The sequence below is a fragment of the Armigeres subalbatus genome, unplaced genomic scaffold (assembly GCF_024139115.2).
Source record: "Armigeres subalbatus isolate Guangzhou_Male unplaced genomic scaffold, GZ_Asu_2 Contig937, whole genome shotgun sequence".
Classification (NCBI taxonomy): domain Eukaryota; kingdom Metazoa; phylum Arthropoda; class Insecta; order Diptera; family Culicidae; genus Armigeres; species Armigeres subalbatus.
This window is the reverse complement of record NW_026943741.1, coordinates 1001681-1062628: the sequence shown is the minus strand read 5'-3', so window position 1 is coordinate 1062628 and position 60948 is coordinate 1001681. Positions and strand designations below refer to the sequence as shown.

Sequence of the window (60948 nt, the reverse complement as noted above, 5' to 3'; positions counted from 1 at the left end):
TATTTGTAATCTTCATAGCTGAATAAAATGTATGCTGAATAATTCACTAGACAGAATTTATTTCAGCATTTGATTCAAATTATATTTGGCTTGGCCTATTTATTTGTTTACCACTTTTATTTGAGGTCGAACTAACGTTTTAGTTTTATTACATTTCAGCACATTGGGAAGTTTATCAATGTGCTGAAGTAATGATATTTAAAATTCTCTGTTCGACTATGATGTGATGCTCTAAAAGGTGGTCGAATTGAGTTTGAATAATAGATTATTAAGCAAACATTAGACATCCTTCTTAACCTTTGTATTTCTTAACCATTGGGTTTTACTAAAGACACTATATACAAAGACGGGAAGTCTGATCTATGAACAAATAAACCACCAGGCAACTCTGCGTGTGCAACACTGCTGATGCTGGATATACTTTCCACATTGGTCTATACGAATTTCATAATTCAAAAATATTTGATTTGTGTCGTGCACAACCACCCAATAAAAAGCCACAATTAACTATAAACATGTTTTATTGATTTTCAATCACCTACGAACACTTTTTTACCTAAATTCATCAAAACATATTCAAATAATAATACAAACATATTTATTCGTGCTGGTTTAAGGCCCCCCAGACCTAAGCGATTTCTTCGCCGAGACGGCGACAACTAGTCGCCGCGATTCTATCGTTGGATCGCTGCAGGCAATGTTCTATTTACGCTTCCATACCAGCGGCAACAGAATCGCTGGCACCAAGCGATAGAATCTGACAGTAAATTTGGAATTCCAATTGGAACATTTCCCGTCTTTGTTTATACAGTATCCCCCCGCTTATCCGGACCTCGCTAATCCGACTAATCGTTAGTCCGGATCTCGCTAATTCGGAATTTTCCGGATTAGAAAGTATCAACACCCATTTAAACACATTATGCTGTCAGTTTTCAAATTTGTGCTGTGATTTTGTTTTGATTCATTTGTATGGATTTGACAGTCGGATTAACGAGAGAAACCCCGGTAGTCCGGCCATACATTTGTCGGATCAGCGGGGGTATACTGTAGTGTCTTTAGGTTTTACCTTTATCGGATCTATCGCACAGTGGAAGAAAACATTAGACAGTATGCCCCGCTTATCCGGACCTCGCTAGTCTGACGACTCGTTAGTCCGGATCTCGCTAATTCGGAATTTTCCGGATTAAAAAGTATCAACACCCATTTAAACACATTATGCTGTCAGTTTTCAAATTTGTGCTGTGATTTTGTTTTGGTTCATTTGTATGGATTTGACAGTCGGATTAACGAGAGAAACACGATAGTCCGGCCATACATTTGTCGGATCAGCGGGGTATACTGTGGATCTGTCTCAATCGGAAAATTAAACTGAAATTAAAATTAAAAGTGACATTTCAATAATTATCGAATAACCCTGTTCGCAGAGCAGGATTATTTTGACAGATATCGAATCATTTTTCATCGATGTCTTATTGGAATTGCTGGGTAGCACCAGCCATTCTTATGATTGGGTTATTCGCTACCCAAGTAACCGTAAGCATTAGTTTTAGGCCTCAAATCAGCATTTAAGATGCTTCGAAGCATCATAACAGCCCTGCAAATGTTTTAAAGCCTTCATTTACCATTATATCTGCATCGTTAATGCTACAAAGCCAAATTTTTGTTAACATTAAATTAGCATCACATTGGCATTATAAACGTATAAATAGCAGTGCCGAATATTTTGACAGAACATCCACGTGGATTTTTGTATGTAGTGGTGAGAACTTTCTCGGATGAATTCGTCACCAACACTACTCCCTTTTGATATAATTTGATATTAGAAGAACCAATTAATATAGAAACGATGGTTTAAATAAGCCTTTCGGCAGCATAATATAACATAGCATCCGCGGCCGAAAGAGCAAGGGAGGACAACTTTGGGATTGCTCTGTCATGCTTCCAGGTTCGAGACCCACATGAGGACGTTATTCAACCAACAAAGAAAAAAATTGTAAAAAACAAAATCCTATACTATAAATAACTTATAAATAAAATTAACTATACTTGAAATACAGTCGGAATATTCGCTGGTTGGGATTTTAATACTTGGGTCACTTTTTAGTTGGGCCACCTCTGGTTGGGTTATGGCCTTGGTCATGGCCCAACTAAAAAGCAACCGTACGTCAAAATTCAATGTAAACACGGAAAACGGATTGGGCGTCACTGGACATCATTTGTGATGTTCAAATCGAAATACACGTGTTCAAATGGCTGTCAGTTGGCCCAACTAAAAAACCGAATTCGTTAGTTGGGCCGAGATCGTGGCCCAACCAGCGAATCGCGACTGTACCACTAAATAATGGTGGATAAAAATATTCTTTTGTTTTGTTTATATTTCATTAATTCGAATCGTTTGTCAGTTGTTTATCATGGCAGCTGATCAGCTGCCAGCAACCTGGGACGGACTTGCAAAGAGGAAAAATGTAACTTCATCTGCAACCAGCAAGCGCTGTCACGAATTGTCAGATGCAACCAGCACCTTTTGTGTGAAAGTATTGGTATCCCTCGAAAAAAGTATTCCGAATGATTTTTTTACGAGTACTTTTTCACTTTGAAAAGTATTCTAGAATAGCCGGACAGATTATTATTGAACAGTTATAAATACATGTTTTATTTCCGATAGGAAAATCTTTATAAAATAAGTTTACAAATTCGTAAATTGCAAACACGTTTATTGTGCTCAGAAGATTCTACCCGGGATTTAGGTGAAACACTCAAGGAATCAGTTGAGAATTGATGATCAACTGTGATGAAAAGAAGAACAAGTGTCAAAACAAAGAAAAAGAAAGCCGTCTTTGCAGGTCTCGTCTCAGCCAGCAACAACTCTTCAAAGTGCGCGAAAAATTCGCCCGAAATAGAAGGCGAAAATGATCTGACATTTCTTTCATAACCTTATATTGGCATCGCTAATGCAGTTATTGAGCTTTCATTTTTGCACTATAATAGAATGCTAATTCGCCTTTTCCGGCATTATAGTAGCATTATATATGCACTCAAAGCTGATAGACATTAAACGCGTAGCATTACGTGCAGTTATAGAGCTGAATTAAAGCAGCATTATAATGCTCACGGTTACTTGGGTAATTTTCGAACTGTCACTTTTAGGGCATCTTTAGTAGAGTTATAAATTGTATGGGAGTTAGGAAATGAAATTGAAACTGTAAAAATGCCATCTTCAACAGACGTTACAGTTTTAAAAATTCGAACAGTTTCGTCGGGAAATTTATAACTGGAATACTGCACAGTTGTATTTTTGCACGAATTTGCAACAAAATTTACTAGAGTTTTATTTCGTTCAAAACAATAGAAGATGACGTCATCAGCTACAAAAAATACTGTTTCATCGACATCATAACAGTTTGACATTTGAATTGGCCCCGAACGATCATTTTTTCGTTTTCCAATATAAAACATGTGCAGCTTATAACTGCTACTGAAGATGCATTTCATGTTTTATATCTTTGACAGTTATAAAATGTAAAACTCGGGAAATAAATATAACTATAACTGTAACATTACTAAAGATGCCCTTAAGTTTAATTCTCCTGATTCTCCAAATGAGACAGACCCTGTATAAACAAACACGGAAAATTAACATTTCAGTCCATCAAAAACCAAACGCATACTTAATGCACAACTGCAACGGTTATTGTGAATTTATCATGAAATGATACGGTTCTCAAAGTATGTGTGGAAGCGCAACAACTTAAGAAGATACATAATTATTTTATAACCACGTGCTGTATTATTGCAATACCCGAGGCTATACCAGTTATACTTCATTCACAATTTATTACAATATTGTTTCAAAAGAATGAACGATATGAAATTATGAAGGAATAATAAAGTGTACAATTATTGCAAACGGTATAGTAGATTTAAAATGCTGTGCAATACTAGTTTTAGATCAACGTGTAGTAACATTGTAAAACGATTATAATCCAAGTAGTAACAATACTCCTTAATAAATATTATTAGTAACAACAATAGGGCAAACCGTTTTCAACTATGCGGGATTGCAGTAATATAAAAGATATTTTAGTTACTAGATAAAGATTGTCGCTTCGGTTCCCTTTGTTCTGCTGTCCGAAACATGTGTGGTACATACCTGTCAAATCGTATGGATTTTCCTTCTTTGACATTTAGTTCCCCTATTCTCGCCAGCAAAAGATGTTCCGGACAGCGACGACAGCGACAATCTTTATCTAGTAACTAAAATATCTTTTATAGCCTATTCAGATTACGCCATTAATGACATAATAATTGGCGTTTCAGGGTAAATACGCTTTATGATGTGATTATTTACGTAATATTCCATACATTTTGCGCTGTCAAAAGATACCCGCTAAAAAGAGTCATAAAGAATTTATTACGAACAATTATTACGAGAGAGCTTTCGTTCTAACTGGGATGCAGGGAGAAATTCAACAAAACAAAACTGACAAGCGTCACGCTCTCTTTCCAGAGAGAAAATTCTCTCTGTTTTCATTTCGTTTCGTAGTTGACAGTCATGCTCTTTCTGTCGCAGCAGGGTCGAATGCATGTTAGAATGAAATCTTCTGAGCGCTGAAGAATAACTCGGATTGTGATGGTTTTGTGGAAAACATTTTATATGATGAAAAATAATGATGATAATTATTTATTCTCCACTTATTCAACAAGAATTGTTTAAAAAACAGATGCTCTCTAGAATTAACATGAAGTATTTAACTTAAACCTAGATTTAATAGAACAAATCGAATAAATTTTCAAAGTTCAAGGGCCAATGTGGAAGACAATTTAAAACGTAGGAATGGTTGTAAAACGAATATATTTGATGAATAAACATGATTTCATAAATTGTTTCAATTCTGCTCCTTAAATGGCTTAATATACTTTGGATTTCAACATTTTTCACGTGGGACAACTGTATGACTTGAGTGGGATGTATATATAAAGTAGAATAACCTTAAATAAAACATGGATTGGTTTCATCCAATTCATTCAAAATCCAGTTTAAATTATATCACATTCACACGATTCGATTTTGTTAGAAGCTGTATCATTGGTTTTTGAAAAAAATTAAATTGCTGAGTTGCCCTTCATACATGGAGATACTGGTGGAAATACATTTTAGTTCGATAATATTTCTTGAAAATTGGTCCAATCGTCCTTTTTTTATTTATTTGTGAGAATTCCCAAAAGTATCTAAATTTTTCTATCAAATCTCCGTTCGATCATAGTACAGAATCAAAATACTTTTTAAACTTAAAATAAATTGAGGAATAGTCTGATTCCCCGAAGAACGGCGCACCCAACTAATGAATGTAGCTTCGCTCATTATCCTTAATGAGAGCTTCAAATATTCTTCGAAAATCCCTTTTCATATTTTTTTAAATATTTTTTTTTTCGTAGAAACTTTGTTCAGAAAAAAATGTTCGATTGTCGCCACACAAATGCTTGATTTCGCAAATTAAATTTTAAAACTCTCCTTGAATTCAACCCTGTATTAGCGTGCAAATGAGGAAACATGGAAACGTCAAGATATATTATCTTGCTGCAGTCTGAACACCTCGTAATAATCGGATACCCTCTCACTTAACAAAGTCATAAATAGCCCAATCTGAATAGGCTATTAGTATTGTCAGATTTTCTGGATATGATACACTGCGCGGCGTTTGTAGTGTTCCCAAATGGGTACTTGCACAAAACTTCACGCGGCGAATGACTGTCGAAAGGTACGGCCGCGCCAAATGATACACCGCAATGCTATTCACCCATAAGAATCAAGTAAACGGGGTGCAAAAAGCGCGGCGGTACCTTTCATGAAGGGTTCGCCGCGTGCAATTTTGAGAAAATCAGGCAATATTATCGATCGTCTGCTGTAACTGCGCCTTTGTTTCTGGACTGGGTGACTTTTTAGCCAAAAATGTGTAGAACCAGAAAATCCTGTAATCAGTAAAATCATCAGTTCTAGAGTGCTTTGAGAATAGGTCGTATGTGCAAAAGAGAGCCTCTCTTCGGTTACATTCTCTTTCGATTATTACAAAGCTATACACAAATTTATGTTGGATTTTTTGGCAGATATCTAAAGACAATAACTTTGTCTAGCGTGCTAAAGTGAAAATGTAGCAGAAAATGCTAAACTTGCCGATCTATTAGCGAAAGAGAGCGTGAACAAAGAGAATCTCTCTTTTGCACATACGACCTATTCTCAAAGCAATCTAGAGTTTGCCGTTTGCATCGAAGACGCAAACCTTTTCGCGAACCATATTTCTAGAGTGCTTTGAGAATAGGTCGTATGTGCAAAAGAGAGCCTCTCTTCGGTTACATTCTCTTTCGATTATTACAAAGCTATACACAAAAGACAATAACTTTGTCTAGCGTGCTAAAGTGAAAATGTAGCAGAAAATGCTAAACTTGCCGATCTATTAGCGAAAGAGAGCGTGAACAAAGAGAATCTCTCTTTTGCACATACGACCTATTCTCAAAGCAATCTAGATTTTACCGAATCTGCACGTTGAGAAAATAATAATAAATTTTGTGTTGTACCTATTGTCACGTTAAAATTGGACTTATTTCTATAAAATTCTGATTATTTCATTCGGGCAAATTTATATATGGTCGATTGGCCGGACTACTGGATTTCAACTCGTTTATTCGACTGTGCAACCATTACAAATGAACCAAGACAAAATTTTAGAAAATGTTTGAAACACATTTGAAAGCTGTTATCTTAATATATCTAGGTATTTATGATTTTTTGTTATTATCTTATTAACATTGTTTATTTATTAAATAGTTTATTACAAAATCCATCACCCCCCTATTATATACACGCCCGTTTCAAACTACTAAGAGACTGAGTAAAATTGTATTGCCAACTCTTTTCTCTCACGAAAATCTTACTCATTTATCGTAAAAAGTCAGAGGGGACAACGGATTTCTTTCATATGGGGTTTGGCAAGTATGACAGTACCCTCTTTTTTGGCGCATAAATCTATACTCCAATGTCAAAATGCTCATATACAATTATAAATTGTGGTGGTATTTGTAAAAATTTGTATTGTTTACCGTTTTTACAAGAGAGAGTGGTGTCGAAAGCACATATTAAATTAAAGATCGCAACGAACAAAAATACACCAAATCCGTAAATATGTAGTGTTTTCACTTTATTCCTTACGCGAAATATGCAGATAAATAATTATGTTGGTAGAAGAAACTCTGTGCTGAGCAGAAACAGTTGTTTCTTGCATTATCCAAACTTTGTGCGTTTCAGAACATTCTCACGCACTGCAGTGTTTATTTTTCATAGACTACGGCTTGGTGTTAGTGCCGTCGGCATTCGCTCGATTGGTGGCAACAAAAATTTGACAGCTTAGCACCCGCCTGTAAAAAGTACTCTCGAAAGTTAAGATATATTGTCGGGCCGCCACCAAACCGGACCGCGCGATTGAGCACTCGCGCTGCGCGGCGAGTCGCGACAATTTGAAATATTTCATTAGTAGTGCGCATTATAGATAGTGGAGTATATAGATGAGCGAAGATAAATCCTCTGTCTCCAAACGAACTGTCAAACGTGTCTCCAAACGAGCATGACGTCACGATTTCAATGGAAACGTTAAGGGCTGTGACGTCATATGCGCGTGTGCACGGGCAAAAAATCGACTCAGCCGTGCTTTCGCTCATCTATAGATTCTACTATCTATAGTGCGCATCATGCACGCATGGATGTACAATCATGCGCACTAATCAGAAATGAGTTGCGACGTTTGATAACTGCAGATATTTCATTTTATTGAAAACAAATTTTCGATTTTCTACTATACAAGGAATATCTTATATATTTTTATTATGTATTTTTTACCTTTTTTGCTGACCGTGTTGCATTTTACCGCCTGTCATCTGGACGTTTCGTCAAGCGTATAGATAGTAGAATCTATAGATGAGCGAAAGCATGGCTGAGTCAATTTTTTTGCCCGTGCACACGCGCATATGACGTCACAGCCCTTAACATTTCCATTGAAATCGTGACGTCATGCTCGTTTGGAGACACGTTTGACAGTTCGTTTGGAGACAGAGGATTTATCTTCGCTCATCTATATATTCCACTATCTATAGTCAAGCGTCATCGTTCCGTCATCATCGCATGTTTTCGTCCGTTTAATGCCAACGAGGGAAAAGAAATCACGCAAAAGAAGAAACACAGCACAAAAGCAGTTACAAATCTGAACGAGAGAGCCCTTTAACCGTTTAAAACGCATGTTAAAGCGAGTAATTTTGCTTAGAATAACAAATTATTACTTGAAAAACATCATCCAATTGAGAAAGTAATTGCAGTGATATGATTGTGCCATAGATTTTATTTGTGTGACATTTTTGGTCCAATAATCGTTTCGTAGCGGTTCGCGCGCCATGGAGGAACCACACACCACCCCGAAGAAAAAATCCAACAGTTCGGAACATCATGACACGATTTTTAAAACGCTGGAGAATTTCACCGCTCCGACTAGTCCTAAGGTAAGAATTGGAAAATCATTTCAAGCCCTTTTTTTTTTCATCATTATACATTGGCAGCTTCCAACGATCAAAGATTTCTGCATTCTGAAACCAATCAGTCGAGGTGCCTTCGGGAAGGTATTTTTAGGCTACAAGAGGAATGACCAGAACAAATTGTTTGCTATCAAGGTAAGTTAGATTTGGTTATAGCTGTTGATTCCATGATTTAATACTGAATCAATTATTCTCTAATTATGGTCTAACAATGTTGCAGGTGATGCGTAAATCGGAAATGATAAACAAGAACATGGTGTCACAGGTGATTACCGAACGGAATGCTCTTGCCCTGTCCCGGAGTCCATTTTGCGTCATTCTCTACTACTCGCTACAATCCATTTCGTGTGTTTATCTTGTAATGGAGTACATGGTGGGTGGCGATTTGAAGTCTCTCCTTGCCATGTATGGATTTTTCGAGGAATCGGCCGCCAGATTCTACGCTGCCGAAATATGCCTTGCTCTACAATATCTCCACAAGCATGGTATCGTACATCGGGACATTAAACCGGACAACATGCTCATTTCGGCAGCAGGGCACGTCAAGTTGACCGACTTTGGTTTGAGCCGAATTGAAATGAGTCGAGATTTGGAGATATCGGACCTAATCAACTGTTCGCCAAGTCTCAATGCCAGGACGCCCGGGCAGTTGCTTTCACTTACGTCTCATTTATCGTTCGGTTCCCACGATAAGCGCCTGCAAGAGCAGCTTGACAAAGAACGACTCCAGCAATCGTCGGAAAACGAATCTGACAATTCGTTCACCCAGTGCAAGCAGAACGATAGCAAAATGTCCGGCGTAAGTCCGTTCTTTTCGGCCGAACAGAACGTAAGTTTGTTGGATGATGCAAAAGAGCTTCAGAAGGCGGTGGACCCCCGAATAACGGCGGACATGTCGTCTTTGTATTATACGTGCAATTCGAGCACCGAAGGAAAAAGTAGCAGCGGGAGCTACGTATCCCTGAATGGCAATTCTGACAGTCGAAGGGCGGACAGACAAACCTGTGATATCGGTGATGGTGTCAATTGTGAGAAAGAAAACAATCCGAACCAATATAACACAAGATCGGTAATGTCGGAGAAATTTAAGGACTCGTTCGATTTCCTCTTGGTAGATTTTAGAAAAGTTTCACTTACACAAACTGATCGAGGTGAACTAATTCATTGTTATTTGTCTTGACATCCTTTTGTAGCTTCCGGGGGCAAGCCATCACAAGTGCAAAACACATGTCAGCAATGATTCTGGTGTTTCCAGCCGGAAAAGTGATATTTCCAACATTCCAGCTGAACTATCAGCCATTGAGCGACCGGCGGATTGCTCAAGCCATCACAGCAGCAGCAACAAGGACTATTCATGCTCGGATTTTTCTCGCAGGTGGGATGAATAGCTGGGCCAATATGGGAATGTTTATATTGACACTGGTTTCTGTTTTGCAGCTATAGTATGAGTAATATAAATGAATCCTGTAATTCGAGACATCAGTGCGATTCGCCGGTGAAAAATGGAATAAGATGCTTTAAGAGACCGGAGTATTTTAGGTAATAATAGAAGAGATAATCAAGTAAGTGGTGGTTGGGTAGCAGTTGATTAGTTAATGCATGTTCAACTTAAAGTAGGTATGCTGACGCACATCAACTACTTAGCAGGTGGCAGAAGCCTGCTTTTACTTGTCTTTGACGTTGGCCTGCCTCTTTATTGAGTCTTAGTTTCCAGAATCAAATAAGTCGTACAAAGAATTTTTGACGTAAGGTAGAACCACCATTGCACCATAGACTTCGTACCAAACACCCTGACGTAAGAAATATCGGTTTTCTTAGCACTTCAGGCCTCTTCAGAAGTTAATTCGTGACCGCGAGTTGGAGATTGGTTTACAAGATAAACCGCCGCTGCCGTTGCCCCCGCGCAGAATGATTTTGGAAGGCTCGCTTCAATCAGCACACATCGAGCACACTCGGTAATCGTTCTGTTTGCGCGCTCCGCTAGCCCATTCTGTAAGGGCGAATAATTGTTGTTTGTTTGAAGCCTTATCCTCATCAACTTGTGCGAAAATTTGAATTCCGCGCACCACCCCAACTGCAAAGTTCTTTACGCTGTTGTAGTTCATCCCATAGTAGGTATCCCATCCGCTTATGTCATGTTTCTAGCGGAGCTCAGCATAGCCTTACTGGTTTTTCTACCAGCGCTACCTTGAACAATTCGTTCTCGATTATTCCGGTTGCCACCAGCATACCTTGAGAGTTGAAGATTACGCAGCCAGTTGATTGGAATATTATCTTGAATCTTTTCTCCACAATCTGAACTACCGACAGAAGGTTTGTCGATAAATTTGGGATAAACTGCACGTCGTGGACCTGAATTCCATCTTGAGAATTCTGGCATACCGGTTAGAGAGTGGCAGTTCAACATGCTTCAATATTCATCGTCTCCTTGTTAGCAGCTACAAGTATTTACTCTGTCCACTCTTTTGTACGTCTTCCAGAAGTTCCAGATCCCTTGTCATGTGCCTAGTTGCACCCGAATCCAGGTACCACTGATTCAGCTCCTGGCCCTATATTGTCGACAGCACAGTACAATAGGCATAAGCTTTTTTTGTTAAATATCTTGGCTGTGCATATGCACAGCATATGTTTCGAAATGGACAAATTGATATGAAATTTGCGAAAAAGAATCCACGTGTCTTGGAGGGACTCAGAACCCTCAACCTCCTACTCTCTAGATAGGCGTGATAACCCCTACACAACAAGACCACTTAAAGGTCACGTTTGCGGAAAAGCCATCAGAATCCGAGTACCAAATTGCAAATTGAATATCTTTCGGATGCTTGATTTGTCCAATCTCCACATGTGCTTTACTATTGTATATCCACAGTCAAGCGAGTGCACATTGTTTATTAAACGAGAGGATCGCACTCCATGCATGGCTTTTCCGCAAACGTGACCTTTAAGTGGTCTTGTTGTGTAGGGGTTATTACGGCTATCTAGAGAGTAGGAGGTTGAGAGTTCGAGTCCCTTCAAGACACGTGGATTCTTTTTCGCAAATTTCATATCAATTTGTCCATTTCGAAACATATGCTGTGCATATGCACAGCCAAGATATTTAACAAAAAATAGTTTTCGTACGGCCGAGTTGCCGAATAATATGCAATTAATTATAACTTTTTTGTTTATTTTATTTTCCGGTCAAAACGTCAAATGCTAACTGCAGCTTCTTAGCTGAAATTATATTTCACGTGTTCAAATTTCTAGTTCATAGTTTAATCTAAAAACCTTACAAGGAGTCCCCAAATGGTTTTCCTAAGGAATCTTAGTAAAAAGATCTGAAGGTAATCTCGAACAAATTTCCGGAAGAATTCCTTAAGAAGTTTTTAAGGTTTCTCTAAAGAAACGACCGAATTTTAAGTCCATAGGAATTCCTAAAGAAATTGTCGAGAGAATTTTAAATAAATTTCCGGAAAAATCCTAAAGGTATTCTCGACACAATTTTTAAGAAAATCTAAAAACATCCCGAAAGGTTTGTTCAAGTAATTTTCGAAGGGAAAGGAATTTTTGATTGAAATCCTGGAGGAAGTTCCGAAGAAATTCTCTCCTCCTTACCTCTTTAAGGGAATTTGTTAATTCTTTTGTAGGAGAATATCCGAAGGAATCCCTAGAGGAATTCACTTTCATTCACATTCATTTCTCAATCAACTAGCGAGTAAAAATGTTGTGAGGCCACCAATAGTTTCTTTTGGTAAACGTTTTTCGCAATATTTTCTTTTTTAATTGAATATTTTGCTGCAAACATCTATATACAGCACATTTGTTTTCACCTGGAAATCAATGTAAAACACGTGGAAAACCTGGAAAATCAGGAATTTTGTTTTTAGAGATGAGCACAGTCCTCATGGATGTCCTGGATCTGCTTCGCAAGAAGATGCTCGCCCCAGGAAGTTGTTTCCGTTGTCACTATAGAACGTTTCCGGAGAGCCACGACAAGCCACAAATTTTCTTATGGCCTTTACGCATGATTGGGTAGAGAGACTGTGATCTTCAGGTGTACAGCGCGCACCGTGAGGCATGTGAATAACGCTACCGTTCGACCAAGCATCTTCCTTGTTTAACCAGAAACGGTACCATGAAACAGAAATACGGACCGTAGTTCAGCTTCTGTTTCTGTTCTATTCAGCGCAGGTTGTAACGGCCACTGATCTCGCGCCTTACGTGGGAATTCCGGTGCGGTGACCCAAGTGTTCGTCGGATCGAAGCTAGGTTCGTCTTTCCATTTCGTGGCAGTGTTGGCATTGTTCAATTTAGATGGCACGTAGTGCCATTCATCCGCACTAAAGACACTATAAACAAATTGGAATTCCAAATTCACTGTCAGTGTCATTCCAATCGAGCAAGAGACCTGTCATTCCAAAATATCGCGCGCAACATTTGGCAAGGGTTCATTTTAACCAGCACGAATAAATATGTTTGTATTATTATTTGACTATTTTTTCATGGATTTAGGTAAAAAAGTGTTCGTATGTGGTTGAAAATCAATTACACATGTTTATAGTAAATTGTGGCTTTTTATTGGGTGGTTGAACACGATACAAATAAAATACTTTTGAATTATGAAATTCGTATAGACCAATGTGGAAAGTATATCCAGCATCAGCAGTGTTGCGCACGCAGAGTTGCCTGGTGATTTATTTGTTCAGGCAGGGCCGGATTTAGCCGGAAGGGGCCCCGTGGCCGACAGTATGTGGGCCCCAAAATGTATAAAATAGGTTGGTTTTGGTACATAAGATTTGTGGGGGCCCAGGGCCATGGCCCCTCCGGCCCCCCCCCTAAATCAGGCCATGTGTTCAGGGTAAACATTGTATATAGTGTACAAAGACGGGAACTCTGATCCCTGAACAAATAAATCACCAGGCAACTCTGCGTGCGCAACACTGCTGATGCTGGATATATTGTGTATCCGGAATAAATTTATATCGCTTGTTATACCGAAGTTGGATTTTTCTCCAGATACAGGCAACTTTCCCAACTTCGGAAGTAGTGCGCTGGATTCGCCTAAAGATGCGCTAAACAACGCATCAATTAGTTTGACAAATAAAACTTCGGAAGAAAGTTCGGTTCGGAAGTCCCGACTTCCGAATTCTAACTTGGTGCTACGCCGACAATACTTTCCACCGAGCTTTCCACATTGATCTATACGAATTTCATAATTCAAAAGTATTTTATTTGTATCGTGTCCAACCACCCAATAAAAAGCCACAATTTACTATAAACATGTTTAATTGATTTTCAACCACATACGAACACTTTTTTACCTAAATCCATGAAAAAATAGTCAAATAATAATACAAACATATTTATTTGTGCTGGTTAAAATGAACCCTTGCCAAATGTTGCGCGCGATATTTTGGAATGTCAGGTCTCTTGCTCGATTGGAATGACACTGACAGTGAATTTGGAATTCCAATTGGAACATTTCCCGTCTTTGTTTATAGTGTCTTTAGTTCAGGGATCAGACTTCCCGTCTTTGTATACAGTGTCTTTAATCCGCACTAGTTGAAGTGAGGATCTCCACCACACGGAAAGCCACAAATTGATGGTAGCGTCAGCTATCAGACCCAGCGATGCCAGATTGCTTCAACATCAATTCCGTAGATTAACTCAAAAATTTTGGCCAGCCCTATTTCGGCGCTCATCCACAATACAAGATAACAATAAGACCACAAAACTTCAACATTTATAGTTACTGGTCTTGTTATATCCTAATTTTCATGAAAATCCAAAAACGAAAGCGATTACTAGGCGCCCTATACAGATTTCCACACTCGTCATAAAGGCAATTGGCAGTTGCTATACATATTTTTGACAGTAACTGTTTCCAACGCTGAGATTATCATTTTCGCATTTTATTTATAGAACTTTTAATATTATGGACTTCTTAATTTTCAGGACAACTCCAATTATAAAGCTGATAACTTTTTTCTTTTTTTTATTTCTTTATTAAAGAGGCTTGCAGCCCTAGGCTGGCTCACCTCTCCCATCGATGACTTGTCTCTTTAGTGCTAATAGGCTTAAGCATTCTTGAACATCAACCCTACATGGGTACAATCCCGAGAAAAGTTTTCCTATTTTAAAGACGGAAATGCTCCGATGACAATCCGTAACTACGAAATAAGCAACGATAGCGTTGGGACGAGCTCAACAAAATGCCTAAATTGGATTGCTTCGCAAAGGTGTATAAGAGTAAGACTGTACAGATAAAAAAACTAGATCCTTTCTACTGATTACACCTGTTGGAGTGAATCCAAATTCTCTCCAAATAAAAATATTTTTTTAGGAATGGATGAAAAAATGTTAAGACGAAATTCTATAAATATCCGAACGATTTACAAAAGGAATTTATAAAGGATTTTTGTAAAACAATTCTCGAAATTCTTAACCTTCCGGGACTCGCATGGTTCTGGAGCGGTCACGCAGTTCCGCCTCTGTTATATACGGCGAGCTTTTTTCGGAGGTGTTGAACTTTGAACAACGATGCGAGTCCTGGAAGGTTGAATTTCTTCAAGAATTCTTTGGATATTCAGCTAAGTAACGGGCTTGGTGGTCATATGGCTACCGCTTCTGCCTCATACGCAGGAGGTCGTGGGTTCAATCCCAGGCCCGTTCCATTCCTCCTACTTTGTATCTTTTCATATATTTCTCATGTTCTAACAATCGCTAGATCTGGAAATGGGCTTTCATACCGTTTCCATCTTCTATCTCTATACATACAACTTGATTAGTTGTAGCAGGTAACTGTTAGAATTCGAAATGAGCCAAAAAGCTCGTTTTGGCATCCAATTAGAATATACACCACCCTTTCATTACTATCACATTGGCAACCCGTTAACCAAGACGAACCTCTGCCATAAAACCTAACCCCAGATTCCAATACAATTCCAGAGGAACTCGTGACGAGTGCAGAGTTGTTCTCGGCTTGCAGCGGGCGAGTGATTGCATCATCAATTCCTTCCCATCACCAATGACCGTGAGGACGTGGCCAGCGCCGTTATCGACCATCCAAAATACTAGAGCTCTCGGACTGTGCATATTGAGGTTGGAGAGCAAATCCCATGCTTCCATCCATTGGTTCCCTGTGCAATTGCGATTGTTCTGGTCGATCACGGAGTATTAACTACGAAATGCACGGTCATCATGCTCATGCTCAATTATTTGGAGAATCCTCACAAAATTACTCAAAAAAAAAAATCCTGAGTATTCTTGGGAAGTTCCTCCAGATATTCATTTGAATGTCTAGTAATTTGGAAAATCTCTTAGAACGTTCTTCAGAACTGCCCCCAACATATTTATTTTAGAAAACCTTAGGGAGTTTTATATGGATTTCTTAGAATTTTCAGAGGATTTCCCGTAGAATCTTTCGAAGAATCTTCTGGAGAAATTCACAAAGGATCTTGAAAGGATGGAAGAATGTTCAATGGAAATTTGAAACTCCTGGTAGAGCTCCCGAAAGTATTTCTGAAGGAATTTACAAATGATTTTTAGAAAGATTTTCCGAAGAAACATCCGAACGGATTTTCTAAAAGTATTCCTAAAGGAATTTCTGAGAAAATTTCTAAAGAAACTTTGAATGAAGTTTCTAAAAAAAATCTTGTGGAACTTCGAGATGAATTCCTAAAGGTATTTTTGAAAGAATCTACGATGGAAGGTCTAATTGAATGCCTAGTTTCTCCAGAATTACGTCAGGATTTCCTCCAGTAAAATTTCGTTTTTCATCTATGTGTTCTATTTTTATAGCACTAGGTAGTTAGAATTAAATGAGATAAAAATCATCAGAGGCATTCCACGGGGGCATGTCAGTCGATCCTGAGCGACCATTTCGAAAATATTTGAAACTCTGCACAGTTTCATCTAAATCGTCATTTTTCGATATCAAATCTTCATATTGAGTCACGACTAACTTTTCAAAAGGGTGTATGTGAAAATGGTTCAAAAATATTTAAAAAGCTGCACAGCAAAAACGGAATGTTCGATTGTTATGATTTTTTCAGCAAAGTTAGACAACTAAATGGTGATTCTTAAGAAAATGTGCACAGTAAAAAAAAAAATTTTTTTTGCCTTTAAAAATATCATTTTTGTCACAAAAACTCAAATATCTCAAAACCCTATCTTTTTTCGAACGTAATTTATATAACGGTCCATTATATTAGCTATCTACCATAAAAATTTGGTGATGGTAAACTAATAAACAAAAAAGTTATGACATTTCAAACATTTCACAATTTTCACATTTAGTAAAAAAAATTTTTTCTGTGTAAGTTATTTCGAGAATTGCAGTTTGATGCAGATTTTGATTTAATTATTCATAGCATCTATAAGAAACTTAGACACGATCCAGTGTTGTGATCAAAAGTATTGATAGTGTCATAATTTTCATTGCACGTGACTGGCGAAAAATTCTTTTAATAGTGTTGAAACCTGTTGATAATAACGTTGATAGAAACATATCAGAAATGTTATTTTTAAGACAAAAGCTGCAAAATCAAAGATTTATATACACGTGTACGTCTATAGTTTACCTGCAAAAAATATACCTCTTAGAGAATAGACTTTATGATCGGGAGGAAACGGGTATCTTCAACAACAACAAATGCATGATAGGTACATACCATGACAATGCTCACGAAAAAAGCAAAAAATTACTATTACTAAGGTTGTTAAAGATCTTATAGTATTTTTTCTCTTCAGTCAAGCAAATGACACCAAACTAGTCAGTAAAAACTTAAAAGTGATTTTGTTTATTGAAATATTACGAACAACATGAGTAGCCGCTTTCTCAACTGTTGTAGGCCGTTTGATGGAAAAAAGTGTTCAAAAGAGTTACGAAATCTCACCGAAAGCCCCATAGATAAACTGAAAGCGACTGGTTATGCTCCAATGTCCACATTGAATACAAATTTACGCATTTGCACGTCCTGCCGTCTAAACGTTGACAAAAGAGCAATCTGTATATCATCGGTTGAGCAGAGCGCAGGAAGTTCGAAAACGACAGCAACTGAGGAATTGCCAGATGTATCGACAACAACTGAGGAATTACCAGAAGTATTAAGTGCTGAGAGCCTTGCCACCGTACCATCAGCGAAATCTGTTTCAACAAATCAATCGGAAGATGAGTGTATCCAAAAGGTCAACATCGAACGCTTTAACGAGGGCATAGCTGGGATAAAAGTGACCTGATTAAATGGAGTAAGATGGACTACGTTTATTACCCGGAGAAAAATACCGTGAAATAAACGAAGCTGTACGAAGAAACCTCTTCAAATTAGGACCTGATGATGTGGAAAATACAGACTACGATGAGGTAATTATAAATATGAAGGAAAGGTTCTCGAATGCAGCCACGACAAGGAAAGAAAAATTATTGATTTTGTCGATGCTGCCAAGTTCGTGGTCTATTCAGGATGCCATTGATGAGTTCAAAACCAATAGAAATACAGTAAAAGAGGCAAAACAATTGAAGAATAACTGTCTTTCAACCAAAAATACTAGGTCTAGTACTGCATTAACAGATGAGACAAAAGAAATAGTAGTTCAATATTTTGAAGATGATGAAGTAAGTCGAGCTATGCCTGGTCAAAAGATTATGTATCAGTAAAAAAGATGGAAAGCGTCAAGCAATCCAAAAACGATTAATGATGACGACTTTGAAAGAGGCGTACACACGCTTCAAGGAAATTCACGATAATATTAAAATAGGTGTTTCCTCATTTGCAAGCCTTCGGCCAAGGCAATGTAAGCTTCTTTCCAATTCAGGAACACATAATGTGTGTGTGTGCACAACCCATGAGAATATTAATCTTATTTTACATAGTTTGAAAAGAATCAATTTAACAAAGGATATTAAAATGTTAACTGGTAATCTTTTGTGTGAAAATACAACATCAAATTGCTATCTACGATCTTGTTCGGATTGTCCAGATTCTTCATCATTGGAAAATACTTTATTCGCTGAGTTTGAAGAAAAATATATTGATCAGTTATCATTTGAGCAATGGGTGACCACGGATAGGTGTGACATAGAAACTATTGTAAAACCTGTAGATGAGTTTGTGTCATATTTTTGCTTGAAATTAGAAAGTTTAATCCTCACGATTTCATTAAAACAGAACAATCCAGCTTTTTAAAAATACGAAAATACATTACAAAATGGTGAATTTTTAGTCATTTGTGATTTTTCTGAAAATTACAGCTTTGTATTGCAAGATGAAGTGCAGTCCCATCACTGGAACGTACAACAAGCTACAATTCATCCATTCGTTATTTATTTTAATGGAAGTACGCAAATTGAACACTTAAGTTTTATTATAATTTCCGAAGATTTAAGACACGATTCAGTATCCGTAAACTTGTTCATTGAAAAATGATTAACTTTTACGCGTTGATAAGCATAAAGAAGTCAAGAAGATATCTTTCATGTCTGATGGAGCAGCGTCGCAGTACAAAAATCGTAAGAATTTTTCGAGCCTATGTCAATTTAAATCAATGTACGGAATTGATGCAGAATGGCATTTTTTTGCTACATCACATGGCAAAGGTCCTTGTGATGCTATTGGAGGAACAATAAAGCGCATGGCAACAAGAGCAAGTTTAGCCAAAGAACGTGAGCATCCAATTAAAACTGCGAAAGAACTTTTTGATTGGGCAAATCGTAGAAAAGAAAAAGATTTAACCAAATTATCATTTTGTTTTACTACTACTGAAGAGTACGAAATAAAGGCTTCAGAGCTCAGCGAGCAATTTAATAACGCGAAAACGATCCAAGGAACCCAAAAATTTCACTGTTTCAATCCATTGTCGGAAAATAAAATTAAAGCAAAACTATACTCAAACTGTGCTGATAATAATTCAAAAGTGTTCGATATTTTAAAAAATTTGAATATAAATAAATAAAAAATAAGTATTAATAAACTGTTTTCATGATATCATAACCCATACCAAAATTCAAACCCAAAACTCTTAGAGTTTCTATAACAACATTGTGTAACTGCCACATTTAATTTAATACTTAGGACAATATTAATTCATTTTTATTTATTTATACATATAATATTTATACATATAATATACATAATATCGATGAATACATAAATATGGAATATCATACAAACAACTTGTTTAACTCACGCAAGGCCCTTAACAATAAAATCAGCATCAAACTGCGATTCTTGAAAAAAAATAATACACGGAAATTTTTTTTGTTTAATATAAGTGTACTATGTGAAAGGTTTGAAATGTAATAACTCTTTTGTTTATTAGTTTACCATCACCAAATTTTTATGGTAGATAGCTAATATAATGGACCGTTTTCCCTAAAAAATTACGTTCGAAAAAGATAGGGTTTTGAGATATTTGAGTTTTTGTGACAAAATGATATTTTTAAAGGCAAAAAAATTTTTTTTTACTGTGCACATTTTATTAAGAATCCACATTTAGTTGTCTAACTTTGCTGAAAAAATCATAACAATCGAACATTCCGTTTTTGCTGTGCAGCTTTTAAATAGTTTTGAACCATTTTCACATACACCCTTTTGAAAAGTTAGTCGTGACTCAATATGAAGATTTGATATCGAAAATGACGATTTAGATGAAATTGAAAAACTGTGCAAAGTTTCAACTCAATAGAAAATCATGAATTAAAAATTTTCTTAAATTTTGATGCTGTTGCTTGGAATCGCTCATGAATGAATTAAAAATCACAGATACTACAATTGAAATTAACAGTGCACTTTTGAATAAAATCCGTAGATTTCCGCAGAAATTTTCAAATTTCCGTAGTTTTTACCTACGGATCCGTAGATCCGTAGAAAGCACTCAATTCCGTAAATCTACGGAAATTTCCGTAGATCTGGCATCGCTGAGACCGTAACCAGCTGAGCGGTCTTTCAAAAAAACAAAAATTCAGGGGTTGTGTACAAGACAAGTCCGCTCGACGAAAACTACGTAAAACAGTTTGTGCATTGAGGAATGCAGTGATCATCATGTATGAATATTTTAAGATAATTCATTCGATTACCTATGTCACTAGTTCAGAAGAAAATTTAGTTACGTAAAAAAAATATGAAAATTGTTGAGTACCGTCGTCGGGGGTGACAATGGGTCTGAAGGTGACAATGGGTCAGCATCCTCACCGACAGTCTGGAAATCGGATGGCAAAATCGTTCAAAAAGGTCTCGTATTCGTATATCATGAGGCTAGCACGATGATACTTTTATGCCTAGGGAAGTCGAGAACATTTCCAATCCGAAAATTGCCTAGACCGGCAGCGGGAATCGAATCCAGCCACCCTCAGGTCTTGCTTTGTAGCCGCGCGTCTTACCGCTGGCTAAGGAGGGCTTTGCCTCATATGCATTAAATCTATTCTCATAGCATTATATGTAGTTGAAACAGTGACCCCTTTCTCACCCCCAATCGGCCCATTGTCACCCCCGACGACAGTACGATAACTTAAAATTTTCTCTTTTAAACCCCATGTGGTAATGATGCTTTTCGCGATTCCGACTGTTGGATTCGACTTAGTGTGGTTAATACATCTAAAAGTTATTTGCCAATATTTTCAATGGAAAGAAAACGCCTTTGGGAGGGCATCCGTCCGCAACGTTTGTTATACGGAAGCTTTCCAACTACACAGATAGAAAAAGTTGTTGATATTTACACGAAAATAATGTTCATTTCATTTATTTAGTTAACATCTAAACAGATAACACTGAATCAACAATTTGACGCCACAATGCACGGTTCGAGGCCGCATCTCTCCATCGTCGGATACGCCCCACGCTCGCCAAGTCGTTCTGCACCTGGTCTGCCCATCTCGCTCGCTGCGCTCCACGCCGTCTCGTCTTCGTAACACTGCTTCCCAGGCGGGCTCTGTCGCGCTCGGTTCCGCCCACAAGCATGTACTTTGTCTTTGACGCATTCACCACCAGTCCAACTTTTGTTGCTTCACGTTTCAGGCGGGTGTACAGTTCTGCCACCTTTGCAAATGTTCGGCCGACAATGTCCATGTCATCCGCGAAGCAAATAAATTGACTGGATCTGTTGAAAATCGTACCCCGGCTGTTACACCCGGCTCTCCGCATGACACCTTCAAGCGCAATGTTGAACAACAAGCACGAAAGTCCATCACTTTGTATTAGTCCCCGGCGCGATTCGAACAACCGGGAGTGTCCGCCCGAAATATTCACACAGTTTTGCACACAATCCACCGTTGCTTTGATCAGTCTGGTAAGCTTCCCAGGAAGCTGTTCTCGTCCATAATTTTCCATAGCTCTACGCGGTCTATACTGTCGTATGCCGCCTTGAAATCAACGAACAGATGGTGCGTTGGGACCTGGTATTCACGGCATTTTTGAAGGATTTGCCGTACAGTAAAGATCTGGTCCGTTGTCGAGCGGCCGTCAATGAAGCCGGCTTGATAACTTCCCACGAACTCGTTCACTAATGGTGACACACGACGGAAGATGATCTGGGATACCACTTTGTAGGCGGCATTAAGGATGGTGATCGCTCGAAAGTTCTCACACTCCAGTTTGTCGCCTTTCTTGTAGATGGGGCATATAACCCCTTCCTTCCACTCCTCCGGTAGCTGTTCGGTTTCCCAGATTCTGACTATCAGTTTTTGCAGGCAAGTGGCCAGCTTTTCCGGGCCCATCTTGATGAGCTCAGCTCCGATACCATCCTTACCAGCTGCTTTATTGGCCTTTAGCTGTTGAATGGCATCCTTAACTTCCCTCAAGGTGGGGACTGGTTGGCTCCCATCGTCCGCTGAACTGAAGTAGTCATCTTCTTCGCTGCTTTGACTTTTGTACTCTCAGCACCATTTAAATGTTCCTCCTAGTGCTGCTTCCACCTTTCGATCACCACACGTTCGTCCTTTAAGATGCTCCCATTTTTATCCCTGCACATTTCGGCTCGCGGCATGAAGCCTTTGCGGGATGCGTTAATCTTCTGATAGAACTTGTGTGTTTCTTGAGAACGGCACAGTTGTTCCATCTCCATGCACTCCGCTTCTTCCAGGCGGCGTTTCTTCTCCTAAAAGGCGGGTCTGTTGTCTCCGTTTCCATCTATAACGTTCCACGTTCTGTCGGGTATCTTGCTGCAGCGCGACCGCCCGCGCTGCGTCCTTCTCCTCCAGAATCTATCTGCACTCTTCGTCGAACCAATCGTTCCGTCGACTTCGTCCCATATACCCGACGTTGTTCTCCGCTGCGTCGTTAATGGCTGCTTTGACTGTATTCCAGCAGTCCTCAAGAGGGGCCCCATCGAGCTCACCCTCTTCCGGCAACGCTGCCTCGAGATGCTGCGCGTATGCAGTGGCGACATCAGGTTGCTTCAGTCGCTCTAGGTCGTACCGCGTACCGCGAACATTGTTGATGACGGATAGTTTTGGGCGCAGTTTAACCATCACCAGATAGTGGTCAGAGTCGATGTTAGCGCCACGATATGTCCTGACGTCGATAATGTCGGAGAAGTGCCGTCCATCAATCAGAACGTGGTCGATTTGTGATTCTGTCTGCAGTGGTGATCTCCAGGTGTACCGATACGGAAGGCTGTGTTGGAAGTAGGTGCTGCGAATGCCCATATTCTTGGAGGCGGCGAAATCAATTAGTCGTAGGCCGTTTTCGTTCGTCAGCCGGTGAGCGCTGAACTTTCCAATAGTCGGTCTAAACTCCTCCTCTTGGCCAACCTGAGCGTTCAAATCTCCTATGATGATTTTGACGTCGTGGCTTGGGCAGCTGTCGTACTCACGTTCCAGCTGCGCGTAGAATGCGTCCTTATCATCATCAGTGCTTCCGGAGTGTGGGCTATGGACGTTGATAACCTGCACATTCTTTCATTGATCGGCCACCACCCGATCACGCGCCTTTGCATATCGCCCATCACTATGAAAGCTGTTCCCAGCTCGTGTGTGTTGCCGCAGCTCTGGTAGATGGTATGATTACCTCTAAACGTTCGCACCATTGATCCCTTCCAACAAACCTCCTGCAGCGCTACGATGCCGAATCCACGGTCCTTGAGCACATCGGCGAGTATGCGTGTGCTCCCGATGAAGTTGAGAGATTTGCAGTGCCACGAACCGAGTTTCCAATCGCTAGTCCCTTTTCGTCGCAGTGGTCTTCGCCGATGGTTCCGGTCCGTACTCTCTAGTTGATTGTTCGTTGCTTATGATTTTTTAAAGGCTGGCTTGCAGGGCCTGTCACCAAACCCCCTAAATTTCCGGAGGACCATTCCTCCTTATTTCCGGTGGACCATGGTGCACAGTTTCACTTAGAGTCCCTCGCTGGCACTCGGACGATGATCAGCCGCCCCTAACATGGAGAACAGACGCTGTTGTGAGCCGATCCTGACATGGAGAACAGACGCTCAATAAGATTTGCACCTCCTGAGAGGAGCAAACCCCCCCTTCCCTGTCAGCATACGACCATAGTTCCCACCGGGGTTGGTTACCCGATCTTCCCTAAGGTTGCTCGTATCCCGGCCAGCACCGCGGGGAGGTAGGGATAGGAGTTGCTGGGTAAGAGGCTAAGGACCGCGAGATGGGGTCTATTTTATTCCTTCAGGTACGCGAAGTACCAATGGTACGCTTTACCCAGCATTTGCCGTGCCACTTCCACCCGCAATTCCTTCCGAAATTCTTCAAAAAGTTCCTTCACTAATTCCTCTAGCAAAGTATTCGGAAATTCTTCTAAGAATATCTTCTGTGATTCCTCCGGAAATACATTCGGCAATACATTCACAATTCCCTTCGGCAAATCCTTCAGAAATATCTTCGAAAAGCCCTTCACGAATACATCCGGCAAATCCTCAAAAAATCCTTTTCATTTTCTTCGGGTTTTTTTCTTCGGGCAATTTTTTCAAACATTCTCCTTTAGCAATTCCTCCAGGGTTCATTCATCCATGATTTTTTTTTCGGCATTTCTGCAAATAATTCCTTTTGCAATTTCTTTGGCACTTCATCGATGACCATCAAAATTACTTAGGTAATTCTTTCAGCATTAATTGCAGCAGTTCCTCCAGGAATTCATCCATGAACTCTGACCGCAAATCCGTCAGGCATTCCATCGGCAATTCCTTCAAAAATTCCTTCGGTTACTCCTCCAGAAATTCCTTCGGTTACTCCTCCAGAAATTCCTTCGGCAGCTTTTCCATGAAATTTCTCAAAAATCGGCGATACATTCTTTCGGTAATTTTCCAGCAATCCCTTCGGCTAGTCTTTAAGAAACTCCTTCGGCATGACCATAGAACATAAAACCCCCCTCAGAGACAATTTAAAAAAAAAAATTAAAAACATCGCCACGGCTACGACAAGACCTTTTGAAATAGTTTTGACAGTTTTTCCAATAGTTATTCAGAAAATAATTCGGCAAGTCGGTCAGAAATGCCTTCGGCAATTAGTATTTCGGAAACTTTGCCAGGAGGTCCATCGAAAACTTGTCAAGTAATTCCTATGGCAATTCCACCAGAAAAAATCGGCAATTCCTCCAAGCTCTCTTCTAAGTATTCTTCGGCTCTTCATCCTCAAATTTATTTTGAATTCAACCGTCTAAGACGAGTTTAGTACTCTCCATTTAATTCCACCAATTGTTTCGATATCTTTGCAGATACGTATTTCGACCACAACTGTGTGGTCGAGTCAAGTACGAGACACTGAAGACGACCACACAGTTGTGGTCGAAATACGTATCTGCAAATATATCGAAGTGATTGGTGGAATTAAATGGAGAGTACTTAACTCGTCTTAGACGGTTGAATACATTCCACTAAAAAGAAATTAAAATATGTTTTTCTCTTTGGAATGTTTTTCAGGAATTTATCTGTTGATCCCTTTAGGAATTATTCCAGCATTTTCTCCTAGAATTCCTGCTGCATTCCTTCACAAATTCTTTTGGAATTTTTTAATATGTATTGTCTATCATTAACTCGAGTCTCGCTAATAAAGACAAAAAAAAGCTCGTCTACGTAATGGATATTCTATTTGCTGGTTTCGCATGTTGCTTTCATTGAAAATGAAAATGTTTGATCTTTCTCGTAAATATTCTGAACATATTTATACAAATTAAGAAAGTGGTTGATTTGCTCAAAACTTCACGTGTCGCCGCTAAACTATGAATCGATAACGTTGTGATGTTTTCTCATGTGTGGTACGTCATTTCCTGGGTAGGACCGCGTAATATTACAATTACAGAAACACCCAGCATACATTTTTCATGGGCAGATTATGTTAGAATTATCACAAACCAATTTGCATTCCAATACAGTAGTCACATAGTTCTTAGCTACCGACGTACAAAGAGATATAACTTTTTTTTAAATTTTCTTTTCTGTACGTGAAAAAATCTATGTTTTGTAATGATTATTTTCTCTTGCGTTAGATGAATATGAAACAATTACGGACAGTTAAAAGATAAATTAGTAATTGCTCTACCGGAGCGATTGATTGTCTGCCTTTACGTTGGGTGAACAATGACACAACACAATACGTCGTAACTGATATTTACTTTGTTCTCGCGTCAACATTAACATGATAGTTACTTGGATTACATCATTTGCCAAGGTGAATCCTGATCTAAGTAATGACACTTCCTCTCCCCACTTACAATACTCCTTCCCGTAACAACCGTAGAGATGCAGACGATTCGTCGGTCTTTAAAACAACGGTTGTTACAATAACATTCCTTCCCTTCCGTCGATGATCGCAATCGGACGTGACCGGCGCCGTTATTAACCCAATAAAAGATGCGGAACGTGCACATTGAGGATGGAGAGCTAATCCCAAGTCCCATCTGTTGGTTCCTTGTGCAATTCCGCTAGTTCTGGTCAATCACGGAGTAGCAACTACGAATTGTACGATCATCTCATGCTCATGCTCATGCATGCTCATTCCGGGCAAATGCGTACTTCAATATAAGTAGTTTTGAATAGATGGGGGAACGGTTGTTGACAAAAAGAAGCGACGAATTTGGTGGCGTATTTCTTTGTTTAGCGATGAGATGGATATATGTACAGTGAGATGGAGATCGGAACATTTCCCCTATATAGTATTTAGTAATAGATTTTTTTCATGAATTAATTTGAATGGCGCAATCAACAGAACAACATGAAAGCTTTTGATTGCAGTACTCAAATTAATTCATAAAAAAATGTCACTTAGGTCCTTTTGAAAAGTTAAGCGAGATATATAATATTTAGTTTGATTTATAGAAATAACAGCGACAAGACAACATAAGGTACTCTGGGCAAGTGAAAATACGGGGTAAGTGGCTACTATGGCTGCCGAAGAATCGATAAACGTTTATAGTGGTAACAATATTCTAGATAGATAAAGCAGGACTATAAACAAATACAACCGACACAAACATATTTGGAACCAAAACCATTCGAGGAACCATACAAATGCTATTGCTTGATCATGACTTTAGACTACCGGGAAAATCTATTACTTATATTTTAATTCAATGGATTTCCACCATAATAGTCGTTTTTAAATTTATCATTGATGTGGAAGGTGAATAATTTGAGCAATCAAATAATTGTGTGACATCGAAAATGATTTATAAGTTTTAATTTAAGCCAAAATTTGCAATTTTCACTTACCCTTTAGTTTTAACATACATGGGGCAAGTGGGACATATTTGAACAACAATTTCGATAGAGCCCTTTTAATTGTTTTTAAATCGTTGTCTAGTGAAATATAGCTTCGACACTCATATATCATATGGATCTGAATCAGATGTAGTTTGCTTATTGTTGGTTTCGCTGTTAAATAGTATTGTACAGTTGATTAACAATAATACAAAATTCATTCTAAAAATTATCTCCCGCAATAGTTATAACAATGCGATATTTTTCCATTTACAGTGCAAATAATCTATTTGTTCAACGATAGGTCAACAAAATTTGTCTTGTGTTTTGTTATTTTCAAATTGCGCAACAAATTTACAGATTTTCAGATAAATAAAGTGCTCAACACATAAATTGGCAATTTCGTTCAAATTTATAGCAGTGCGCATAGCCTGAATAAAAACGTTTCTTTTGAAGTACTGATTTATGTAATAATCTGTGATTTAAACACAGAAACATTCACTCGAATGGTGAATAAAGAATTGCTTATCCTTTCCATCTAAAACATTTGGTACAAAAGTAACCCAGTGAAGAGCAAAACAAGAGCCAATTAAACAGTAAATCGGCTGTTGTCTGATGTTCATATTTGCTAAAATTATAATCCCTTCCTTATAGCAAAAACAAAAATCCGACAAGCAACAAACCTCCATCCATGATCTGAAAATACTACGACTCAGAAGTAACATGAACATTGTAGATTCCTTTAATTAGTTTAGTTCGACAGTATAAAACAGAATAGGTCCCACTTGCCCTTTCTTCCTTCTTTCACTACCAATATTTTTTGTAATTGAATAAATGGCTTACAACACGTCTACACTTCAACAACGGAAGCATATAATGATGTATGCGTGGTTAATGTTCTGAAATATCGTGTTTTATAAATATGCGTTAACAATTTTGCTGAACTAGCGTTTTTTTAGGTCCCACTTGCCCCGGGGTACCTTAACAGTTGTTTAGACTGATACCTTTTTCTGGGGAACGGGTCATTCTGGGTTTTTGGTTTCTGGGGAATAGGTCATTCGGGTTTTTTTTTCTGGGGAAATTGTGTATTCTGGGGAATATCATTCTGGAGAATTGGTCGTTCTGGGAAATGGAATTCTGGGAAATAACATCATAGGGAACTGATTCTGGGGATTGGTCATCTGGGCATTGACCTACAATCGATTTTGACGATCACGAATCCCTCGTATGAACTCTCTACCACTTCTTGGATAGGAAATCTGCCCATAACTTGTATCGCAGCCATTCCCGTTCTATCAGCCACCCAGTTGCCGTTATCAGGAGGATCTCGATACGCCCCTGCAATTATCGCTACGTCACACATCAACAGAAACGATGCCATAACAGTTGCTGTGCGGTATCGCAGTGATTCAGATTAATCTGAATTATATCCACTACTGCTGGCCTGCGATCGCCTTCTTATATGTAGCCACCCGTCTGATGGTCATTTCCGTCCTCTTGTGTGCAAAGCATGCACTTGGGTCTTTGCGTGCAATCTTTCGCAAATTGACCTGTTTCTCCGCAATTCCAACACTTGTTGGATCTGTCCGGACCTTTACAAGTTCCTGTCCGGTGTCCGAAGCCCAAATATTTGAAGGATCTCTCCATTTGTTTGTTCACTGGCGGGGCGGCTTTCAATGTGTATTTTGACCATCCAACAGTCAGATTGCAGCGGTTACTGGCAGACGAATCATTGCTGTCTGTGTGCCTCCGTATGCTCTTCTTATTCGGATAGTCATTTGTACCTCACCCACATTACACTGTGACTTTAGAGCATCCTTGAGCTCCTCTTCCGACGTGATCTCGTCTAGATCCCTGCACATTATTACCATCTCTGGAGTTAGGGATTTAACTTCCGCCTCTGCGCCCAGTTTTTTTACCGGGACGGCTAAACTGTACCGTTCTCTATTGCATCGCCACCAGTCACCAGCCACTATTACCCGACTCATAATAGCATTTTTCTCGTCCACCACTCGCTCGCACTTCTCATCAAACCAACCATTTTGTTGAGGTAGCTGTGCACTTCCCAACACTTCCAGTGTTGTTATTGTTATTGTTTCATGGATTTTGTCTTACAATCTGTTGACGTCACCAGTCCCGTTGACATCGCCTATCCGGTCGTCTAGCTTCTGGCGGTCAGCAACTCCTTCAACTGCCAAGCGTTGAATATTGAAAGGCATCGTTTTGTTATTTCGTAAATTGATAATTTCTAGAACAAAGCCTATTATTTTATAAATTTTTCTTTATAAAAAATGCTTATTTCTGAAAGAAAATCAAAATCATCAAAAATCGACATGGGACTCGCGCTAGTAAAATCCTAGACTATTTTTGTATGCATTTCTGCATAACCCAGATTATGTGATTTAGATCGATTATTAATAATTAACTAATCTTTCAGGGGTATCAAACGCAAACGACACTTGGTTAGTCGGGTTGACTCGCTTGTGTCGGATCCGGACGGAAGCACCGCCAGTACCGGGCTGACCCAGGAAATCGATGTTATGGACATCGGCAGTAGCACACCGAAAAAACGAAAGGCAACTTCTCCTATCAAGGGCGTTCTCAAGGTACGCTCGCTATCCGACGACGAAATGCCTTTGAATGAAAATCTAGGCACTGTAATGTTCTCCACGCCGGTTTCATCACAGAAAGTGCGTCGCGAAGGCGGTCCACTGGCCAAACTCAAAAACACTCGATTTGCGCTGCCTACTTCCGTCGAGCAGTTACGGAAAACGGAAGCATTCCTCAAAATTACCGACGAATCCGTCATGTCCCCTATCTGCACGGCCAATTCCTCTGTTCCCAATGTGGGCACCACTCCCAAAACCGTCAAAACTCCATTCAGGACACCGAAATCGGTGCGGAGAGCACCGATGGAGTCCGATGAACGAATCCTTGGAACACCGGACTACCTTGCTCCCGAATTGCTGCTCCAGCAAGGCCATGGCCCCCAGGTCGATTGGTGGGCATTGGGGGTCTGTTTGTACGAGTTCATGACCGGCGTACCCCCATTCAACGACGAAACACCACAGAAAGTGTTTGAAAACATTCTGAGTCGCAACATCGAGTGGCCCCAGGATGACGAAGCCCTGTCAGCGGGAGCGGTCGAGGCGGTAGAACAACTACTAGAAATGGATCCCAGCAAGAGGCCCAAGGCCGATCAGATGAAAGCGATGTCCTTCTTCGAACCAGTCGAGTGGGACAACATGGAATCAATGCCGCCACCGTTCATTCCGAACCCAGATGATCCACAGGATACCGGGTACTTCGAGGCAAGGAACGTGATGCAACATTTAAAATTATCTAATTTTGATATGGATGCGTATTAGCGACCGGTAGGGGGATCCGGGCGGCAGACGCTGGGATGTTTGTGCGAAAATTATAGAGAGGGTTCCCTAGTAGATTAACACCTAACAATTGCAAGCTGTTATGTCTTTTATTTTATAAGGATAGATATTATGTGATAAATAAACTCGATACTCAAGACTAGCAAGCGTTAATTCAATTCAAAGTCTGACAAATAGGTCCCAAAGGTACGGTCGCTTTTACAAGCTGTTCGCTTTGATCCTTAATGTAATAAGGTACAATGATGTAAGTGGGTAAATGGAATAAGTATAAAAAAAATCGATCTCATTCCGCTCAATGATGGTACCCCTACCTTTTTCTTGGCCAATGCCATTGATATGACCACTGCTAGTCGGTCTTTTCTTCCATAGCTAAAATGGGAGGCTGCCCCTGACTTTTACAGTTAAACAATTACTATTCAATCCAGGTCACTGTAAACGCTTCTACTCCCGATGTCGCTAAGAGATCTCGATGGCAATATGATGAAACCCCACTAACGCTCTGCGACTTCTCCATGTTCGACCTTGACGCCGCTGGTTCTACCATCCCTCTCAACCTGGAGGAAAATGAGGCGAGTCGAACCGTCAAAGCCAAAAGGAAAGCTCTCCGAGTGGAGGGAGGCTTACCCCTGGACACCCGACTACCCGAGTAAGGTAAGTGCATTGGAGATCTACAAGCAAAAACACTACGAATGTCATACGATCACCAAAAGATACCAAAAGAATGCAGTGGGAGGACTTCCTTGACTCCATTAATCCGGCCCAATCCGCCGCCGAACTATGGGGGAAAGTCAATGCGCTGGGTGGCAAGCGTAGATTACCCCCCCGCCCTCCACATCGATTCACAGGACCATACTGTCTCCGATCATGAAATATTTAGCATCACTTGCATCGGTAAGTGGGTAACCAATCGATTTTCAAAGGCGCATAGCCACTAGGGTCCTGACGCTGCATAACATTTCTCAACGACAAAAAGATAGTGTAAGTGTCCACTGCAGTTATAAAGTAAAAATTTGTTCCTAGAAATGAGGCCATAGTACATAATTTCAGAAATCCAGTAATCTTTCATGGTAACGTCGTCGGGGGTGACATGGGGGTCAAATGGGGGGGAGAATGGGTCACTGTTTCAACTACTTAGAATGCTTGTAGAGTGGATTAAATGTATCTGAGTGCAAGAAGACTAAAATATAATGGAACGTACACACGGTCAAGCAGTTTGACTAACATTGACTCCACCTCTCGTTTATTCAAACATCCATCAAGTTTTACCAACAGCGACACGAACAATCAATTTATTCGACCAGCAATATCACACACGAACGACCGAAACACCAACTCGAGCACCAACCATCAAAAAATATATGGGGGTTTGTGCAACTTCACTACAAATGTTCAAACATGTTCGGCGAACCTTGACTCCACCCCCGACAGCTCAAACCAAAATCAAACCGTTTTAATTTTTTCCAACCGAGCCGCCAACTGTCAAATGGTTGTTCGAACAACTTCACACACGTTCAAACAAAGCAGCAACCGAAGCGATTTCTTGGGGGCGGAGTCAATGTTCGTCAAACTGCTTGACTGGTGTGTACGTTGCATAAGCGACCCTTTTGAACGGTTTTGCTCTACGGCCTCCAGACTGCCGGTGAGAGCGATGACCCATTCTCGTCCAACCCCCCCCCCCATTCTCGTCCAACCCCCCCCCCCTCCAGACCCATTGTCAATGGTGGTATGAAAATCCCTATGAACTTATTTCGTGATTTCATGAATTTAGTTCATAATTTCACATATTATTTTTATGTAGCGCATCCAATGTTTTACGATTTGGTTATTTGGTTGTTGAAATAAAAAATAAATAAAAAAAACTGAACATGAGGATCGAACTCGAGTCCAAGAGGCTGCTTCCCGGCCGTCCTTGCTTATTGGGAATGAAACATTCGAAGTGTAACTGGTTATACATTTTAGTGATCAATGGGCATTGTAGAGTGCCATGATTAAATCATTTACGTAAAATCATTAACTATAATCATGATTCCGGCAAATGCTGGGTAAAGCGTACCATTGGTACTTCGCGTACTGGAAGGAATAAAATAGGTCCTCAGGCTCTTACCCAGTAACTCATATCCCTACCTCCTCGTGAGTCGTGGCGCTGACCGAGTTACGAGCAACCTTGGAGAAAATCGGGTAACCAACCCTCGTGGGAACTATGGTGGTATGCTGTGCTGACAGGGAAGGGGGAATTGCTCCTCTCCTTAGGTGCAAATTTGATCGAGCGTCTGTTCTCTATGTTAGGAGCGGCTCACAATAGCGTCTGTTCCCCGTGTTAGGGGCGGCTGATCATCGTTCGAGTGCCAGCGAGGGACTCTAAACAAAACTGTGCATATCATGCTGCATCGTGTCAGCATCGAGAAGGCAGCCCCTTCAACGCGATGTAGGTAGAGCGACCCTGGTAAGGTAGCCTACCGAAGATTCTACAGTTACCAAGAAAGGCGAAAGTAGAGCAAACGGATTGATTCAACGGCAACGAATAAAGGACAACGATTGGAAAGTCGGATCTTGGAATGCGAGAACTTTGAATGAACCCGCACGTGTTGGGCTCCTGGCGTGTGAGCTGCAGAAGGTCGGCGAGAGTGTGGCAGCAATCCAGGAAATACGGTGGCCCAGAACTGGAGAACGTGAATTCCGGGCGGTGGATCCCATAGCGAACACTTCATTCAAGTACCACATCTACAATAGCGGCGGTTACAGAGCGGAACGAGGAGTTGGCTTCATGGTGATCGGGAAGCAGATGAAGCGTGTTATCCTGTGGAAGCCGATAAGCGACCGCATTTGCGTGTTGAGAATAAAGGGCAAATTCTTCAACTACAGCCTGATCAGCATATATGCCCCAACGAACGATAAGCCTGATGACGTGAAGTATGAGTTCTATGAGAGCCTTGATAAGGCCTACGGAGAGGGCCTAACACACGATGTAAAGATTGTCATCGGGGATGCAAATGCGCAGATCGGAAGAGAAAGATTCTTTCGCCCTGTCATTGGTACGGAAAGCCTTCATTCCGCTACCAACGATAGTGGTTTGCGACTTGTAACCTTTGCTGTTTCTAGAGGGATGGCAATCAGCAGTACCTACTTTGCACGTCAGAATATCCGCAAACACACCCGGCAATTGGCACGGCAAATGCTGGGTAAAGCGTACCATTGGTACTTCGCGTACCTGAAGGAATAAAATAGACCCCATCTCGCGGTCCTTAGCCTCTTACCCAGCAACTCCTATCCCTACCTCCCCGTGGTGCTGGCCGGGATACGAGCAACCTTAGGGAAGATCGGGTAACCAACCCCGGTGGGAACTATGGTCGTATGCTGACAGGGAAGCGGGGGTTTGCTCCTCTCCTTACTTACTTACTTATGGATCCTGTACACCTCCGGTGGTGCAAAGGGCCGACTTGAAAGATCTCCATCCTGAGCGATGCCCGGCTATCGCTTTAACCTGTTGCCAGGTTAGATTTCGGTCGACTTCTTTTATTTCTTTATTGAGGCTTCGCCGCCATGAGCCTCTGGGTCTGCCTCTGCTGCGATGTCCCGCTGGGTTCCAGTCTAATGCTTGCTTACAGATTTCGTTTCCGCCCCTACGTAGAGTGTGGCCGACCCAGCCCCACTTCCGATCCCGAATTTCTGTTGTTATCGGCCTCTGGTGACAACGACGATGGAGCTCGTTGTTTGAGATCCAGTTGTGAGGCCACCAGGCCCGAATTATATACCGCAGGCATCTGTTAATGAACACCTGCAGCCGTTGAGTGTTCTCCACTGATACACACCATGTTTCGCTAGCGTATAACAGCACAGATTTCACGTTAGAGTTGAAAATTCGTATTTTGGTGCGTTCACTTATCTGCCTGTTTTTCCAGATATTTCTTAAACTCGCAAAGGCAGCCCTTGCTTTCTTGATCCGTGCGCCTATGTCGATCTTGGTACCGCCGTCTGACGCCATTTGGCTACCAAGATATTGGAAGCTTTCAACATTCTCCACTGGTTGCCCGGCTACTGTGAAACTGGAAGGAGTCACCGTGTTTACATCCAACGATTTGGTTTTGTTGACGTTGATGACTAAACCTGCCGAGGAGGAGCGATCGGCAAGGTCGTTGAGCTTACTCTGCATATCAGAGCGCCGTTGCGCGAGGAGTGCAACGTCATCCGCCAATTCGAAGTCGTTTAGGTGCTCCATGGTTATAGGCTGCCATAACAGCCCGCGGTTTGGTTCACGGTCAATCGCATCTACCAGAATCTCATCGATTACGATGAGGAACAGTAACGGTGATAGAATACATCCTTGCCTCACACCAGCTACGACCCGGATAGGGTCGGACAGGACCCCATTGTGCAGCACTCTACACGAAAAGGCCTCGTACTGTGCTTCGATGAGGCCGATGATTTTCTCAGGAACCCCCCTCTCCGGAGGTGCAAATCTTATTGAGTATCTGTTCTCCATGTCAGGATCGGCTCACAACAGCGTCTGTTCTCCATGTTAGGGGCGGCTGATCATCGTCCGAGTGCCAGCGAGGGACTCTAAGTGCAACTGTGCACCATGGTCCACCGGAAATAAGGAGGAATGGTCCTCCGGGGATTTAATGGGGTTTGGTGTCAGGCCCTGTAAGCCAGCCTTTAAAAATCATAAGCAAAGAACAATCAACAAGAGAGTACGGACCGGAACCATCGGCGAAGACCACTGCGACGAAAAGGGACTAGCGATTGGAAACTCGGTTCGTGGAACTGCAAATCTCTCAACTTCATCGGGAGCACACGCATACTCGCCGATGTGCTCAAGGACCGTGGATTCGGCATCGTAGCGCTGCAGGAGGTTTGTTGGAAGGGATCAATGGTGCGAACGTTTAGAGGTAATCATACCATCTACCAGAGCTGCGGCAACACACATGAGCTGGGAACAGCTTTCATAGTGATGGGCGATATGCAAAGGCGCGTGATCGGGTGGTGGCCGATCAATGAAAGAATGTGCAGGTTGAGGATCAAAGGCCGGTTCTTCAACTTCAGCATAATCAACGTCCATAGCCCACACTCCGGAAGCACTGATGATGATAAGGACGCATTCTACGCGCAGCTGGAACGTGAGTACGATAGCTGCCCAAGCCACGACGTCAAAATCATCATAGGAGATTTGAACGCTCAGGTTGGCCAAGAGGAGGAGTTTAGACCGACTATTGGAAAGTTCAGCGCTCACCGGCTGACGAACGAAAACGGCCTACGACTAATTGATTTCTCCGCCTCCAAGAATATGGCCATTCGTAGCACCTACTTCCAACACAGCCTCCCGTATCGGTACACCTGGAGATCACCACTGCAGACAGAATCACAAATCGACCACGTTCTGATTGATGGACGGCACTTCTCCGACATTATCGACGTCAGGACATATCGTGGCGCTAACATCGACTCTGACCACTATCTGGTGATGGTTAAACTGCGCCCAAAACTATCCGTCATCAACAATGTTCGGTACCGACGACCGCCGCGGTACGACCTAGAGCGACTGAAGCAACCTGATGTCGCCACTGCATACGCGCAGCATCTCGAGGCAGCGTTGCCGGAAGAGGGTGAGCTCGATGGGGCCCCTCTTGAGGACTGCTGGAATACAGTCAAAGCAGCCATTAACGACGCAGCGGAGAACAACGTCGGGTATATGGGTCGAAATCGACGGAACGATTGGTTCGACGAAGAGTGCAGACAGATTCTGGAGGAGAAGGACGCAGCGCGGGCGGTCGCGCTGCAGCAAGGTACCCGGCAGAACGTGGAACGTTATAGACGGAAGCGGAGACAGCAGACCCGCCTTTTTCAGGAGAAGAAACGCCGCCTGGAAGAAGCGGAGTGCGAGGAGATGGAACAGCTGTGCCGTTCTCAAGATACACGCAAGTTCTATCAGAAGCTCAACGCATCCCGCAAAGGCTTCGTGCCGCGAGCCGAAATGTGCCGGGATAAGGATGGGAGCATCTTGACGGACGAACGTGTGGTGATTGAAAGGTGGAAGCAGCACTACGAGGAACATCTGAATGGCGCTGAGAGTACAGGCAGTGAAAGTCAAGGCAGCGGAGGAGATGACTACGTCAGTTCAGCGGACGATGGAAGCCAACCAGCCCCCACCTTGAGGGTAGTTAAGGATGCCATTCAACAGCTAAAGACCAATAAAGCAGCTGGTAAGGATGGTATTGGAGCTGAGCTCATCAAGATGGGCCCGGAAAAGCTGGCCACTTGCCTGCACAAACTGATAGTCAGAATCTGGGAAACCGAACAGCTACCGGAGGAGTGGAAGGAAGGGGTTATATGCCCCATCTACAAGAAAGGCGACAAACTGGAGTGTGAGAACTTTCGAGCGATCACCATCCTTAATGCCGCCTACAAAGTGATATCCCAGATCATCTTCCGTCGTCTGTCACCATTAGTGAACGAGTTCGTGGGAAGTTATCAAGCCGGCTTCGTTGACGGCCGCTCGACAACGGACCAGATCTTTACTGTACGGCAAATCCTTCAAAAATGTCGTGAATACCAGGTCCCAACGCACCATCTGTTCGTTGATTTCAAGGCGGCATACGACAGTATAGACCGCGTAGAGCTATGGAAAATTATGGACGAGAACAGCTTCCCTGGGAAGCTTACCAGACTGATCAAAGCAACGGTGGATGGTATGCAAAACTGTGTGAAGATTTCGGGCGAACACTCCAGTTCGTTCGAATCGCGCCGGGGACTAAGACAAGGTGATGGACTTTCGTGCCTGTTGTTCAACATTGCGCTAGAAGGTGTCATGCGGAGAGCCGGGTGTAACAGCCGAGGTACGATTTTCAACAGATCCAGTAAATTTATTTGTTTCGCGGATGACATGGACATTGTCGGCCGAACATTTGCAAAGGTGGCAGAACTGTACACCCGCCTGAAACGTGAAGCAACAAAAGTTGGACTGGTGGTGAATGCGTCAAAGACAAAGTACATGCTTGTGGGCGGAACCGAGCGCGACAGGGCCCGCCTGGGAAGCAGTGTTACGATAGACGGGGATACCTTCGAGGTGGTCGAGGAATTCGTCTACCTCGGATCCTTGCTAACGGCTGACAACAACGTTAGTCGTGAAATACGAAGGCGCATCATCTGTGGAAGTCGGGCCTACTACGGGCTCCAGAAGAAACTGCGGTCGAAAAAGATTCGCCACCGCACCAAATGTGTCATGTACAAGACGTTAATAAGACCGGTAGTCCTCTACGGACATGAAACATGGACAATGCTCGAGGAGGACTTGCAAGCACTCGGAGTATTCGAGAGACGGGTGCTTAGGACCATCTTTGGCGGTGTGCAAGAAGACGGTGTGTGGCGGCGAAGAATGAACCATGAGCTCGCCCAACTCTACGGCGAACCCAGTATCCAGAAGGTAGCTAAAGCCGGAAGGGTACGATGGGCAGGACATGTTGCAAGAATGCCGGACAGCAACCCTGCAAAGATGGTGTTCGCTTCCGATCCGGCAGGTACGAGACGGCGTGGAGCGCAGCGAGCGAGATGGGCAGACCAGGTGCAGAACGGCTTGGCGAGCGTGGGGCGTATCCGAGGATGGAGAGATGCGGCCTCGAACCGTGCATTGTGGCGTCAAATTGTTGATTCAGTGTTATCTGTTTAGATGTTAACTAAATAAATGAATGAACACCTGACAACACCCGAGTGGAGACACTTGCTCATAGATATACCACGTGCTGATCGACGGACGACATGTCTCGGATGTTATAGACGTAAGGTCCTTCAGAGGTCCGAACATTGACTCGGATCACTACCTTGTAGTTGCAAAAATTCTGGCGCGACTTTCCAGTGTCACGAATTAACGAAACAACAGAACGATGCGTTCTAATATTCAACGCTTGTTAGTTGAAGGAGTTGCTGAACAGTATCACCAGAAGCTAGACGAACGGATAGGAGATGCCACCGGATCTGGCGACGTCAACAGATTGTGGGAAAATATCCACGAAGCTGTGACTACAACGGCGTAGGAAGTGTTAGGCATTGTACAGCGACGCCAACGAATTGGTTGATTTGATAAGGAGTGCCAGACGAGTGACGGACGAGAAAAATGGTGCTAGGAGTCGAATGCTAGTGGCTCGTAACCGTTCCAACAGAGAGCGGTAGTGTGTAACACAAGGGCAGAAGAGAAATGAATCCACCGCAAAAAAAGGCAACACGGAAAGAGTGTGATAGCTGAAGCGCAGGAGAACATGGATGGAAAGGATATGCGGAGGTTTTACGCAACTGTCAATGGCGCGTGGCATAAAGCTGCGCCAGTGCCCGTCATGTGCAATGACCGAGTGGGAAATTTGCTTACAGACAAGACAATGGTGGCATCCAGCCAGGTGGAAGCACTTATAAGATTTGTTGAACGGTGGAAATGAAGGTGTACTAAGGAGCAGGATGGACATAGTCGGCGACGGTCAAGCTGTGGAACCACCAACGCTGGACGAAGTAAAGAAGGCTCTAAACGAGCTGAAAAACTGTAAAGCTGCTGGGAAGGACGACATCCCTGTCGAGCTTATCAAACACGGAAGTGAGCAGCTGCATCAATCAATACACCACATTATCCAGAAAATATGGGAGGATGGGCTATCTCACGCTTCCACGGGTCGTCCGATGACAAAAGACAGCCAGCTAAGGGTTGTGTACTTAGCTGGTAGTGCAGCCTGGGCACTGTTGTCCTTCTGACATCAGCTAGAGTGAGAAGGTACGCCTCGAGTATCTGTTCACCAGGAGGTACAGCTCAAACAGCGTCTGCCTGGTACCCAGCGGCTGATTAACGAAATGCCGTATCGCGTCAGCTATACTTAAGGTGGCGCGATGTAGGTAATGCGACCCCGGTAAGGTAGCTTACTGAAGCCTCTCAAACACCACGAAAAATGGAGATAGAAGAAAAAGAGAACGTTATTTTTGGCAACCGACCCGGCAAAAAAATAAGGACTATGATTGGAAACTCGGTACATGGAATGTCAGGACCCTAAATGAACCTGGACGAGTGAGCCTTCTGGCTCGCGAACTGCAGAAGGTTGGAGTGAACGTGGCCAAGAAGTCCGATGGCCCAGATCCGGAGAACGTGAGTTCTGAGCCGTGGACCCCACGACCAACACTGCATTTAAGTATAACATCTATCACAGCGGCGGTCAAAAGGCAGAGCATGGAGTTGGTTTCGTAATGATGGGCAAGCAGATGAAGCGAGTGGAAACCCATTAGCAAACGAATCTGTGTTTTGAGGATACGGGGCAAATTCTTCAATTACAGCCTAATCAACGTTTACGCACCGACAAACGATAAATCCAACGACGTGAAGGACACGTTTTATGAATGTCTTGATAAAGCTTATGGAGATTGCCCAAAAAATGACGTGAAAATTGTTATCGGAGACGCTAACGCTCAGGTCGGTAGAGAGGACTTTTTCCGTCCCATAATCGGTAGGGAGAGCCTTCACTCCGCTACCAATGACAACGGCCTACGGCTAGTAAATTTTGCTGCTGCCAGAGGGATGGCCATCACTAGCACCTACTTTGCACGAAAGAACATCCGAAAGCACACCTGGAGACACCCAAATGGTGAAACTTGCAACCAGATAGACCATGTTCTGGTGGATGGGCGCCATTTCTCGGATGTTATCGATGTGCGGACATTCAGAGGTCCGAACATTGACTCTGATCACTACCTCGTTGTCAGCAAAACTCGATCATGGTTGTCAACTGTATCGAACGAAAGATCACAGCGAACGATGCGTTACAATATCCAGCGACTGTCGGCGGAAGGAGTATCGGCTGAGTACCCCCAGAAGCTCGACGAACGGATAAGTGCAATCAACGTTAGCGACAACATCAACGATCTATGGGAGTCGATCCATGGAGCGTGTCGTAACCGAAAACCAAGAACGCTAATGCCGTGCGTGCAATCCGCTCAAGGTTCGCCAACAGAATGACTACTTTTCTTCGCAATCATAGAATCCGAACTTCATGCAAGTTCAACGAAAACCAACACTCCCACTTGCTGGTTCGTAGCACATCGCGTATTTCATTCATTCCGCTGTGCACCCTTCATTATCCTTTTCTTTCTGTCTTACGTTGCCGTTATTGCTTTGAATGATGCGTAGTCAGCGCAGTGCTTGCATCCTAAAATTGCCACACACACATTCGCAACCATACGTTGTTTCATTTCCTTCGTTTCTTCTCTACATCATCATCATGATACTGGTTCAAAACTAGTTCGACAATCGAAATGATCCAGAACTCAAACTGAAATCAATCAACAATTCATTGTCTACTACATCTACCACAGAGCGGTGAGCACAACAGCACGAGAAGTGGATAGGCACTGTACAGAGGCGACCCAGGACGGTTTGGTTCGATGTTGAGTGTCAGAGATTGACAGACAAGATAAACGTTGCCAGAAGCCGGATGTTGGTGTCGGGTACCCGATCGATTGGAGATCGGTACAAGGAAGCAAGAGCAGCCGAAATACGAACCCACCGCAGGAAGAAAAAAGAGTACGAAGAACAAGTTATTAGTGAGGCGCAGGAAAAAATAGAGCAGAACGATATGCGGAGGTTTTATGAGTCTGTCAATGGCGTGCGGAGAAAGACAGCGCCATCTCCCGTCGTGTGTAACGACCAACAAGGGAATTTGCTGACAGATAAAACTGAAGTGGCTGCCAGGTGGAAGCAACACTTCGAGACTTTGTTGAATGGAGGAAGTGACGGTGCATCGGTGAACAGAATAAATATTAGTGACGATAGACAAGCTGTGGAGTAACCTACACTAGATGAGGTTAAGAAAGCTGTTAAAGAGCTGAAAAATAATAAGGCTGCGGGGAAGGACCTGCACCCGGCTGAACTTCTCAAACACGGCAGTGAGCAGCTTTATGAAGTTCTGCACCATATTATGTCGAAAATATGGGAAGACGAGAAAATGCCTGCTAGCTGGTTGGACGGCCTCATTTGCCCTCTATTCAAGAAAGGGCACAGACTGGAGTGCGCCAATTATCGAGGAATAACCTTCCTTAATTCAGCGTACAAAATTATGTCCCGTATTCTGTTCAACAGATTGTGACCGCTTGAAGAGTCCTTCGTCGGCGAATACCAAGCAGGTTTTCGTGAGGGCCGATCAACGACGGATCAAATGTTTACCCTGAGACAAATCCTTGATAAATTCCGGGAGTACAACTTGAAGACACATCATCTGTTTATTGATTTCAAGGCGGCGTACGATTCAGTGAAACGGAATGAATTATGGCAAATTATGCTTGAACATGGTTTTCCGGCGAAAGTGATACGGCTGATTCGTATAACGTTGAACGGATGCACTCTCGAATCTACTGTTCAATATAGCGCTCGAGGGAGTGATTAGGAGAGCTGGTGTGCAAAGAAGCGGTACCATTATCACAAAATCGCATATGCTCCTGGGATTTAGGGACGATATCGATATTATCGGAATTGATCGCCGTGCCGTGGAAGAGGCTTTTGTGCCTTTTAAGAGGGAGACAGCGAGGATTGGACTCACGATCAATTCTAGCAAAACGAAGTTCATGGTCGCTGGCAATCAACGTGGGTTCATCAGTGGTGGTGGTAGCGAAATGGTGCTGGATGGTGAAAAATTTGAAGTGGTAGAAGAATTTGTGTATCTTGGAACATTAGTGACGTGCGATAATGATGTTACCCGCGAGGTGAAAAGGCGTATTGCAGCTGCAAATAGGACTTATTACGGACTTCGTAACCAGCTTAAGTCCCTTAGTCTGCAAACGAAAACAAAACTCGCGCTGTATACTACTCTGACTCTTCCGGTGGCTTTGTAGGGCCATGAGACATGGACGTTAAAGGAGGCTGATCGTAGAGCTTTCGGAGTATTTAAGCGTAAGGTGCTGCGGACAATACTCGGCGGTAAACAGGAGAACGGTATCTGGCGGCGTCGCATGAATCACGAATTGTACCAGGTGTTTAAAGGGCTGGATATTATTAAGGTTATACAACACGGCAGACTACGGTGGGCTGGTCACGTTGTTCGTATGCCGGAAGAACGTCGAGCGAAGATAATAATTAGTAGAGAACCCGGAAGAGGCCGCAGGCTTCGTGGAAGGCCGCGTACACGATGGCTTTTTGCAGTTGAAGAGGACCTGAGGGTGCTCAATGTTCAGGGCGACTGGAAGCGATTGGCCCAGGATCGAGTCCAGTGGAGAAGGATACTCCATTCGGCGTAGGTTCATCGAAGCGCTGTAGCCCATCAAGTATCAAGTAAGCCAACCAGGCATCCAGGTAGGTAATCATGATTCCTTGAACTGACAAACTCCATGATTTCATAATTTTATGTTCATGATCATGGGAATGGATTTGTTTCCGTGTATCGAAAGAAAACTGATCTCTACTGGTTTCATCAAAGGGATCTATTTGAGAAATTTGAACGAACAATCTCGACAGTTCAAACTCAACGTTTTCTTCACCTAATGGTTTTCATTAAGGTTTTCAATAGTATACAGAAATATGTATAAGTAAACATTCAACTGGAACTCACTCTTCAACGAAACCAAACGGTTGTAAACGTAGAACCCACGCTTCCGCCCGAGAAACTGTTAGTTTACCAATACGATGTTTCCCGATGAAAATAAATTGATTTGCTTCGGCGTCAGTTCTAATGACAAAGGACATGCTAGACAAGTTATATGCGAAGCGTTCAACGCCCCATACCACGGCGAGTGCTTCTCGATGAGCTTTGCTCTGTTGTAGTTAAGGCTTTGGACGCACACGCGATAATTCTCGGAATTTCTTCGCCGTTCAACTGCACTAGTACAGCTCCCAGGACGACTGCAGATGTGTCAACAAATAACTGCGTCCTGTCAGATGTTTTGAATTGGATATTTGATGTATGTACTTAATAGCTTCTTGCTTGAAGTTTTGGAATTCCAGTTCCTCGTCGTTCGTCCAATAGAAGCTCTCCGCATTAGCTATCGCCCGTAACACCCAGCCGTTGAGTGTTCTCCACTGCGTTGTAGCGTTCTTTCCACTGCTGTTGCTGTTGAGCGTTCTTGCGCTGTAATACCTTTTGAAAAATGTCCGGCGCGTTGCATAGACCAACAACAACCTAACAAAGGAAAAATTCTGTACAGAAATTGGTGAGATGGCGACTCTCTTTATAAAGCACGATATGGAAGTACATATTCACCAAATCTATTGTCGAGAACCATTTTTATGTTCTAGTTCTGCCAAAATTTTAACGCGCTAGCACGTGACGATCAAGCACTGTAGTTTCAAATTTACCATAAGACGTGAGCGCGACCATTTCGTTTTTCGGAGTGGTTTTAAGGCTCCCCCAAACACACGCGACGCGATTCTATCGCTTGACGACTGCGATTCTGTCGCCGTTGGTATGGAAGCATAAATGCAACATGACTTGCAGTGACCCAACGATAGAATCGCAGCGACTAGTTGTCGCCGTCGCGGCGATGAAATCGCTTAGGTCTGGGGGAGCCTTTATTCTTGAGACTCATGAATTTCATCGGATATTGTTCGGATCACCACAAAACGGCACGACACGGACATTCTTGCTGGAGTCGGTCACCAAGGCCGGCGTTTCACGACATCGGTTCCCCTGGCTGACGTTAAAGCCTGGATCAAGAAGATCGTCAGCCAGGATTTGAAGAACCAATGGGCAGCTTCCACGCGGCTATAGAATTTCAAAGGATTGACGGCACTCCATTACTAGCAACCCTATAACTAGAGACCGGCAGAGTGGAATTGTGAAAACTGCCATCACTTGAACGTTTAGTTTGCTTCTTCTGGATGAAAAATGTAAATGTCGAATTAGAAGTTGGAATTGCTTTTGAAGATTCGATTGGAAACAGAATGGCGTCTCCACCTATCTTTGATTCTTGTTACGAAATACCGACGAACACACGGGACCCTTTGGAAAAACAATGATTTTTCAATAATTCCGAAATGCTCATATTTTGGAGTAATCCTGTAGCCTTTCGGTACAACTTTGTTGTACGAGAATAAATTTATCGTCTAGGGGAAATCCTCCGAGATAGCCGAATGTCACAATCTCATAGTCATTATACCCTATCTCATTGTACAGCAAAGAAGATTTCCATCATATACCCTATCTCATTGAACAGCAAAGAAGATTTCCATCATCAAAAGAGATCACTATCGCCATTCCAAATGATGCGCATTCATAGCTGGAAAGATTGTCGTACATCACATCACATCACATGTTTCCAGCATGGGGAGAGATGAATGACAGCAATAGGACACATTAGTTCGGCACTGCCCAGTAAAAGTAGGTCGATCTTGATAATTCGTTGCACTTGGATGCGATTCAGACTGCGAAATGAAAAGTAACTGACACGCCAACGAAAACAAACAGGTTACCTCTTCTAGGCATTTGCAAGGGTATTGCTTGGCGATTAGCTGATAGTCATCTCTCAGCTTAGTGCTCAGATGCATTTCCACAGCTAATATTGTTTGGCAATTACACTGCTCAGAGTCTCTTTCTCTTTTCAATAGCATCGGGTCTCACAACTGAAACAATGAACGTTTATTCCGTTCATAGGTGTATTTTAAGACCATATGACCATTCAAACAAAAATTTACTAGTCCGAACCCTCCACCTCCGACTTGGTAAAACCTCCACCTTTACCGAGTAGGGTAACTGAGATTTCATAGTTACTTCACAATAGTATTTACGATTTTACGTAGTAGTAAAATAACCTGGCAGAAGGAACGGTCCAGCTTACTGATGATTCAAGCCGAGCAGATGTTTTTCATATGTGGTTTGATAGTCTTGTTGATTTTCTGTAATTATGGGAATTGTGTAAGCGTTTGTAATAGGTGGCACGTGGAACTCGTTTTGTACGTCTCGCCGAAATGTGTTTAATAAACTTATGCAAGTTAGTTGCATTTCCGTTGAGGCTTCCGGTGAAATCAAACCGATTGAAGGGACTCTGCTTCTGCTTCTGTATCCTTCTTTGAGCGGTAATCGTCAAAACCAAGCAAACCAAGTAGGCACACGATGTTGATAATTTATTCGGTTTTGTCATAACTGGTGGCATGTTCTATTCTGCGCTTATGTACTCCCATAAGTGAGAAAGAATAATATCATACAAAATTCGTATTGGAAATTTGTTCTACAAAACTTTGTAGAACCGTGAGTACGTCGATATTTTGATACCAGGGGTTGGGTCTTACGACAGGATTAGACGTCGGCTTAAAAAGTGAAGAAACCCTAACTAAGGGTCTTTCAGAGTTCATTTTGTGCTAAGAGCCCAGCGGCCAGCGAGTTCGCCGGACCTGAACTCGTGAACTGTCTGAAGTAAGGCTTGTGCGCGATAAAATCTGGACACCTTTACACACGTATAACTTTCGAAATACATCATCAACGAGTAAAATAGTTTGTAGAGTGATGAATATATGTCCTTACTTACTGAAAATTTATTCTTATAACTGTTACAAGTACTCAGTGAATGATGGCGTCGAAGAAATTGGAGATTCGAAAAGCAATTGTGTACAGCGCCAGGGATGCCAGATTTGAAGACATGTCTTCGATTTGAAGACATTTGAATCTCTGTGAAGACATTTATTTCATGAAGATATTTTGAAGACTTTTTAAAATATTTGAAGACTTACCTTCTTATTTAAAGATACTTGAAGACAATCAATAAGCCAGCGAATAGAAAATATAATTTGATGACTAGCTTATAAATTTTGTGACCTCTATATGCAGATCATATGAATATTTCAAACGTTATACATAACAGACTAATGTTTCTTGAAATTTCAAACGTAAAAATACATTTACACTAGCCGGTTGATAAGGTTGACAATTGCAACACATTTTAGTTATATACTGGTTAAAAATTCCCGATGGCAAATCGTTTAAATTTTCCTTGGTAGCGGTGGCGTTTTCGACGTGTCTGCTAAAAAGGTATTTCGATCATTGTATCAGAACGCAATGACCAATCTAATTTATTTCAAACGACAAAAAAAGACAGAATTTTACTATAAGTTGTTGGGCTAGAACAATTCCTTCCCCTCGGATATGTTACCTTGGCGCGGTGGGTCGGCTTACGCCATTAGCACTGATATGGCAACCAAAGACATATCCTGTCGTGGTGGTATCACATGTTGACTATTTTTGTTTGGTGCCGCGTTACATATCTGGCATTGACGCACCAATCTACGGCATATGCATGTAATCCAACAGACATCGTGTCTTGGATCCTTGGATGGTGGTACAGTCAGGCAGAAGCCTTTTTCATCAGTGATAATGATGTGAGTTCTCTTCTTTTCGGCAATACTTTTCTGATGCGTTGTCTCACTTCGAAGAGCCATAATAAAAAATACCACACATTATAATGATGGTATATGAATAGTCTTATGACGGCTACATTCTCGATAATTTTTACTAATAGTAGGGAATAGGCGTGATGAAGCTTTACTTTGCCACCGAAAAGTGAGTCCTATAGCTGACTCATAGCTGATCATTAGTACATTATAGATATTGACAGTTTATAAACGATTAAGCTACTTCTTAGAACATAATAATAGTCTTAGACTACCTTGACAAAGGAATAACAATAAAATAGACCAAATGCACGAACAGTTTCCACTTTTTACAAGACATAACGTACATTGTGTTTGATAGTATTGACAAAGAACAAAAACCATGAAGAACCAATATCTTAGGTAAACAAAGTAATTCCCATACCATAACCCATACTTCATACCTTCTGACCATAAAGATAAAAATGACATCGTACACATCAATCTATATAATTAAGGATGAGATAATGGGAGAGAATATCTATTAAAGTTGTAAATATAATGTCTTTTGAGCCAGTTCAACAGTGTCTTAATGGACACAGCTAAAGTTATCAGCTTGTCATTTTTTATAAATCGAGAATTGAACAGTTTCTTATATTTGATGAAAAAACTTCCGTCTCAGTTTCTACGATGAAGCATTGGGCAGCATGTTCCATGTGAGTCGGATAAACTGCTTCGGTTGATTTTGAACGCGTACAATGACAATAGACGTCTAAATAGCATAAAAACTGGCTAAATAATGTGACTCTGACAAGAAAATGACAAAAATGACTTTAAACGATTACGATGTTAGTTAGCATGAGACCTCTCTGACTATCTATGAACATAATTCCCTCTGATTCAGTTGCAACTTGCAACAGCGTCTTCTTGGACGACATGTTCCGTGTACGGCTGGCAAACTGCTTCGAACGGAATTATGCAACGGTATCATCAAAGGCCTGGTGCAGAGGTTACTACTCTATTCAGAGTCCTGCCAGTAAACCTTCACAAAAAAAGTTCTTGGGCTAGAACCATTTTTTTAAAATTTATTTATAATTCATCTGATCTTTTCGATATTCCCAGAATACCTGTCGAGAAAAAGAATAAATTTTGAAGAAATCGATGATTTTTCCGTGGATTTAAAAAAATTCTTTTTAAAAAAATAATTCGTGTAAAATAAGGAGAATTGGGTCCCAAAGCCCTACCTCGTTTATGATTGCAAACGATAGTCATGAATACTTGAACCAAAGGGTGCTTGGTGGCCTTGTGTCACTGCTTCTGCTTCATAAGCAGGAGATTAAGGGTTTGATCCCTGGCCCTTTCCAATTTCCTATTAGATAATTTCGTTAATCATATAACTCAATCTCTTTGCAAATCAAATTCTCATTGCTAGCAAGTATGATTCTAAATATAGAATTGTTATAAAAAGCTGCCTGTTACTTAGTAGCAGTAAATAAAATGTGAAAATAGATTGGTATTCATTTGTACCCGCATACGAATACTATATACGGTCGCTATTCTCGTGCAGGCCTCATACAAGTAAGAATGTGTGAGGTTAATGTGCGGGTAGCGATGGTGTAGTGAACGTGTGCGTGGTATTAGAATCCAATAGCATTCAAATTCTAATTGTAAAAAATGAATCCCATTAGAATTCACTTTAATGCTTTCTCATTACTCTAGTACTTCTAATTCTCATTCATATATTCCTATCCCATAGATCGCATCACTTACCAAAGTGAATCCAGATAATATATCCCTTCATACTAACACAATATCCTATCATAAGACTATCGTGGAGATGCAGAGGTATACTCGGTCTCTAGTAGCAACGAGAGTTGAACTAATAATCCTTCTTTCCCTTGATGACCGTAAGGACGTGGCCGGCGCCGTAATTGACTTAGTAAAATGCATTGAATTTCCGAAATTTGCACATTGAGAATGATAGCTAAACCCAAGCTCCATTCAATTGGTTCCCTGTGCAATTTCGCAAGTTCTAGTCAATCACGGAGTAGCAACTACGAATTGTACGGTTATCCTGCTCATGCTCATGCAAACGATAGTCATGAATACTTGAACCGAAGTTAAAAAATCTGGTGAAAGTCTAAATCAGTAAAATAATATTTTTTATTTAAGACATATTAAGGCAAATTTTGGGCTGTGCAACATTTCAGAACGAATGAACCGTCAGCGTCATATTTTAACTATCAAAGGTTGAGTCAAGTGCCCTGCGGTGTTTTGATTCATTTCATTTATTTAGTTTACATCTAAACAGATAACACTGAATCAACAATTTGACGCCACAACCCAAGTAATATCTTAAGTTTTATAACGCTCTTGAAGACCATATTTTACTCTACAAGAGTGTAATAAAACCAGCATAAAATCAAAATGTTACTAGGAATACACAGTTCGAGGCCGCATCTCTCCATCCTCGGATACGCCCCACGCTCGCCAAGTCGTTTTGCACCTGGTCTGCCCATCTCGCTCGCTGCGCTCCACGCCGTCTCGTACCTGCCGGATCGGAAGCGAACACCATCTTTGCAGGGTTGCTGCCCAGCATGCTTGCAACATGTCCTCCCCATCGTATCCTTCCGGCTTTAGCTACCTTCTGGATACTGGGTTCGCCGTAGAGCTGGGCGAGCTCATGGTTCATTCTTCGCCGCCACACACCGTCTTCTTGCACACCGCCAAAGATGGTCCTAAGCACCCGTCTCTCGAATACTCCGAGTGCTTGCAAGTCCTCCTCGAGCATTGTCCATGTTTCATGTCCGTAGAGGACAACCGGTCTTATAAGCGTCTTGTACATGACACATTTGGTGCGGTGGTGAATCTTTTCCGACCGCAGTCTCTTCTGGAGCCCGTAGTAGGCCCGACTTCCACAGACGATGTGCCCTCGTATTTCACGACTAACGTTGTTGTCAGCCGTTAGCAAGGATCCGAGGTAGACGAATTCCTCGACCACCTCGAAGGTATCCCCGTCTATCGTAACACTGCTTCCCAGGCGGGCCCTGTCGCGCTCGGTTCCACCCACAAGCATGTACTTTGTCTTTGACGCATTCACCACCAGTCCAACTTTTGTTGCTTCACGTTTCAGGCGGGTGTTCTGCCACCTTTGCAAATGTTCGGCCGACAATGTCCATGTCATCCGCGAAGCAAATAAATTGACTGGATCTGTTGAAAATCGTACCCCGGCTGTTACACCCGGCTCTCCGCATGACACCTTCTAGCGCAATGTTGAACAACAGGCACGAAAGTCCATCACCTTGTCTTAGTCCCCGGCGCGATTCGAACGAACTGGAGTGTTCGCTCGAAATCTTCACACAGTTTTGCATACCATCCACCGTTGCTTTGATCAGTCTGGTAAGCTTCCCAGGGAAGCTGTTCTCGTCCATAATTTTCCATAGCTCTACGCGGTCTATACTGTCGTATGCCGCCTTGAAATCAACGAACAGATGGTGCGTTGGGACCTGGTATTCACGGCATTTTTGAAGGATTTGCCGTGTTTATGCGGTGTTTTGATAGTGCGTTTGAATCATATTATTCCTTACGTCAAACAAGACCGAAAATGTTGAGAATTGAAATTGGAAATTCTTTTCAAATTATCTTGGAAATTTATAATAATTTCAGTATGGGCAGTGAAGGAATTCCCCCAAAATTTAAACGAGAAATTCAGCTTTATTTCCACAAAATTATTTTCAAGTTCTTGCAGGAAAATTATCTGAACTCCTGCAAAGAATTCATGTTTATTTCCAGAAGAAATTTGTCTAGATTTGTCTGTCTTTCTGTCTTTCAAATACAAATCCGGAGTATCATTTGTATTTGGAAGTTTAAGGATGTCTCTTGGGACTTTCAATGTACCACATTTAAACGAAAACTTTACAGGAAGTTAGTTTCATTTTCTCAGAAAATTTTCTTTAGTTTCCATAGAACATTCTTACGAATGTCGTCAAGAAATTAAAATTGTTCTGGGGTTAAATGGATGTTTCTCAGAATAGCAACCGTAAATTATTTATATTTTTTCAGGAGCAAATTCTGAAAAAAAATCAGGGGAATTTCCTAAAAAAAAAACGCCAGAGTTTTTATTAAAGACTCAGTAGAAAGTTCAGGGTAAACTCGTTACAGTTCTTTGTTGAATTCTTCCTTGAATTCCTTTGATATTTTTTCAAGAAAAATTTTTGGGCACTCTTCCAGTATTTTAACTGGGAATCCTTCTAAAAATTTCTCCAGTAAATACATCTCTGGAATTCTTTCTGAAATTTCCCATGAAATTCCTCCAGGAATTCGTCCAGCAATTTCTTTAGAGATTTTAGATATTTTTTAGAAAATTTCTCCAGAGTTTCCTTTGGAAGTACCTCTAGCAGCTTCTCCATAAGTTCGTCCAGAAATGTCTCCATTAGATCCTCCAAGAATTCCGTCGGAAATTCTTCCAGTCGCTCCTTCAGAAATTCCTCAGTTTGTTTCTTTCACGACTTCCTCCAGCAGATCTTTCAGGGATTGATCTCGAAGCTCCTGCAGGCATTCGTTCGGAAATACCGCTAAGAATCCTTTCGGAAGTTTCTCCAGGAATTCCTCTTGATGATGCTCAGAGAATGTTGCCGAAAGATTCTCCAATAATACCTCTTGAACTATACTCTGGAGTAACTCCGCTAGCAATGATGGTTCGCTGTAGTTGCATGTCCGAAAGATTGTGAAACTATTGAGAACTTGAGCTACAGGTCCTAAGCCCTGGTAAAGGAGGAAGGTTGCGATGGCTGTTATTCATGGCCATCGTGTAAAGCAAAAATGGATAAACCCCAATGCCAAGGTGTCATGCGACCCGTGCCGAGGGCTGAATGGTTGAGGGGTTCTAAACATGCTCAACCGCGAACGGAGCCTGGGGTGCACCAGGGCGAACACCCCAGTAAGCAGCCCTTACTGCACTACGGCGGGGCACTGGTGCAGCGGACATTTATTTCCCTAGCTACTCGTGGGACCAAAATGAGTACAAATTCTACAAACAACCCTCAAGGTGACGACTGCCTCTCTCAGTCGTGTGAGAGCGAAGTGGAGAATACTCTGAGTCAGCTTAGCCTTACCGAAGACCAGCTACTCGATAGTTCGCAGGAGAAGATGGAAATATCCTGCCCCTCAACGCCTATCTCCCGGAGCAGCACATGTTTCGACAAAGCTGATCCAGATCTACAACCCCCCTCATCGACCGACTCCAACCTGTTGGACATGGAAGATAACGAAGATGATGGTATAAGGATCATCATCAACCCCCAAAAATCTTTAGCAAGTAGCAAAGGATCCGAAGATAACAAGGGTTCCGAGAAAGAAAATCCCCACACTCACACGCTCGCAGAGGAAGCAGCTTAGAACTCTCCGGGAGAAGGGAAAAGACCGGAATGAGGCCTTGTCCATAATCCTGAATAAGGAGAGCGAGCCCACTTCCTCAAAACGCTCGAGAAACGACCTAGACAAATCCGCCACAGAGGACCCCAAACAAAAAAGGGTGAAGCACCATCTGGATCCGAGAGAGCGCGCCCAACAGTCCTCAAACCGCGCGCCTCAGAAAAACGTGTCTGGACAACAAAACCCACCCATGAGGAAAACAGCTGGTATCAGCTACAGTGATATGGCCAAAAGCGTGAAGGTCGGGATAATACCCAAAGACTTTCCCACCGTCCAACTCACTACAGCCCAGCTAGACCTTCTACAAGAAGCACTCCTGCTCAGAGTAGTTCAACAGCGAAACGAGCCAATAAAACCCAAATTCAACAACCTCATCTACAAGTCCGGTTACATGGTTCTAATCTGTAAGGATCAAGAGACTGCTGAGTGGTTAAAGAGAATATCCCCATCCATGAAACCCTGGGAAGGTGCAGAGCTGATGGCAATGGACGAAGTGGCGATTCCACGTCCAGAGATGATCCGAGCATTCTTCCCACAAAGCTCCAGCTATGATGACGACCGAATAAAGGCTCTCATAGAAAGCCAAAATGACATCACAACAACTAATTGGCGTATTGTGAAACGATCCATTCTGAAAGATATTCATGTTGAATGGATCTTCACAGTAGAGGGTGCGTCGATGGAAAAGTTGAAGAAGTCCAAATACACCCTCAACTACCGATTTGGTGAAATCCAACTAAGGAAGATTACAGATCAACCGACTGCCGCTACCGCCAATCCGACTGGAAGGCCGACCCAAGAGCAATCTGAGGAGGCCTCCTGTTCAAGCGAGGTTCGGCTAACTGGAAGGCCGACCCAAGAGAAATCTGAGGAAGCCTCCGGTTCGGGCGAGGTTAGTAAATCTCACCCCAAAAGCACCATAAAGGCTAGTCTGTCCGCCTCTAAAGGAAAAGCTCGAAGCTTACATGCGACCCCCTGCTCTAGTGGTACCAAACCAAAGGTATCTAAACAGGGCAAAGGGGGTGCAAAAAGCATTTCAGTTTGACCACAGAGGCGAAACTGGCGGGCCAGGTTGCTACAGGGAAGAGAGAAAACCCAGACTGTAATACCAAACGACATCCTGATGATCCGCAACATCCAAAGCCGGACAGTCGTCGTCCGGAAAAAAGCGGGAACCCCGGAAATGGCGACTAAAGTTCTGCAAGTGAACCTCCACCATGCTGAGAGCGCCACGGGTGTGCTCTGTCGGAGGTTCACCAAAGAGAATTTAACCGTGGCCCTCATTCAAGAGCCATGGGTCAATAAATCCAGAATACAAGGTATTCCACAACACTCATGTAAGTTGGTATATGATGACAGCCAGCTTTCTCCTAGAGCGGCTATTTTATTACATAACAACTGTAAATACTTTCCAATTTCAGAATTCATAAAAGGCATCGTAGCGGTCAGGATGGAGGTACCTTCCGCCAGAGGGAGTGGTGGTCTCGGCATACTTCCCAGGTGACGTGGACGAAATCCCTCCTCCAGAAATAGCTGCGCTCGTAGCCTACAGCCACCGACACAACATCCCCTTCGTCATAGGGTGCGACGCAAATGCACATCACACCGTATGGGGAAGTACCAATATAAACACCAGAGGTGAGTACCTGTTACAGTTTCTCTCTTCCAAGAACATTGACATTTGTAATGTTGGTGACAAGCCCACGTTTGAAAACTCCATTCGTCAGGAAGTTTTGGACTTGACTCTATGTAGTCGGTCTATCTCTGATAAAATAAAAACTGGCATGTTTCTGAAGAAATATCAATGTCAGACCATAAACACATCATCTTCGAATGGGAAGGGGTCTAACGATGGAAAAACGTTTAAAGATCCTAAGAAAACTGATTGGGAATCCTACTCAGCTATCCTACGATCCGAAGAGTACATCATAGAAAGTCACATCAAGTCCATAACACAATTGGAAGATGCGTCCAAATCCATTAAAAACAAAATCCTTAACGCCTACCAAGAGAGCTGTCCAACTAAATCAACTAGTTCGAGTAGAGACGTTCCATGGTGGAATAAAACTGCGCGTAGGGAGTTCAACCGTGCTAAGCGAACCGGCGATTGGAGCCTATACAGAAAGGCCCTGACGAACTACAACAAAGAAATAAGGTCAGCCAAACGGAAATCGTGGATTCTAATGTGTGAAAGCATAGAGAATACACCCGTAGTGGCCAGACTCCAAAAAACTCTTTCAAAAGACCACTCCAATGGTGTGGGTAGCTTCCGAAAGACGGATGGTTCGCTCACTGTAGAGCCTAGCGATACACTGAGCGAATTGTTAAAGATCCACTTCCCTGATTCAATCCCTGAGTCGAGCATCGGCGACCAAGGCACTGGAATTGCTGTCTCAGATCCACAAGAGATCCAATCATGGGTTTCTGGGTCTAAAAAGACGCAATAAAGGTTGCAAAGGAAGCTTTCACTCGGGCCAGGGTTGAGAGGGCTGTGAGATCTTTCGAGCCATTTAAGTCTCCTGGCATGGATGGAATATTTCCAGCGTTGATCCAAAAGAGGAGAAAACACTGGTTCCACCCTTGGTTGAGATTTTTAAGGCGAGTCTGATTTTGGGGCACATACCTAACGATTGGCGTCAAATCCGGGCTGTCTTCATTCCGAAGGCAGGCAAGAGAGATAAAACCAACCCCAAAGCATTCAGGCCGATAAGTTTATCCTCTGTAATGCTCAAAATTATGGAAAAGGTACTATGCGAGTACATAAATCACAAATTTATGAAAGCAATGCCTTTGTCAAAAAACCAATTCGCTTATCAAAGTGGAAAATCTACGATCTCGGCACTACATACGGTAGTTCAAAAATCGAAAAAACACTTAATGCAAAAGAAATTGCTCTTGTAGCATTTCTTGATATTGAGGGCGCATTCGATAACGCTTCTTATTCGTCTATAGGGTCAGCAATGTTGAGGAGAAAATTCGACCCATGCATTGTTACCTGGGTACATGCTATGCTAGCTAATCGGAAAATCTCCTCTGAGCTTAGCGGTTGTTGTTAAAGCAACAAGGGGTGTCCGCAAGGCGGAGTGCTTTCTCCTTTGTTGTGGTCACTGGTGGTGGATGAGCTTCTAGACAGCTTAGAGAAGAGGCTTCGAAGTGGTTGGATATGCTGATGACGTTGTCATTATTGTACGAGGCAAATTCGAAAGTGTTATCGTGGAAAGAATGCAATCTGCCCTAAATCACACTTTTTCCTGGTGTCAAAGTATCAACTAGGCATAAATCCTACAAAACTTCCATTATCCCTTTCACCAAACGGAGAAAGGAACAACTGAAACCCCTTTTCTTGAATCAAACACAATTAGTTTATTCAAGTGAAGTAAAATATCTAGGTGTCATACTCGACGCAAAGCTTAATTGGAACTCTCATCTCCAATCAGTTGTGCAGAAAGGTCTCAATACACTTTGGGTTTGTTCAAAACCCTTGGTAAAAGGTGGGGCCTAAAACCAAGTATGATCATGTGGATATATAAAACCATTGTCCGTCCCAGGACAACTTACGCTTCCCTTGTCTGGTGGCCTAAAACTAATGAGGCTGCTGCAAGGACTAAGCTCAACAAAATCCAACGCACCGCTTGCATAGCCATCACTGGTGCAGTTCGTAGTACACCCACTTTGGCCCTAGACGCAATGCTTCACCTGCCCCGGTTAGGTCAATTCATAAAGCTGGAAGCGGAAAAAGTGCTCTAAGGTTAAGGGAACAAAAACACTGCTGTCGGGAGACCTTACGGGTCACCTCAGCATATTAAATGAATTTGCCATAAATCCCGCAATAGGAATTTGTAGTGACTGGATGGAAACGGTAGTCAATTATGACTTACCTTACGATGTGTTCATTCCTTCCCGCCAGGAGTGGGAAGGAGGTGGACCCACCGTTCCAACAGGCTCTATAAATTTCTTCACAGATGGTTCGAAAATGAATAATCTGACAGGATCCGGAATCTATGGCCCTACAACAAAAATTTCTGTCCACTTAGGACAGTGGCCCACAGTATTTCAGGCGGAAATATATGCAATATTAGAATGCGTGTTATTATGCCTGAGGAGAAAGTATAGATTTGCAAAAATATGTATTTTCTCTGACAGCCAAGCGGCACTTAAGTCGCTTAATAACTACACTTGTAACTCAAAGCTAGTGTGGGAATGCATTCTGGCTTTGAAAACCTTATCCATACGCAATCGAGTCTACCTATATTGGATCCCAGGACATACGGGTCTAGAGGGAAACGAGATTGCTGATGAGCTAGCCAGGAATGGATCTAATGAAAGGTTCATTGGCCCTGAGCCCTTCTGCGGGATCTCAGACTGCTCTGTAAAAATGGAACTGAACAAATATATGGTCAGTCAAATCACATCAAACTGGAATGCACTTCCCCATACGAGCCAATCCAAAAGGCTCATAACGATTAACCCCAAGAAAACCCAACAACTATTAGGTCTCAACAAAAGGGATCTCAACATCTACACCGGTCTAATAACTGGACACTGCCCCTGCAGATACCATCTACAAAAGATCGGAGCAATCCAAACCTCAAATTGCCGCTTCTGTGACGAGGAGAGAGAAACATCAGAACACATCCTCTGCTATTGCAGTGCACTCACCCAACGTAGGTTCAAAGTTCTCAGCAAGCCCTTTTAGGGCCTGCTGACATATGGATCTTATCCCCCAAGGACGTGGTTGGCTTCATAAAGCTAGTCTCGCCAGAATGGGGAGTCACATACTGTAACTCAGGATCTCTATTCATCAATAATAGATGGTCTTGAGTTCAGTCGATACCAAGGTATCTCAGTGACAAACATGTTACTGAGATAACTTGCGTATTTCACAGTAAAAGGGTATATCACAATAGTCCTAAAATCTGGATGCAGTGATCTTCACCCGACAAACGAGGAAAAAAAAAAAAAAAAACTCTGGAGTTTCTCTGATATTTCCTCCGGAAATTCCATCGCAATATTCCTGAGCAATACCTCAGGAAGTTCGTCCAGTCTTCAGACATTTCTTCAGAAACCCTTTCAGTAATTGCTCAGGAAAATCCTTTAGGAAGTCATCAGGAAAATCCTACTGGAGTTCTTCAGAAAAATCCTTCAGTAATTCTTCCAGAAAATCCCTCCGGAATTTCTCCTGTAATTCCTCCGGAAGTTCCATTAGCATTTCATCCGGAAGTTCTTTTAGAAATTTATCTGAAAGTTCCTTCAGAAAATCCTTTGGATGTTCCAACAGCAATTCCTCCGGAAATTTCTTCAGGGATTCGTTTAGGAAGTCTTTGAAAAATCCTTCAGGAATTTATCCTGAAGTTTCTTCAGAAATTCTTCCGGAAATTTCTTCGAAAATCTAATGGAAGTTTTTTTCAGGTCATTGTGGAAGTCGGTATTGGCCATTTCACGGTGAATTTTTCCGAATCCCTACAGGCAATTCTTCAAAAATAAATTCAGAAGAATTCCACAAGGAAATTCAGTTAGAAAAATTCGTTGGAATTATATTTAAAGACTCATTAGAAAATCCAAGGGAAAGTCGTTTCCCTTACTCATGAAGATTTAAAAGAATATTCTCTTGAATTCTAACTATTTGTGTGTGTAAAAATAAACGATACATAAAACAAGGAGATGATTGAAATTACAAATCTATTGGATTTTGATTTTTTTTCACTGATGATCATAATTTTGATATTGAAGACTCAACTGTGAAGATATTTGAAAATATCCCCTGGCATCCCTGGTGCGCCCGCAATTAAAATTCGGGACTCTCAATCCGGAAACTGGCTGAAAACTTTGTGTATTCATGTGAACACTGCTCATAGCGTTTTGAAATTTGTCGATGCTTGTTTGACGGATTTTATGAACCGTCAGCAGTACGCGAAGGTGAAACGAATCCGGCACGTATTATTTCTCGGGAAATTCAAATGTTATCAGCTTTTATGCATACATCGAAGCATAGACAATGAATGAAGCCATTTGAAGTGAAAACTGTGCCGGATTAAACCAACTACAGCTTATTTTTGTTCCTAAAATTATGTGTCTAGATTTTAGCGCGAACAAGCCTTATGTTTGAGGCCGCGTCTGCTCTAAAACATCATGTTTTTTGTGCAAGTCCTGAAGCTGTTATCTGATAAAATACCATAGAACTAGCAAAAGCCTTCGTAAAAGTACGTCACGCAAAAAAATGTAATTTTCTATACCTATACCTGGTTTCTATTAACATGAATTTTAATCACTAGGTAATGATTTTCACATTTTCAGTAGCTACATTGTACCCATACGGATTTTTATTAGATTAGTGTACATACATAGAACAAATTGACATGATGTCCGCCGATATGGTTGAGAGTTATTATTTACCATTGCACGATATTGACGAACTGAATGGGACCTACTGGTCTGGTTTCGTTCAAGTGTATCAGCTGTAATAAGTAGGGTAAAATGGGGTAGCATGCTGATGTAGGAAAAAGAGCCGCTTCTGACGGTTCATTGTGTAGCTCATGATCCATATTCTTTTACGAACGATCAATACCAACCAAATCGTGTATTTTTCGAAGCCGATTAGGATACACAATGGATCTGTGTCGGTTAAGGAAATATGAATGTTTTTCCCTACAGCTTTCCACAACTTTTTCCTGAGGAGGTTCGTACAGCACCCCCTCGCTCCCTGAGCACTTATCGCATCACATTGACCGACTAGACTGGGACTGTAGGTATTGAATGGTGCGTTGCAGTGCAGTCCGGTCGGTCATGCATTGGAAGGTATTATTAGACTATGCATTGTGCCTCCCCACGTAGATAGTTACCGCAAATTAGCATTATGTCAAACCATAGATTTAGGAATATTTTTACGTTTTCGCGTCATCGCTCAGTAGCTGCGAGTGAGATCTGTGCGGATAGATCGAGAGTTAAAATGATAGTGGGAACTAGAGTGTACGCGAGCAGTGTTCGGAGCAGATATTCGTTATGTTCACACTTTAAAGCACGGTCAAACTGGTTATTGTTTGAATACGGTGGTTCGATGATAATTAATTAGTTACTTCAGTGCTATTGACTTCGGTGACAAATGCTTGATAACGGATATTCAAATTTTCAATTTTGTGGCATATTTGTGGTAAGTTTTTCGTTTATATGGATATACTTGGATGTGGTTTTTATGTAACTAGCAATGATTGTAAATGGATCTTGAATAGCAGCCATGCTATTTTCAAAGATTTTGTAACAATATTCTATGTTTTTTCTTTAATCCTATTTGATAATTCATTTATTTTGTTTATCATGTTTGGAGATGAATATGTTTCTGCGAAATTGTTATCGTTATGAGGAAGTGTTTTAAGAAACATCATGGAATGCTTTGTCTCTGAGAATGTGGGCACTTATTAATCCATCTGAAGTTCATAGGCGTATGACGTGTTTTTTGATAATGCAAAACATGTCCACAGGAGAGTAACACTAAGGACAATCAGCTCATATTTCTAATAAGGAAATGATTTAGAGCTTTTGATTGGAATGTCTTTATTTGGCATAGGACGAGTTAGTATCCCATTTAATTCCACCACTTGATTGGAACTTTACAGATACGTATTTCGTCGAGTCAAGTACGTACGACACTGAAGGCGGCCTTACTGTTAAGGTCGACCTACGTATCTGTTAAGCTGCAATCAAGTGGTGGAATTAAATAGGATAGTACTAACTCGTCTTATGACATTACCTCGAAGTCCTACTATGTGATTTATCTTATCGCAACGTAGCAACTTCTAAAGAAAAACTCACACTAACGGTGTTCGGGTCATATTGATCTGGATTTGACTAAGCAATAGAGGGTCTTGTTTCCCGGACTAAAAAAAATCCCGGGATTAAATTTTTCGTTATCTCGGGATATCCCGGGATCCCGGGATAAAAATAAAAATACTTGCAAATTTCAATTTCATATATTTATTACATTTTTAAGAATAGTAAAATATGTATCAGTTCAATTTACTAACGAATCGCCACTTTTGTCTCGGTTGTCTCCACTCGGCTGCAATACGGTTTAAGAAATGTTAAGGCGTTGATGCTTGAATTCGACAAAATAGACCTCTTATTAGTGCAGTTATTTCAGAATTAGAATCAGAGAACACTCGCTCGCTCAACCGGTGATTGGTAGATGGCTCAGTTCTTATACAGGTATTGGTAGGTCCTTATACAGAAGTGTATGAAAATCTAACAGTCGCCGGTTGGGAGTATTGATCGAAGTGGGTTTAATGGATTTCAATGCCATGAATACCTTATCTAGACTCGATGCTAGTTCTTCAGTTACTTCAAACAGAGCATGCTCCTTATCGATGGAATTATTCAAGCTACGACGCATCTTTCTGTTTCTGGTTCATAAAGCTATGTCCATTTAGAATCCGGAATCATTTATTGTATTGCAGCGACACGGAAAGTGACCGCTGCAAGAATTCTTTACAGCTGTGGTATAAATTTTACGATGTTTCGTGCAGCTAGTCAAAATTGTTCCAGATGGAAGCCGAAAGGAGAGAAAAATCTGCACACCCACGATGATAATCCTGCTCGTCGACGATGGTTTGCTGTTTGGACAAACTTGCAAAAAAAGCA

The 60948-nt window shown here is 41.8% G+C and overlaps 1 protein-coding gene across 2 annotated transcripts; it reads left to right on the top strand.

The window, feature by feature from the left end:
* The first annotated feature begins 8196 nt into the window (after nucleotides 1-8196).
* On the top strand, nucleotides 8197-30723 carry LOC134204834 (serine/threonine-protein kinase greatwall-like). 2 transcript variants are annotated; one of them, XM_062679631.1, is made up of 6 exons: nucleotides 8197-8541; nucleotides 8599-8709; nucleotides 8795-9643; nucleotides 9768-9949; nucleotides 10012-10113; nucleotides 29633-30723. In XM_062679631.1, exons 1-6 carry the CDS (start codon nucleotides 8437-8439, stop codon nucleotides 30561-30563), a joined length of 2280 nt encoding a protein of 759 aa, XP_062535615.1. In that variant the 5' UTR covers nucleotides 8197-8436; the 3' UTR covers nucleotides 30564-30723. The 2 variants fall into 2 exon arrangements, with proteins under 2 accessions (XP_062535615.1, XP_062535614.1); XM_062679630.1 differs by having other exon boundaries at nucleotides 8198-8541; nucleotides 8795-9685.
* Nucleotides 30724-60948: the final 30225 nt, after the last annotated feature.

Coding starts and splice junctions, on each gene's coding strand:
- LOC134204834 (XM_062679630.1), top strand. CDS start 8,437: ATGGAGGAACCACACACCACCCCGAAGAAAAAATCCAACAGTTCGGAA. Junction 9,686..9,767: donor ACTCGTTCGATTTCCTCTTG/GTAGATTTTAGA, acceptor ATCCTTTTGTAG/CTTCCGGGGGCAAGCCATCA. Junction 10,114..29,632: donor AAGAGACCGGAGTATTTTAG/GTAATAATAGAA, acceptor CTAATCTTTCAG/GGGTATCAAACGCAAACGAC.